General features: G+C 33.2%; 4 protein-coding genes and 1 long non-coding RNA gene across 13 annotated transcripts; 4 read left to right on the top strand and 1 right to left on the bottom strand.

Moving 5' to 3' along the window:
• Positions 1-2827: 2827 nt before the first annotated feature.
• LOC130657509 (uncharacterized) lies at positions 2828-8142 on the top strand. The gene is made up of 3 exons (XR_008985155.1): positions 2828-4384; positions 6981-7106; positions 7253-8142. It is a non-coding gene; the product is annotated as an uncharacterized LOC130657509 (long non-coding RNA).
• A 29557-nt stretch (positions 8143-37699) lies between these two features.
• On the top strand, positions 37700-47761 carry LOC130656710 (protrudin-like). Of its 2 annotated transcripts, none has more exons than XM_057459621.1 (14): positions 37700-38823; positions 39421-39488; positions 40394-40530; positions 40792-40850; positions 41274-41333; positions 41549-41584; positions 42078-42190; positions 43364-43491; positions 44430-44510; positions 44944-44983; positions 45285-45341; positions 46228-46277; positions 46564-46645; positions 47245-47761. In XM_057459621.1, the coding sequence occupies exons 1-14, from the start codon at positions 38801-38803 to the stop codon at positions 47340-47342; spliced, it is 1032 nt and encodes a 343-aa protein (XP_057315604.1). In that variant the 5' UTR covers positions 37700-38800; the 3' UTR covers positions 47343-47761. The 2 variants fall into 2 exon arrangements, with proteins under 2 accessions (XP_057315604.1, XP_057315603.1); XM_057459620.1 differs by having other exon boundaries at positions 37707-38819.
• A 976-nt stretch (positions 47762-48737) lies between these two features.
• On the top strand, positions 48738-53708 carry LOC130657322 (uncharacterized). 5 transcript variants are annotated; one of them, XR_008985113.1, is made up of 7 exons: positions 48738-48871; positions 49090-49214; positions 51052-51158; positions 51388-51678; positions 52870-52927; positions 53270-53352; positions 53593-53708. XR_008985113.1 is itself a non-coding variant. In XM_057460302.1 (5 exons), the coding sequence occupies exons 2-4, from the start codon at positions 49097-49099 to the stop codon at positions 51670-51672; spliced, it is 510 nt and encodes a 169-aa protein (XP_057316285.1). In that variant the 5' UTR covers positions 48738-48871; positions 49090-49096; the 3' UTR covers positions 51673-51678; positions 52104-52605. The 5 variants fall into 5 exon arrangements, 1 of the variants encoding a protein (XP_057316285.1); XR_008985112.1 differs by having other exon boundaries at positions 53015-53352; XR_008985111.1 differs by having other exon boundaries at positions 52870-53187.
• Positions 53709-56414: 2706 nt separating this feature from the next.
• LOC130657320 (uncharacterized) lies at positions 56415-60835 on the bottom strand. Of its 4 annotated transcripts, XR_008985108.1 has the most exons (6): positions 60697-60835; positions 60217-60338; positions 59704-59810; positions 59016-59590; positions 57297-57351; positions 56415-56818 (listed from the first exon to the last, which is right to left on the bottom strand). XR_008985108.1 is itself a non-coding variant. In XM_057460299.1 (5 exons), exons 1-4 carry the CDS (start codon positions 60774-60776, stop codon positions 59018-59020), a joined length of 882 nt encoding a protein of 293 aa, XP_057316282.1. In that variant the 5' UTR covers positions 60777-60835; the 3' UTR covers positions 56415-57351; positions 59016-59017. The 4 variants fall into 4 exon arrangements, 3 of the variants coding, with proteins under 3 accessions (XP_057316282.1, XP_057316281.1, XP_057316283.1); XM_057460299.1 differs by having other exon boundaries at positions 56415-57351; XM_057460298.1 differs by lacking the exons at positions 56415-56818; positions 57297-57351 and adding an exon at positions 58238-58463.
• A 102-nt stretch (positions 60836-60937) lies between these two features.
• LOC130657321 (protein FRG1-like) lies at positions 60938-68956 on the top strand. Its single transcript, XM_057460301.1, has 4 exons — positions 60938-62648; positions 66412-66765; positions 67721-67940; positions 68439-68956. The coding sequence occupies exons 1-4, from the start codon at positions 62630-62632 to the stop codon at positions 68650-68652; spliced, it is 807 nt and encodes a 268-aa protein (XP_057316284.1). The 5' UTR covers positions 60938-62629; the 3' UTR covers positions 68653-68956.
• Positions 68957-69287: the final 331 nt, after the last annotated feature.

Genomic DNA, 69287 nt, shown 5'->3' with positions numbered 1-69287 from the left:
AATGCACTGTAATACCTTGTAGTATTCGGTAATATACTGTAATGCCTTGTAGTATTCGGTAATACACTGTAATACTTTGTAGTATTCAGTAATACACTGTAATACCTTGTAGTATTCGGTAATACACTGTAATACTTTGTAGTATTCGGTACTACACTGTAATACCTTGTAGTATTCGGTAATATACTGTAATGCCTTGTAGTATTCGGTGATACACTGTAATACCTTGTAGTATTCAGTAATACACTGTAATACCTTGTAGTATTCAGTAATATACTGCAATGCCTTGTAGTATTCGGTAATACACTGTAATACCTTGTAGTATTCAGTAATATACTGTAATACCTTGTAGTATTCGGTAATACAATAATAGTAATACGTTGTTATGTGGATTATTAAAACTTTAAACACGGTTGCTATTGCCCGCTATGACGTAAGTTGTAACCAATGACATGCCGCCCTTTACCTGGGTAATAAAGCTATATATGGCACTTTTCTGTCATTTGTATTTGGATGTCCAGTGTGATATTTAAGATGATTTAAGTTTGTTGTTTTTGTCCTCAGTGATCATACATTTTCCCCCGCCATTAGCTTGACTTTCGTGTAAGTCACTAGTCGAAAACCAACAACCGTTGCAAAGAGGCTACAATAAACACTCGACGACAGCATGTTGAATAAACAGTGGTACTCTGTAGTTTGACAAATCATTAGTATTATCCCTATTGTTTTTGTTTGATTTTTTATATTTTCAAATATCTATACGCCAATAAGATGAACACTACTGCGTTACCTAAATTAGACCAAAGCTAAGTTGTTTATTTTTGAGCTTCAAAGATTATCTTTAATTTTGTAAAATTTGGGACGACAATATTTCTAATTGGGAATTTTTAACATCGATATGCGTGTGGCGTGGTGGAATGCAGAGGCAAGGGGGGATTGCGGGATTCCTACAATTTCGTATCCTGATACTATAATATGCACTAATCATTGCTCCCCATGTTAGGATATATATAACTTGCTTCAGAGGTCCTGCAGTGTTTAATACTGGCTCTAATATTCCTTGACGGTGTTCTTGTAAGTCGAAATATCGAAGTTTTTTTCGTGCATTCTTATCACCCTAATTTTTAAAAAATGTTGCAGATTAAAACAAAATAATACCAACACACCAATTCATAACAAAACAATTACATTTCCCGTTGTAAAAACCGGCGTATAAAAAAAAAATTCCGACGAAATAGAATCTCTTTAGAAAATTTTTAGGCGATGTTTTATAGAACTGGAGTGTTGCACTAACTAATCGTTCATAATCTACACTTTGTGCTAAAAATGCATGAAGTATAAACTAGTATATAAATAACTAGCTGTATTATACTTCGTTTAGAAAGCGTTATACTATTTGACAGCCTGAGCGCTAATGAGAGGGTGGAAGGGAAGCGGAAAAGAAAATGAGATAAAAGACGTGCTGAATTACCTCCTTTTTTTTACTGTGTTATATTAAAATAGCAAGTGGTAACAAACTATAAAATGTCGTGCTTCTTTGTTTTGTTTAATAACTTTTTGTGTCTAGTAGCATGATTCGGACAAATACGTTTTTAAGCGTTTTAATAAATGTAGTTTACATCTTATGTAATTTTGGAGATATCGTAGATATATATTACGTTAATTATGCTGAACCTTATTAAGTGCACAATTTGTCAAGGCTGTTATTGGTCGAAAAACAAAAAGGACATATATAAAATCACTGTTTTGTCTAGAAAGTGTTTAAAATTTAGAACGATATCTTTTTTATTTGAACCTACTTTTGTTTTGTAGTGTTGAAGTGTTTTATTTTCTTTCTATTTTGCTTATTTACATAGGTTTATTATTTTTTTTATTTTACTAAACATTTTTTACAATTACTTGGTAGAAATATTTCACAGTCCTAAAGGTTCTGGACTGATATGTAGCTCTGCCAAAATTGTTTAAAAGCACAATGTATATATGTTAGAAATCAGATTATATTTGTATCAGTTATTTTTCTGTTTATGTCTTTCTCCATGAAGTATTAACGAAAGTTCAAGAGACTCGAGAAAGTGATTTGATAAAATGAATGCTGGAGTTATCAACTGTATTGTTAACAGGCCCCAGAATAATCTGAGGCGTTTTGTACGTTAAATGACTTGGGACTGGGTCAATTTTAGCAAAAAATGGGAAAATAAAAATATCTTTTTCTCTCAGTACTTTCAGAAATGTTAACAACGTGTATGAGCTGGTCCTACCTACACCATATTTTATAACTAAAAACGTCGCCCAAGATTGTAGGTTTGGCATAGTCATGACTATTGATTGAGCGTTGTTCAAGTCAGTTCAGCCAGTTTTAATATCAATTCTCTAGTTAACTGACGTCAAAGATTAAATCTTTTTAAAACAAAATTAAACCTGCAAAGGAATAGCGGCGGAGTGGATTATTTCAACGCTAAGAAAGCAGAAAGGTTTAAAGCCAGTCAACTTTTAGGAACAAAAATTTTAAAAACAAAATAATTAGCAGATATTTAATCAAATTTCAGTATTTTTATTGCTTTTTTCCGATTTGTTTGATTTTAAGTGGAAATCCACCTTAACGGAAATGGTTTTTATATTCTTATGTGGTTAAGTTTTTCTGTGATTGGTTAATGTGCACGAAATATACTACGGAAAAACGAGTGTAAGTTGCACCTATTTTTCAATGCCATACTCCAGAAAGGCTACACTTTATAATTTGCTGAATATCGAGCAAAATGACAATTTGTAGAGAAATTCATTCCAAAATTTTTTACTCAAAACATTATTTTTATAAAACAGACAAACGTTCGCGGTAACGGGAAACAAAGGTCAAACTTTTTTTTTTATTTTCTTCACTTAAAATGAAGTATGATGTGACATGACAGACATGTTTTTATTATTTATTTTTACTCTAATGTTGACTAGAAGCAATTTAAAGTTTCAATGGTTATGATGTCATAGTTGCGTTAGGCTATACTCATAGTTAGTATGTAGGTCAGATCAAACAAAATTCAGTAAACCTAACAGATTATTGGAAACTTTGATATCTTACCCTGAGGCATATTTATACATAATAAATTGCTAACATACATGTAACAGTAGAAACCTCTGTTCTCCTATAAAGAGCCTTTGAGACTCCTATAGTGAGATTTTTTAGTTCACAAAGAAACACATTAAAAGAGACCTACGTTTATCAAGATCTATGTTTAGATTCAGGATCTTTTTCAGACCATTCGCGTTTTTCTTCTCCCTTTTTATTAACTTATTTTTAGGGGATTACCGTAACATAGCCCATCATCAACCCCGCGCACACGATCCCCGAAATGTAAAGGAATGTCAAGAACCGTAATAATTTAATATTTGGATTGAAACATTTAATAACTTATGAAATATTTATAGCCATTTTTTGCTAAGGGCTGGCTTTCTTTTAGGGCTCATTTTGAGAGCGCGCTACAATGAAATTGATTACCCTTAGTAAATAATTAACGTATAGCGTCAGAAAGATTTTACACAAACAGAAAAACCTCTTCAAAATTTGTTATTGTTAACCTGACATATCTAACTTCAAGAAATAACCAGGAAGGAGATCTGGAAATAAAAAAGAAAAGTTGTTTTTTCTAAAAATACTAAATTAGAGTTTTTAACTCTAAATTTAAGTTTTTAATTTTAATACCTTTTTTAATTGCGATAGCGCGATGTTTTGGTTTCGGCTCAGCCCTACGGCATTCAAAAGTCACATTAATAAAGTTATTTTAAGATAACAAGTGCTATCTTAAGATAACTCTATTAATGTGATTTCGGAATGCGTGTATATTCACATAAATGTCTTGATTGTAAGATAACTCGAGTTATTTTAAGATAACATAAATGTGATAATTCTATCTTTTCTAATGCGCATATGTGTAAATGAACGTTGCTTAGGGTGCGGATACGTAAAGTAGCTCACAAAACAACAGCCTACATGAATTTCCGGCCGTATTGACATTTATTTTGATACGTCATTTGTATTGTCCTTGTGGTGTCGCGTATGTGCTCTGCTGTAGAGTTCGCTCTGCGGTGGAGAACAAGATGCATTTTGTTAGTTTTGTGTTGTGATGTATTGTCCCGTGTTAATTATGTAAAGAGAATAATTGTAATTTTGGTACTATTTTTAGTTAAATTTTCTGCACATCTTGCACATCTTTTTTCTGCGCATTCAGTCTTCAACATGTAATGACAGAGTCGAACATACATTTTTGTATTAAATTTGCTGTTGAGTGAAATTTTTCTTTCATACATCACAGGAGTTGTCCTGTATCTCAGCATCTGTTTTAGTTGTTTTCTCTCACATGTAGTTGGCTTGGCTTACGCCACTATATATCTAGTAAGTGTTTATTTCTTATTATATTTTATGTCATCTTACATGTGTAATTTGTTGCTTAAATTTCGTCTTGTAATTTTGTCGTTTAGCGAGTAAAAATAGTTAACTCAGTTGAAATCGTGTAAGCACCTACACTAGTCGATAAGGCCCGCAGAAAAATCTACTTAGTGAATACACAAAAAAAAAATTTTCCCCGTGTTTCCCCGTCGCCTTTATTGAGTAGAGCTTAAAACGCTGCTGAAAATAAATGTATACAGTATTCTCTTCAATTAGCGGACACTTAATTAACGGACACTCGAGCGGACAAATTTTTTTGCACGAAATGGCAACTATAGGCTTTTTTTCTCTCCAATTAGCGTACAATCCAAAAAATTAGAGACAAGCATTTAATTTTAAAATATCTATTTTAAACACTTTAAAACTTTACAGGAAATGTCTGCTTTTACAGTCTCAATCTTCTTCGCAAACCAGTCAATCAATTTTTCTTGTCCATAAAACTTATACACAACTGGTATTTCCAGACCATATCCACCTCCACGATTAACTCTCTTTCCACAAACCTAAGCTGTAATCGAAGTGTTCGAGACTTTCAAGAACATGAAAAATATTTTTGATATGTTTTGTGGCATGTGTACAACAATGCTTTCGTTTTGTAAAGAATCAGTTCTTATTATTGCTATTGCATTTCCGTCCACTTCGTTAGATGGCTCATGCCTGAATTGTAATAGCTCCCTGTAATAGTACTCATTTCAATCCTTTTCGATGAGTATGGGTATTTTGACCTCAATATCTATGTTAAACGACAGTTTGAGCGTTAAATGCAGTTAAACCCTGCCATTCATCTAGTGATTAGTGCAGATATACGTTATACTAAAACTCTGTTGAGTTGTTATAGAAAGAAGTTTTCTGCAAGTGCGATTCAAATAAAATTGAGTTATTTATAAGACATTGAATGCCAGTTGGATCACTTAAACCGTCACACATCATGGCGGAGTGCTTTATTCAGATGTACTGTACCCCCTACCTGAACATATATTTTAAAATCTCACAAGTAGCGGTGAAAAAAGCACGAAATAACTACACCATATTAAAACCTTTTCAAGCAGGATTAGCCACCAAACATTTTCTATTTTGCAAAACGTTGTCACGATGGCTCAAGACACATAAAAACTAGTCCGTTAACTATAAACCCAACATACATTTTAAAAATCAGGGAACATTTTTTTGTTTTTTTTAAGAAAAAATACAGAATTTATGTCAATATTTCTTTGTGTATCAAAGCTACATTGGCCAAACATGCGTTTCCTACTGATCACAGTGTTTGTATTCCGTGAATTATGTTTAGCATGGGTAAAATTCATGGTATTGTTGTTTAAAAAAATTGTCAAATTAAGTCCACTTGAGATATTTGAACTAAGTCTGTCTACAAAAAACAGTTATTCACATTAATTAATCAGCTCAAAAAATATCTGCAAACTAATTACAGACGATGTGGCATCCACAAAAAAAAATAGTCCACATGGAATTTAATTCATGTGAAACATAATTTAGTGGTTCTATATTGTTATCCATTAACATCTTAGCTTTAACTGATTAACTGTACAGAGTCAAGCATGGTATTCCAATATTCCCGCATATACTTAATGAAAATCATACTATATATCACAAAACTTTGTTAAAATTTAATTGAAATGGAGTTCTCTAATAGTCCGGATGTAATACAATTTTCTCAATGAATGTGTAGTCTACGAAGTCTGTTATTTCTATTTGTCTTTTTGTGACCATGTCAACAGAATTGAAAACATTGTTTGGATTTTTATAAAGCAATAAGGAAAAAAGAATCAACAAGCATTGCAGTTAGTGAGTGACATACATCGCTACTTTTTGGCCACAATGGACCAGTGTCAGTGTTGCAAGTGTTTGATTGTGCGTCAAAACCAATACATATGTGTTCAGGCTGAAAATATAATCAACAAGTCACCAAGCCCAAAAAATACCGTCAATGAAGAAACTTTATGAAATTCCTGAAACTTGTACTTGAAAAAAGCAATTGGCTTTTAAAAATTGATTCTGGACCTATTTGTATTCATGAAAACGGCACACAGTTATAACCTATGGTATAAATCCAATAGCACTAGTGGAACAAATACTCCACATAAATGTTTTTCTTTTTGATTCAGCCTAAAAAACAGCAAAAATGCAATGTGTACCAACTAGAATTTTTCTATAAAAAAATTTTTTTTCAATTAAGAACAACGAGTTTCCATTCATTACTATCTGCATGCATGAATAGATGGGTTTTTTTATTTATATATTTCCAGCATTAAAAAATAATTATTTGAGGAAACTTCTTAAATGTTTCCATTCATTACTATTTGCATATATATAAATGTTTTTATATTTCTTATTTTTGCAACGTTAAAAATAATTATTTGAGGAAATTTCTTAAATGTTTGTTAAACTTTCACACAACTGTTTAAAAAGTTATGCAGACTTTTACTTTGGACTAAAACGTTCTTTTACTTTATATTTTTATTGTACATGAAGCAGAGACCAGTGTCCTTCTAGGGTTATTAAGAAATATTTACGTTATATTTAGGTTAAATCTTGGCATTCATTTTTTTGCTTTGCTAAATTGTATTTTTGGTAATATAGAACAGACAGCCAATTACTGATATGAAAAATCGTAAGAATAATATTAAACGAAGATCCATACAATGTAAATGTAAGTCCTTGCTTTTTTATTGCTTTAGACTCCTCAAATAGAAATATGTGAACACATCTTTTAGAGTACTATTAGACCTCTATGTATTGTCTGCAAATTCCGGAGAATTGCTTCAATATTTTATTGTTTTGTGTTTTGTTTTTTAGTGGAGAAACTGATTAGATTACAACGAACGAGTGAATGATCAGTGAAAAACAATCTAAGAAATGTACGGATGCTGAGTCGTTTACAACACATGTAAAAAAGTGCGCCAAATATAACTTTTAAAAAAATCTGCCGAATTTATGGATACTGTGTCGTTGATAGCAAGCACAAACTGTGTATTTGCTTTCCCCTCTTGAAAATTTTAGCGAATGTGTGCATGAGAGTTCTGTAACCATGGAACCAATATACGTCTTATGTGCCTTTAACAGAACACTGTGTGGTGAAAATCAATATAAGAATTGCGTCAATGCTGTGGCGGTTTCACGCGCTGTTAGTAAAAGTATGGATGCTGTTTCTAACAAAACATTATAATCAATGCAAAATGTTATTTTTACATTTGTTAATGCTCGGGAACTGCAATCTTTCTAAAAAGAGTATGAATGTCATGTCAAGCAAAAAAGGTGTACTAAGCTATGTTGTGGAAATCATTGCAGCAAATATAAGGTCGTGTTCCCATAAGTTCTTAAAAAGATGATGGATTTAGTGCAGCTCTGTCGGTAGAGCGTTTGAATCATCTCCTCTACTTGAGATTATAAGTTCAATGTCCCCCCATTGTCTAGTTAGTTTGTCATTTCATAAAGATTTTTGTAGCAATGGGAGCTAAACACTGGAAACCTGGTCCATCCTGAAATCCATTGAGCACAGACCACATTAAATATAAATCACCATCAGTGGTTTGAGGCAGAATTGTAAGAGAATTTACATACTGGATGGTTCTTTTGTTATGAAAGTTTTTTTGCAGTAACTTTAATGACTAAGGTGTCTTTTTATGCCACTACCTGTACACATGATAGAGCTTAAAAGTACTGCCAAACTCTTTTTCCATGTATTGGAATAAAATGTTAGTGTTGATCATGTTGTTGTTATTTGTTTCTTTACAATACATATTATGACTGCTAGGTGATATATTTCTCTGTTTGCTATTACTTTTCCTAAAATTCATAGTTTCCAAATTAATTGTATTCATTTCCAAAGTTTCTTCGTGTAACATTTCTGTGATCTAATAACAAGATTCTTAAAGATTAATTGTTTTTTAGTGAAGAAACTGATTATTGAAATCCACTAGCTGTTACTGTTTTGCCAATTTATATAACCAAAAATTGCAGCAAGCTCAACTGACATCCAGTTATACAATGGCAAGTGCCTTAGCACAAGCAGATCGATATTAACAAATATGTTCTTGCTTAATTAGTCTTATATATTAATTCGGTATATAACTTCACAATGAAAATAAATACGAGAAGTTTGATTGATGATGACATTTTTTATTTTATTTTAACGGATATTTCGTCTTGTTACTACAAGACAATTATCAACGTAAATTGTTACAATTATCTCAAAAGTTTTTTAAATATAATTTTCAACAACTACGCAATACACAGAGGACGTATAAAACAATACTTAACGAAACATATAACACATAACGGCATACCCAAAGGTATATAAACTATATACCGTTGGTGAGGGTAACGTCCACCGCGCGGTGCACAAATGCACTCCTCCCCTTGTTGACTATAAATAATATTTATCTTAAAACAATTTTAATGGAACAGATAATCCCTGTACATTAAGCGTGGGACTCTTATCACAAATATACATGGCCTCAGCTATTTTTTTCTTTTTAAAGTGGTGAACATTATCTATCAAAATACTGAAGTTCTTTTGTTCACCAAGTTGGTAATTCTCAATGACTGAATGTTTTAGGATGTGAGAGTTCTTATGGCGTTTTTGGTGGTCTATCTTTCATTAAGCCTCCTGGCTGTTTCACCAATGTATATAGCATCGCACTATTCCACCGGACAAGTATATTTGTACACAACACCATGTTGTGTTCATCCTTGGTTCTATTTCACAGAAAATAGCAAACATAACATTTTACATTGATCAGCAATGCGTGGCTTGACATTGGCTGATAGAAACTGTTTAAAAGTGTTAGACGCTTTACTAAGCAGTTACCATTATTTTCTAATTCGCTTTTCTTAAACGAAATTAACCTTATTTATTTTCCCGTAGCCAGACTTGACAGAATAAAAACCATGAAAGGTGTTATTGGAGATTCATTGGTGTCTTCTTCAAAAACAGTGTCGGCATTTTGAATGTTGAAATTTCGCTGTGTGTTATTAATTACATTAGATACAACTGCTTCGGGATAAGTTTTTTATAAACACATTTTTTAAGTGATTTAGTTCGTATTTCAGATCTTGTGATTAAGAGCATATATTAAACGCTCTCAACACCAACCATTTAACCGTTTCAACTTTCCATGGGCGTGATGCAGATGAATTCTAGTGCATTTATATGTCAGTGTTCGTGTCTTTTCGATAAATAGATGTGTTTTTACATCAAGAAAGGCTATGTAGTTATCGTTTTTAACTTCATATGTTCACTGGATATTCGAATGGTAACTATTAAGTGTGATCAGCACATTGTTTATCTGGTTTTCATTAACAGTGTCATCTACATATTTCTTCCAAAATTTTACTGAATTTTCTAATTTTGGGACTATTTCATTCTCCAACTCAACCACGAAGATATGCTAGGACTGGTCCTAGAGGCGAGCCCATTGCTACACCATCTACCTGAATATAAGTTGGTTGTTAAAACTGAAATGTACATGTTTTGTACATGAGATTAATAGATGTTTCATTTCCTCTCGCTTAATTTTTGTTTCTATAACTTTTTCAGCATATATCTTTTGCAATATTATGTCTATCTTTTGTTCCAACGGAACGTTGGTGAATAAACTAGTGACGTCAAAAGGTACTAGTTTGTAATTATGAGGTATCTTTTCTCCTTTCAATGATAATATAAAATCTAAAGAGTTTCAGTAGTATATGTTGACTTTGTCAGCGGTGTTAAAGATTTCTCGAGGTAGTTTGATGTGTTGTAAGTAGCAGATCCGATATTCGATATGATGGGTCGTGATGGTAAATCGTCAGCTACTGTAGAATTAGGTGGTATCTTGTGAACCTTGGCGGTACCATAAAACTGAGCAGGGCTGGAACCTTGTGGATACAACTTTTTGTATTCGTTTTCTGTGCTCTCTGAACTTGATTAATTTGTTTTCTTATTGACATTTGGTGTTATATACATAGTGGTTGTATTATAAGATGGAGCGTAAATATCTACGCAAATGTTTATCGTCGTCTTGTGTTTAATCCCCTTCTAAACTGCCTTATCCCAAAAGAGCCAAAGCTCTTTTGTTAAAATTATTCTTCTATTTGATTTTTAATATTAATTGTTAATCAACCGCATTTGATGTGGTACTTTAATATCAGATTTTTATTTCCTTAAAGGGCGGAAGAAATTTACATCTGTAAGGCTTTAACAAAAAAGTTAGGAAAGAATTGGCAAGTCAGGAGCAATCCATACACATAAAGTTGGCTAACATTTGCGAAATTGCCTTCACAAAATATTCAGGTGAGAATTCCCGATTTTAAAAGCAATCCATACATAACACATTCGGTTATGTTGGTAAATCGAGCCTCTGATAAGTAAGAGATACAGTTATTTCCGCAAATTAGACCTTTGATAATAATTCAGGAAAGAGCTCCTGTTTCTAGAAGCAATCCATACATCACAGATTCAGTTGTTTCGGTGGATTGGCCCATTGTTAAGCATTCACGAAAAAGCTTCTGTTTCTAGAAGCAATTCATACATCACAGATTCGGTTATTTCGGTAAATTGAGCCATTGGTAAACATTCAGAAAAAGGATCCTGTTTCTAAAAGGAATCCGTACATAATAGATTTGATTGTTTCGGTGAGCTAGGTCGTTGAAAAAAAATTTAGGAAAATGGTCCTGTTTCTAGAAGCAATCCATACATAGCAGGTTCCGTTGTTTTGGTGAATTGGGCCTTTCATAACACCGAAGTCGGCACTTGTCTATGGCATTATCAGTTAAGCCCTGCAGATTTCTCTCGTTTCGCTTAATTTTGGCCGGAAATGAATTGTGTCTAATGTATTATCACATATACGAACTCTACTTGTCTTGTTTCGATGAATTGAGGCCTGAATACTTTTGTATATAGCGATTATCTCTTGGTTGAACGAAACCTTTTTTTGTTTCACAACATTAAAACTTGTTAACATATACTGGAATGAACTTTAGGCAAACGTGTATCACGTCGTCTTCGTTAAGGATTAATCTGTTATGCTTTTGAATATAGAAGAATCCGTTTTTTTTGTGAAACAATTGTTAATATATATTGAACGATTGTAGTTTGTAGTTGTAGTTTCTTGATGAAATGTGTTTGTGTATTTCATAGACTGAAGTTATGAATTATACTTTCAGGTTTATTGAATGGTTTTATGATGGTTCTCATAATGTATATAAATGTACTGACAGTAACTCAATTTTTCTTTGTAGTTTCCTCAAATAATTATTTTTTTCAAAAAATATGCTCATGCACTACGAAAGTCAAAACCATTAGCATCTGCGGCATCACAGAATGTTTCACAAGAAGATTACTACTTCTTTATATATTGCTTTTTGTTAATATAGAAAGTTTTTTATGTGATTACTTCAAAAAAAATATGATCAAGCTTGTGGCCATCCTTTTTAATATATTACATAGCATGCCCGGAATGATATTTTGAAACATTCACTTTCTATTTGATAGCCCATTGTGATTGATTTCAATTTATTTCCACAAATGAATATATATAATACAGTGCCACGTATGAGGTGAGCTAGTTTTACGTATACTATACATCTTGTATTATTATAAGAAGCAAATAAGTACTTGTTAAAAAAATATATTCTACAAATAGTTGAAATAGTATACAGCTAATAGTTTTGATTGAAGTAGAATGAAATTAATGCGGGCTAAAAGACTTTGGAACAAACTCAATTTCTTTATTCCCTTTATAGTTCAGAAACATATTTTAATGACTTGACACAAGTTGATAATATAAATTGATTACAAACAATAGAACATGCTGCGTGGAGTGAGTGAGGAGGAGAAGAAGAAAACTGTTTTGAACATAAACGATGAAGATCCGTCTAGGAGATGGAGACCCGTCACGTCACATTAATTCATTTCTTTTTTGAGTATGCCGACTTCTTCTTCACATCTTTTCAACAGCTCTAACTCAATCAGAACAACTCTTTTAAATTTCATCGACAATCCTTTAAAAAATACGATGTAGTATATATTGGGAGATATTTTTGTGTAACAATATTTTCGTTGTTGCCACTATTTTTTAAGCCCTACAGTACCTCTATCCGAATGTTTTCACAATAAATGTAAAATCGTGATATACGAAGTGTCAAGAAATGTAACAACAATTCTACTTACCATCAATTCCGGTATTTTCCATCCATTGGGATGACACTTCATGAAGTCTACCCATAGTTGAGAACTGTTTTGTGATGGCGGCATTGTAGCCAATAAATCCAATGCTAATTGAATGTGTTCCTTCAAATATGAAAAAGTAGAAAATAAAGTATGATGACACAACATGTATCAACAAAAATGTATTGGAGTTTGTTTCACTATCCAAAATTCAAAACAACAGACAAAATGTTTTTGAATATCAAGCCAAAAAAATCTGTATATTTTGAGATAAAAATATAGTATGTTCCCTAATTCTAATAACCATATCCTAATACTGTATATATTTAGAAATAAAAACACATTGAGCAAAATATTTCAGCATCAAGCATTCGTTGTAAAATTTAAAAACTTTAAAAATTGTAAAATTTAAACCCTCTACTTCTATTTTATACATAAACAGTATTGGCTCTCAAGTTTTACTACCATACAATATAATTTTCAACATTTAAAATTTTTATCAGAGTCTCCACAGATTTACATACTATGTAATTCAATTCTCCTTTTATTATCTGCCTTCTTTGTTTCTTGTTTGTCCTTATATGCATTGCTTCTGCCCATGAAATAAGGTGTCGTTGTCCTTTTCGCTAGCTGTTGTTATTTTTAAATTTTTCACGGAGCAAATTTCCCATTTTGCTAGATCTTTTTCAGAGAGAAGATATATTCAGATGATAGAATATATCTTACCTACTTTAATCATAGAAACTTTGCAAGATTGAATTGAATTGAAGAAGAATTTCGAAAAGTGAAATTAAATTTCGTGAGATAAATTTTCGCCATGGCACCATTATGCGATTGTTTCATGAAAAGTACATACACATTTTCAATGTGTTTATTGAAATTTCAACACGTTCTTGTTTCAATTATTCCTTTTGAAATTCACTATATTGGTCAGGAAGGAATCATTTTTAGCTCGAAATATAATTTTTCTGCACTTCACTCACAAGCTACCTAGATATACAACCACCTTCAATCTACATTCGCTCGGCGTTCATTTTTTTAAATAATGAAACAATATTCAGCAACCTTTCCCAACAAACTATCTGATGCTGATTAATTAAGTCTCAAATGATCCTCCATTATAGAAAACTTCATAGATTGTTATTAAACAATTGATATTTTATACTCTTAGCCTTTTACTTTGTGTTTAGTACTCTACTGTGAGTTCCTGTGTTATGATAGTTATCCTTTTTAAGCAATTTAGTTTGGTGCGGTTGTCTATACCATGGCAAACAACTCTGTTTGTGAGTGACCACGGTAAAATATACAGTATGAATTAATGGCCCCTTAACTCACCGCTGGAGGCAAAAAAGAAGGTGAGATAACTCTTGTACACGCCTAACTGGCTGGCCATCTCCAAAGGCTTTCAGTCTGTCTAGCCATAAATTTGGCCAGGAGACCCAGCGTTGTCCCTTCAAACCACCCTTATAATCATTTTTTCTTTCTCTATAAAAGAAAGCTTAAATAACTAGGCCAGCCATAAATTATAATATGAAATGTTGTGGAAGGTTGAGCTGGGTATCCTGGCTACAGCCTCTGCTGTCTAGTGTAAGTGGCGGCTTCTCAAGTTTGTAGATACCGATGATGGCGTAAATAAATAAATCTTAGTGTTATATTTCCTTGTCTGAAAACAGGGTAGAGGGTGGGGAACAAGGATGCAGTAGTCCGTAAACCGCGGAGCGCCCTGCAGTGCAGCGGATAGACGCAGAAGCGATGCGCTCCGCCCTGACATGGTCACCAGGTCTCTACATTATATGGATTCTTGGATCTCCTGAAAAAATCATCATTATATCCATTTTTTATACATATGGTCAATATATCAATATTTAGAAGCCCGTTCATTCCAGTGCATATGGACATAATATCCATTCTACATTATCGATATATTGTCCGTTTTTTATAGTGAGGATGTTGTAAAAACAAAGCCCTTAGAAGTCAAAAAAGTCATAACGAGGACATTTTAAACCTTGTCAAAACCCAACCCAACAACTTTACTATTTAAATCTGACTGTTCAAATCTTCGTTGTCCAACCATTAACTTTTGATTAATCACGATAGAAAATTCGAAGAGCTTAAATTTCTGATTTGTTTCCATTTTAAAAAAGCTGCAAAAGATAAATAAGAATTTCATCCATATCGTTACTTATCGGTACTGGCATGGATAGAACTTGATGATGTGGTTACAAAAGATTGCGTAACAAAGCGTACGGCGGTTCTTATTATTAATGGCAATTAAAAATAATTAAAATACCCCGATATCGAATTGAACCTTCGATTTTTTTGTAGATTAATGGAGCTTATTCTGTTCACCGCAATTTTGCACACAAAGAGACGGAAAAAGGGTATAACTGTATGAATTTTAAATTTTGAATTGATTTGGATTATTGTTTGTTGCAGTATGAAACTAATTACTGCACACCATGTTGTTCTTCCATTTGAACTACCACCTTCAAAGATGGATTGGATTCGAACCAATAACTTTCATGGTTTTACAACAATAGACATTTGCTTGGAATTAACAAAATTCAATGTCACTTCAAATAAAAACACATCATAAAGCTTGTTGTTACAAAATTAATTGTGAGTTAAAAACCCTAGCTAAGTATTACAGGTTTATTGAAACTGTTGTCTCCTTGAATTAACAAACTTTAGACTTTGCCAAAGTTTTTATTAAAGTAAAGGGTGTAGCCAGCTATTTGAAAACTTTTGTTGCAGCCAACTGGTATTCGGCTATTTTTGCTTTTTAGGCAAATTTTTTAAAAAATTCACGTTAATTTAAATACAACCTAGACCCGGGACGACGTTGTACTTATGAAACATAATACAAGTTAACCTGGGAAGAGGTCAGGGAAGGGCAACAAAAAGTTAGTATGTATCACCATGCTCGACAGCATGACTACATGTATTAATGTAACTGTTTCTCTTTTATTACTTGCAGAGTAATGAATTACCCAATGGGTTATAGCATATGCTTGCCATTTATAAAACAACGCCTCCATCCATGATCGTACGCATTTAATATTTTGCAACGTGAAATTCATCCTTGAACAAAATTTAAAATTTTAGGCCTACTAAATATCTTGAATTAACATTTAAGGTCGATTTTGATCACATGAAACGTGTACAACTGTTCTAAATTTTAACGAGCTTGTTCGAAAACGCATGCTGTACAAAAAAGCAAGGGGAAACTTCATTCTAGTCAATACACAAGCAAGCGAACTGAATTAAGTAATAGGGGAAGATGTCCTATTAGGGTAAATATTTAGGCAAGTAGCCAGGCCCATCCATACCTACACATACAATACTAAAAACAAAATTTAGGAAACTATTCCCGCAATAAATACGATATTGAATGTATTGTGAAGCTAAACAAGGAAAAGCTTATTCTGATTAAAAAACAATTAGACAAGTAGCGAAACCTATCAATTCATCATTAAAAAAGTATTTTGGGGAATAACCTTACGCAATATAAAAAAAGAACAGAATAAAAAAACGTCAAACGATCACTTTTTTCTATTCAAAAATCGAAAGGGCGAGTAGCACACGCGTGCGTATATCATTGCATGTGCATACATCAAAGATTTTGTTAAAGCTCTCTCGCACCAAATGAAATGTTCAATGTTCTAGTAAGCAAATAAAAAAACCTTTCTTCTACTCTGTAAACAGGCAAGGGAGCAAAAGATCCTGCAATACAACCTAACAAAGAGATCTGATAAAAACGACATCGCGAAAGGTGAAGTATTAAATCTCTTGGTCGGCCAATTCGAGACTTTATTTCACTCAGAAAACAGGCACGAGAGTGCGAGACCCATCCATACATCATTTAAAATGAGAATTTTGAAGTTGCTTTTCACGCTGAATAAAAAGTTAGATATCCATCCATACACTACTAAAAAGGAGATTTAGATAATATCAGATGTCCTAACATGTGAATTCACAGGAAGACTTTATCCCACTCAGTAAGAAGCAGGAACGGGGGAGACTGATTCATACCACCATACAATATTAAAAGGATATTTTGCAAAACCTTCCTTCAGGCGGAAAAAACATACAGCATGTCGTAGCAGACCTGTGTATACAACATTAGTTCTCCTCAGTAAACAACCAAGAAAATGAGAGATCCATCCATACCTTATAAAAATAGAGATTCTATCGATATACATGCATCATTTAAAAAACGCATTTTTTTAATTTACCCTTCTCGCAAATTAAAATATTCAGCACGCCAACCTGGTAGAAAACTTTATGCTAGACACTAAACAAGGAGTGATGTTTGATGCCCATCCATACACCACTAAGAAGGAGATTTTGGAAAAAAGTCGCAAATACGCTTGTACGAAATAATAAATTAGATGTTCTAACAGCTCAATTCATGGAATACTTTATTTTTTATCTTAACACAGTAAGTTTGCTGGAATGTGGGACACCTATACATACATTTATCAAAGGAGAGATATTAAAACAAACAGTAGATTTGGATAACTATCCATACACAAATAAAAACGATATTTTAGAAAAATAATTGTGTGTCATGTTTTTTTTGCTGTTTATAGGAAGCAGTGTAATTTGATTTTGAACTTTTAATATTTTTAAAACTAAAACCTCATGACAACAATGATAAAAAAGTATATGGACTTTTTTGTTCGTAGCTGTTAGAAAAACTAATATTGCTAATATTTATAGGACACATTTTAATAGCAGACGATGTTTTATACTGTATAAATATTCATTATAAATAAATGAATGAATAAAAAATGAATAAATAAATAAATAAACTATTCGGAGGAACATAGTTATTAATATAGTGTAACTAGCTATATAAAATTGAGTTATGACTGCATCTTTCACGTTTTACCGGCAATGTTAATTGTCTACATTTATAACGACGATATGGTTGCTACGAAGTTAAGTTATATTGCGCTGTACAAGGCCTGTTCTTAAAGCTCTCTAGCCATTGAACGCTACGACTTTCTCATAACCGGTTGAAAATAGCTATTAGTTAATAATAGGGTAAATCGAATTTGATTTAGCTAATATTGCGTGTATTTCGACTCCTAAAAAGAAATAGTACTGTAGCATTTTTTTTCCAAAACAGGAAAATTTGTTGAGTTATTTCTAAAAGGTTTTTTAGTAACACTAATTGACCAAGGCAGTTCACAAGATAGCGTATAGCTCTGAATAGACCATTTCGGAGATTATGCGCCATTATGAATTTGCGGAACTCGGTGGTGCAAGTTGAACTTTGGACTTCACGTTTATTCAGTCATTTGCCTTGCAAAACTGCTGGCGGCAGGACAGTTTTGATTTTTGATATCTGTTTTTATCTTTGTGATACTAATTTTATGATATATATTTTGAAAAAAACTTTTATTAGGCACTTATTTGTACTTTTAATTTCTTTTTGTACAATAAAGGCAACTTAATATATCCTAAAAGCCTTTAAACTAGCTAGCTAGCTAGAGGTCTCACAAAAATGCTTTTAGGACACTGTACTGTAGCTAGCTATAAGGCTGTAATTAGTAATTAATGCTTGGTTAAAGGTAACTTCATTTTATATTTAGATATTTAAAATTGTGTAGCTACTTTGTGCATTATAAACATATTGGCATTGGATTTTAAACTTGGATTATACTTTACTTTAGAGAGAAATTTTTGATTTTGGAAATACCTTACTGGATTTGGACTTAAACTATGTTTTTGGATTTGTAAAGAAATGTTTAGGTTGTAATATTTGTAAAGATCTAGAGAGTTATAATCCATTGTCAAAATACTTGTCAAAACTCTATAGTGTTATTTATTCTTAAAGTGAAACTTAAGCTCGCAAAATAATCTGGCTTCTTTTCTATAACGGATGTAAAAATTTTCAATACACTGCCCATAGAGATACGGTAACAGGTTCAGTCGCAGATTTTAGGAATAGAGTCATGAGTCATTTTAATTGCAAATAATTTTTATTATTTTAATATTTTTATAATTTTGTTTCTCGGTGTATGTTTGAACCTTGATTCGTCTACTTAAACACTCCTATCTTTGAGTCTTTCAAGAGTGGTATTAGAAAGAATACCTGTCTTTCTTCTCTGCTTTCGCTATTGCCCTATAATTTTTTTGTACGCTTCTCTTATTGAAAAATATCAAAAAGGGAGAAATGAGTTTAGTTTACAGACTAAAGTGTTATTCAATTTTTTGTTTTTCTATGTTATTTGTTTCAGTCACAATGTATATTTTACATGATTTTTTGTTATATATACGTATGTCTTTGTCGGTTTCTTTATCAGAACACGCAATTATAGCAGTAACTTATTACTAAAGTGTAAATCTTTATGATAAATAAATAAATTACTCTGTGAAGCTTGTTTGAATTATTGGCATAAGTTCCATAGCAGAAAAAGCTATTAATTATTAATATGAGGGGTGGTAATAAATTGAAATGGGTCATAAAATTTTTCGAAATTTGGTGTTGCTTGTTCAATTTTTCAACACAAGTCAATAATAAAAAAAGGTAGGAAATTAGCTCACTGAAGAGAGAGGGGTATTTCAACTGGCAATATTACCTGTACATATAATGTGACCCTCCTGAAAGTCAATATACTGAATATAAATTTGACTACTTATTTGAATAATTATGGTATCAAGTTAGCAATATCTCTACACTGTCTCAACTTAACAAGGATTGTCCAGATTTCAGACATTTCTAGCCTAGTTAACTAAGTTTTCTTCGAGATATTAAAATTGAGTTTCTTATTTAATAATTTTCCAGTGCAAAACCGAATTAAAATCAACCAATAAACATAAAGTCAGCATGACCACATCTAACATTAAAGATTTCTCAATACTGATCACGTGAGCAAAAAACAATAGAATTTCTTGCCTTAAAGTATTCACAAATTTCTTTCATACAAGACAAAAAATATCTTCTGAGCAATTGTATTTCAATTGGCATAACTGGTATTTTATTTAATAAAGCATGTTAACATCAAAGATAAATGTATCATAAATGTAAAAAGTAACTTTTTAAGACAAAGCATTCTTACTACAAAGTGAGCACACAACACTATTCTTCTTGCTTTAAAAAATAAGATTAAAATAATTCGTTAACAAAATTCAATCTAGCTCAGGCTACAAAAAGTTAATTATATGCTTAACTCAGATATCTTTGAAAAGATGCCATACACTGCCTCTTTTTTCAACAATAAATGCAAATGCACTAGCTCTTTTGGAACATGTATTCAGTATGGAATTAGCTACCTTTCATGTTGATAGAAAATATATTTAAAAAAAGTATTCTGTTTATATAAAAAATCAACTCTGGCCTACTTTTCACCACATCAGATTTTAAAAACTAACGTTTTTCTCAAAAAAATATTTTAATTTTTTTATAAAATTATTATTCAACAGATAACCGAAAAAAACATATCAATTTAAACTTTTTAATAGCAAATTTCCAGAGTTAATGTATACTATTAATAGCATGGCTTTATTACGTATTATGACGTTTAACAGTTAAAAATTTATTGTTGCCAGAAATTGTATCCTGGAAGAATCAATTTTTATATGAAAATTATACCAATAATCATAATTTTCCTCAAAAAATTACTTTTTGGTCTTATAACAGCAGATCACTGAGAATTTACACAACTAAAAATCTTGTGGTAACATTTTTAAAATTAAAAATCTTGATTTTGTAAACATTATATGCACAAATTCTAAAAAATTATAAAAAAAAATTAAAAGTAATTGGAAATTTCATTTTTTTTAAAACATCTATGGACACGCTGCGTACAAAAAAAGAATTGTATGGAGCAAAAGATCGAAATGGAACTGAAGTTTAAAAAAAATGTCTTTTAGTAAAAAACACAATCGTTACGGAGAAAATATCACTTGCCGTAAAAATATAGTCTGCGGCCATGTGGAGGGGCGGATGGACATAGCAAACAAAATAGTAGATGATCACAGTGAATACAACATGGTATGACATAGCCCTCCCTTTGTCATGTATTCCTGCAGTATATATTTGCTATAGGTTACTTCTAACGACAAAGCAATGTGTTTCGTTAATATATTAACACTTTTAAACCACTCCATAAGTGAATAATAAAAAATAAAAAATTGCATGCGCAAATTAACAAATATAGGTTTATTCGTGTTGTTTTTTTCATGGAATTCCTGGTACAATGTGCATATGTTATACAGTGACAGTCTTATCTCTAGTTCTGATTCACTGGTGGGACTGTCAAGATTGAGGCCCTAGACGCCTCTTTAGTTTTGATCTTTAATAAATCCCAGTTAAATGAGATGTTCCAAGGGTACAATCTTAACGGCCCCATCACTGCTTCTCTGCTATCGTAATAACTCCAGTTTAAAATGGTGCCAGGAGTAATTCTTGTAAGTAGATGTTTTTTATCTTCTCTTTTTTTCTCATTTTCTGTGATCGCTTTTACTTTCGATTTTTTGTTGATTTATTATTTGTTACTTTTTCTGTTTAAAGTGTAAATGATACAGTTTCCCTGCAGTGTGTGTGGAAAACCAGTTAAAAACAACAGACATGCAATTTTAAGCAATTATTGTGATAAGTGGTCCCACTGTAATTGCAATGAAATCTATACTTTTGAATACCTATTTCATTAAACAAGGTCCAATGATCCTTGGCTATGCCTAAGTTATGTAAATCATGCCATGCCCTTTTTTTATTCCTCAGATACAAATGTTGTAAAAATATGGACAATGCTCCCACTTCCGTAATAACTAAAACAGGTAACGACTAGTCTCCGCAGAACCACCACAGAACAAGCAGCGAACCACCAGTCTCCGTAGAACAACCAGAGAACCAGGAGCGAACCGGCAGTACTATGACAGAACGAGTAGTCTTGGTTGAGAACCACCAGATAATGTTGATGAGAAAAAACAATAGTTGTCGGAATCATCAGAATAGCGATCGCTGTAAATGCTCCATGCCTTATAAAAAAAAAAAAAAAAAAAAAAACTGCAAAATTTCGGTAGAATTTACTATCCCGCCCCTTATTTCCGGGAATATTGAGAATAAATTAGTAGTATATGTCATTATGTTCATTATATCTTTTAGGTTTATATGTACGGCTTTATGCCATAATTAAGAATAAAGATCTATTCACATTCTGGTAGCAGAGGCTAGTTAAGAAGATGGCAACTGGAACAATCATGATGGCACAAAAGTATGGATTGCCCCAATTTTCTGAAGATGGGATTTTATGGGAAGTAGTTACAGAACTTCCAAAGAAGAAACAAGGACCAGTTGTTTATTTGAGTTTAAATTCAGAAGTACGTCAGCCTTAACGAAAGAAGAATTGAATGAAGAAGATGGTTTAAATAAACTTGTTAATAAAATAAAAGAACTATATTGCATTACTGAAGATCAAGCAATGTTCAATGCTTACGAAAAATTTGAGACCTTTCACCGTTCCAAGACAATGTCGATTGGTGATTATGTAAATGAATTTGAACAGTTGAATCAAAAACTTAAGAGTTTTAAAATTGAGTTACCAACTGCAGTTCTTGCATATCAACTACTAAAAAATGCACATGTACCGAAAGCTACACGTGAACTAACACGTGCTACGGTTCCTTCCCTCACATACGACTCTATGAAAAAACAGATAAAAGCCATTTATGATCAATGTGCTCAAAGTGAAAGTAGTAGAGACAGTAATGATATTGGTGTTGAGCAAGAAGTATTGTATGGTCAAAAGTTTGACAGACGACGTTTTACCAATTGGAACACTCGTGGACGTGGCAGAGGTGGTAAATATTTCAGTGCTAAAAGAAGCCAGTACAACCCTAATGGTCCTGATGGACATCCATTGCAATGTCACCATTGCAAAGCTATAATGCATTTCATGAATGACTGTCCTGATAAGAATAAAGGAAGCAAAGGGCAGGATAAAGTACATGTGCAGTTTTTCGCAAAGGGTGTGGAACAATGCTTTATGGAGCAAGTTGTGTCTGAGTCTTTGAATTGTGCTTTACTAAACTCAGGATGTTCATCGACAGTTTGTGGTAAAAATTGGCTTGACTGTTACATAGACACTATGCCAGAAGGGACAGCTTTAGCTGAAAGTAAGAGTAACAAGTCCTTTAAATTTGGGCCAGGTGGAAGCTTCCCCTCAGTTAAAAAAGTTAACATCCCTGTTAATATGGCTGGAATGCAAGCCCATATTCTTACTGATGTTGTCGATTGTGAATTACCATTATTGTTATCAAAAAAGAGTCTGAAAGCAGCTAATAGCCAACTTGATTTTGTTAATGATAAAGTCACTATGTTTGGAAGAGACATTCCTTTACAACACACGTCAAATGGCCATTACTGTATATTTCTTACACCTAAGCAAGTTGCTGTTAACAAAACATCTCCGGGTGTAAATGCCACCAGAGTTATATTCACAGTCAACGATCTCACTGTAAAATCACCTGAAGAAAAATGCAAAATAGCTACAAAGCTTCACAAACAGTTTGGTCATCCCATAGACAGCAGCAAACTGAAAACTCTTCTCCAAGATGAAAATGTTGAAGATAAAGAGTTATTTCAGCAAATTGACAATGTTACAAACTCTTGTGACACATGCAGTAGATATATATGAAGGCTCGATCAAGGGCCAATTGTCTCACTACCAATGGCCTCAGATGTCAATGAATGCCTTGCCATGGACCTAAAATTCCTGACAGTTAATCATAAAAAGTTAACCATACTTCATATGATTGATGTGTTCTGTAGATACAGTGCATCAACAATTATCAAATCCAAGAATAAGGAAATTATCGTAGACACAATTCTCAAGCACTGGGTTGCTATTTTTGGCACACCAAACTCGATTTTTTCAGACAACGGAGGGGAGTTCAACAATGAGCTCTTAAAGGGGCACTCCAGTGAAAAAAAATATTTGAAAAAAATGTTATTTTATGAAGACAATACATAAATATGTCAGAATAAACCTTTTACAATCGTTAAAAATCTTTATTTATACCTTAATGGGGTCTGTAAACATCTTCAATTTTAAATAAATTTGCAAGGTTGCGTAAAGTTGAGAGGACTAGGTCCGAATAAATAGGCATACGTCACATCGTGCAGACAGTCCGTGAGCTCAGCAGCACACCTTCTAAAAGTTTGTTTACTTAGTGTTTACATTGTTCGTTGATAAAACGTCTTGTAGTAATGACGAAGATTTTAACTTAGAAAACATAGAATAGGATAATTAGGATAAACATAGAATAGGATAATCTCTTCATGAAAAAGACTTTACAAAGCTACAGCCACACAACTTCGAACCTCTTGTGTCTCACAAGGGAGAAATTAATAATGATGCAAAGTGACGAGGTGTCTTCTACTAACTCAAAACATTCGTATAGCATCTACGAATTTTTTAATACGAATTGCTACGAATTTTGTAGATGATCCCTTAAAGAAATAGAAAATATATTTAATTGGCTTTTTTTTAACATTCTTTTCATCACAAAAACTTTATAATTTGTTTCAGTAAAAAAACTTTCTTACTTTACAAGCCAATTTATTTTTATTTCACAATTCAGCAATATTTTTCATCCGCACGTGCTTTTTTGCACACAAATGCAAACAAATTTTATGTAACGTTGAAATTTTCACCATGATGGAGGACCATTCAAATGCGTGATCGAAAGATCGAATAATGCTCGGGTCGTGATAAGTTGGTAAAACATGAGTATTAATATTGTACAAATAAAAATCATTCTTATGATTATGGTAGGTCATAAATGCGTTGCAGAAGCTACTGACTTATAAGTAGTTGTTTTGACAAAGCTGTTTTAGAAACTGCATTATCAGCATCACATGCAGCCTTAAACATTACAAAGATTGAAGAAAATGAGTACATTTACCCCCTGAAAATATTCGGCATGTCCTTCCATAAAAAAAGCTTCTTTTTTGAAAAACAAAGAATAGAAACTTGATCGCTACGAAAGATGTGTAACTACTTTCTGAGTACGTATATAGCAAAAAAGAAAAAAGTATTTTTACTGGAGTTCCCCTTTAAGAGATGTAGCAGAACTGTTAAACACAAGAGTGTATACAACAGCAGCAGAAGCTCCATGGTCAAATGGTGTATGTGAGCATCATAATTTCATCCTGGAAAATATGATTATGAAAATTGTTGACAACACTAGTTGTTCTGTTGAAAATGCACTTACATGGGCCAATTGTGCCAAGAATGCGTTGCATAATAACCGTGGATTCAGTCTCAATCAGCTTGTATTTGGACGCAATCCAAATCTGCCATCTGTGCTTACAGCCAAGCCTCCTGTTCTTCGAACAGTTACACCCAGTCAATTAATTGCGAATCATCTGAATGCCCTGCATGTTGCTCTCAAAGCATTCATTGAAAGTGAATCTTAAAACAGCACTCAGTCATCAAACACGGACATCTACCAGCAAGGATTTTTATAATGGTGAATTGGTATACTATAAGCGACGTGGAGAGAAAGAGTGGAGAGGACCTGGTGTAGTCCTTGGCATTGATGGAAAACAGGTCCTTGTTAAACATGGAGGAACTTACGTTCGAGTGTCACTTGCAATCAGTGAAGGGACACCGTAGTTGTCAGGAAAGCACAAGTGGAAACCCTCAAGTGAAGAAAACTACAACCAAAGAAGAAGATTGCTTTGATGAGATTTCAAACAGCGTAGCGAATGGGTTGCTTGAAAGCGTAAACGATTTTGATATCAACACATCGTCAGAAGTTGTACTTGATGACATTCCTAGTGATCATGCCGTAAATACAAATGAGATCCCTGCTATTTCCCATGCTCAGGTTGAAACAACACATCAATCAAGCATTGAGCAAGAAGTTTCTAACACACCTCGCAATGAACAGTCATTGACAGTGACTCTTCCAAAAGTCAGGGAGAGGGTTAGGTTTTTATTGATCCTGATACTAATAAACTTGCTGAATTTATGGTTGTTAGTCGTGCTGGTAAAGTAGGAAAATCTGGAGTTGGAGCATATAAGAATTGGTTGAATGTCAAAGATGTTAAAACCAAAGCCATGAAATCAATTGACTTTGAAAACATTTTGGATTGGGAAAAGGTAAACACAGAGTCAGTATATAATGTAGAAACGTCATGTGATGTTAGTGAAGCTCAACATAAAGAATTAACTAAATGGCGTGATTACAATGTTTATGATGAAGTTGAAGACAAAGGGCAAGACATAACCACAACCCACTGGGCGATATCTGAGAAAAGTCATGATGGTAAAACAGAAATTAAAGCACGATTAGTGGCACAAGGTTTTGAGGAGGACACTATTGGTATACGAACAGACTCGCCAACTGTAAACAAGGAGAACTTTTGTCTTGTGTGTAATATTGGTGCAACCCATGGATGGAAAATTTTACAGTCTTGATATTAAAGCTGGGTTTCTTCAAGGTGCCAAGATTGATAGAGTCATACATTTTCTTCCACCACCAGAAGCTAACACAGACAAGTTGTGGAAACTAAAAACACCTGTTTATGGCTTGTGCGACGCTTCACGCGCTTGGTATGAGACATTATCTAACGAATGTGATAAAGTTGGAGCTACAAGAAGCATTTATGACAATGCATTATTTTTCTGGAGAAAAGAAACTCTCAAAGGTGTAATTTGCTGTCATGATGACGATTGCTTCTTCGTTGGAAGTGATTTGTTTCATGACACTATCATTGCACATTTACGTAAGACATTCTCACTTAGTAAAGAGAATTCAAAGTCGTTTAACTTTTTGGGATTAGAAATTGAACAAGAGTGTGGTGCAGTAATTATTCATCAGCATAATTACATTAGTAACATTTCACCAATTAATTTGACCAATAGCACGTCTACAATTCCACTTACAAAATATGAAGCACGTCAAATTCAATGGGCAGCAAAACAAACTAGACCTGATGCTGCTTACGTTGCCTGTGATTTAAGCACTCGCATAAGACATGGAACAGTTGCTGATGCTCGTAGAGCTAACAAGCAGCTGAAACATCTGCAGCAAACTGAAGTAAAGATTGTTATTTCAAACACTGGAGATGTTAAAGCATCATCGCTCATACTTTTCAGTGATGCATCACATGGAAATTTAATTAATGGCGGCTCACAAGGTGGATTTGTTCTGCTACTGCATGGTGAAAGCAAAATTCCGCCAATTATTTGGAGATCTCACAAGTTAAAATGGGCTGTTAACCCTATTCGGCGGATTCCGCCCCCCCCTGACGGTTTTTTTTTAATAACTCCTGATTGCTTTGTTATATGGCTATGATACTTACTGAGTTTCAACATTTATCTATTAGACACCTGCATGCTAATTTTTTAGGTCCCATACCTTTCAGAAGCTTTGATATTGGCCATTACTCGAAACTACCCCTAAAAATCTCTATGAAATCCTTATAATGGGGAAAATATAATAACTCCTGTTAGGATTATCCTTAGAACTTGAAACTTGCAATACAACTTTGTTTCATCAAGAAGGATCATTTTGAATAATTTGAACACGTGACTAATCCGATTTCCCGATTTTGTCGGATTTTACCCGAAAATCGGAAAAAAAAACGGATTTTCGGGCAATTTTTGGCAATTTTTCATCCGATCCATGTAAAAACCGGAAGATATGTTAAATAACTTTTATTTAGCTTTCAGAAACTTCAAACAGAATGTAAAAATTCGCTCTAGAACAAAAGTAATTATATTTTAAGCAGATAGTGGCATTTTTAACAATTTTCAAGCTTTTGATGACGTCACAGAAAATATGCTGACGCAAGCAAATTTTTTTTGGCGTCATTTTGTTCCTTTTAAGACGAACTTTAAGTGTGCCAAGTTTGATTCAATTTGAACAACCTTATGAAAAGTTATTGAGGGGGGGGGGGGGGGGGGGCGGAATCCGCCCCCCCCGTCATAGTATGTTCAAAAAACCCCGGACCGAATAGGGTTAAAAGCGCCATGGGTGCGGAAACCATGGCTCTCTTAGAAGGTGCGGAACATGCTATGTTGATCAGATCCCTAATTAAAGAGATTTTTTCAGTTGATATACCAATTATCTGTATATCAGAAAATAAATCACTTGCGGAAGCAGTCAAAAATACCAACGTCATAGAAGATAAACGATTGTATATTGATATTTGTGCACTTCATGAGATGGTCGAAAAAGGAGAAATGGGGGAACTCATTCTTACGAAATCAAGTGATCAGATTGCTGACTGTCTTACGAAAGGCACTGCTTCAGCTGAAAACCTGCTACGTATACTATCCGGTAGAGAACAGTTGAAATACCGTTAAGTTTTGGTTAATTAAAACAAATATAACAGTATGCCAAATGACACTTTAAAAGCATTCTTACATTGTGTTCCTGCGTCTTGCAGTTTCTTTTCTTGAACATACTTTATGATTTTGTTTTATTGAGAGAGAATGTAGTGGCAAGATTGTCATTATGTTCATTATATCTTTTAGGTTTAGATGTATGGCTTTATGCCATAATAAAGAATACAGATCTATTCACAGTATACACTATATTAGTGAAATATTATCCAAATTATACCGTTCTGGGATTAAAAAATCAAGACTCATTCTGTTTTCTTGCAATTTACTCTTCAACGCAATAAATAACAAACCAACATTTCAATCTTTTTCAGTAATTTCAATCAGGAATGCTAATGATTACCATGATAACAACAATAGCTAGAACATAGAACTCGGTAATACGACGACCATCTTTTTTTAACGAGCGTCTAAAATACATATGTTATCTCCAGCAAAACAACACTTTTCTTGCTGATTCAATTCGTGAATTTTTATGAAATGAATAACAAAAGATCGACTTTTTGTATTGTGATTATTTTTTTTACGTAGAATGAAGTTTATAACACTTTGAGAGTCATTTTTAAAATTCACCTGCACAAGGACCGTTAGTTTGTGTACGAGGGACATGAAATAGCCAGTGGAAAGTAGGGTCTTCAACTGTTATGTTTTTAATTAGCTTCGTTGCGCTCACTTTGGCGTGGAAGTTTAATATTGGAACTATTTATTCATTGGTGGTTCTGTGATGATACTGCTGGTTCGCTGTTGGTTTTCTGGTCGTTCTACAGGGACTGCTGGTTCTGTGGAGACTGGTAGTTACCTGTTTTAGTTATTACATCCCATTTCAACTAATTTACAAACCTTTGTTCAACCGATTTGGAGAGGTGAACGCAAAATGCCCTTTCTCGAAACGAAAAAAAACAGGTCATGGTCCTGGACGCGAGATGAAGAGGGATTGTGAGGATGATGTTGAAGGAAGCAATGAGGCACTATGCATGTACTGTAAAAGGTCATCTATGCATTAACCAACGTGCTGGATCACTAGCCATGTGCAAGCAATGGAGTTGGTCAAATGCGTAGGCAGCAAAAAAACTTATATTGATTGGCAAACTAAGTTACAAAGTGTTGTATGTAATCATTTCCTTGCAAAGATGCAGAAAAAAGACAACACACCAGGACTTAACCCTTATGTGTGACTTATTTGTGGTCATTCTTATAAGGGAGACATTGTGACCACTGCCATTGTTTTTACATTCAGGTCATACTCACCTATATCATCCATCGAAATACGCAAGGCTAAAAGAGCATTAAGCATAGGAGAAGAAGCAGGTCAAAGTTAACATACTAGCACTTCTTAATTATTTCCACGTCCCTTTTGGGCACAGGATGGGTAGGCGGAATAAAGGGAAAAAAGTGCGCAAAGCATCAACATTGCCATTACAGCAAAACCGAAAGGAGAATGGCAGCTGAAGTTGTGTCAGTAACAGTTGAGGGCAATATTTGTGTTCTTGTGGCCGAAATACAATCAGAGTTTCCTAATTGAGCCCTAAGGGGCCTTCAAAAATTTTTTGGGGCCCTGTTAGCGGGATATTGGCGCTAAGGGAGGGAGGGGGGTTTAAGTTTGAAAAAAGAATCCGTGAACGATTGACAAATTTCAAAAATTTGTTTGTGGCCTGAAAATTCTTCGTTCGCGAGCATAATGTCTCATGTCATCAATTCCGATAACTTTTATCTACAAAACACGCCCCTGAGCCTTCTAAGAATTATCCAAATGTATGTATTTCACGGACAGAAATCTGCTAAAAGAGGGGGGAGGGGGTCCAAATCTTAGCGGCGATATCCCGCTAACGGGGACCAAAAAATTTTTTGAAGGCCCCTAATTTTGTCTCTAGGGAATTGCACTGGATTGCTTTTAAATCCAACTTTATCAAAATTTAAGGTTACAGACTTAGCTTTACTCTTTCTCGCAGCCAAAGTTTTGTTTTAAAGGAACATTTTTTAAGCTTTTTTGTTGTAGTTGTCAGAGGGATTTTCTCCTCCTGGAGGTCAAAGTTATTGCACATGCTCCAAGGTCTGACAAATGGCTTTGTATTTTACAGGGCAGGATCAAAACCAGTCAGTAGCCATTTTATTACCTGGATTCTATTCTCGTCTTAAAGCAATAATCAAATTTTGCACATGATAGAATACCAATGACAAATTTCCCTCCACAACTACTTAAATTAGAATATACAGTTCGAATTTCGAAGGAAAAAAAAACATTCGAAATTACATAAGAAACGAACCAACCAAATAAGGGTATTTGTTTCATTTATTTTAAACCGACTTACCCTTTCAAACATTCCAAGTCAGCGCATCGTCTGATTCAAATGTCTTTTCGCATGTTACGCAGAAGCAAATTGTATATTCAGCAGTGGCTTTTACTTTTACTTTTTGCTCATGAGCAATCAGAGCTCTTGCAGTATTGAAGTTTGTACAAATTTTTTTGCATAGGGTCCTACTCGCATCTTTTAACTGGCCTTCGGGCTGTTTTGAGAGGTCCCCTGCTGGTTGTGATAGTTTGTTAATACTTCCTTGTATTTATTCAGTTCAATTTTTGTAAACTTTCATTCCCAGAAAAGATTATCTGTATCTATATCTGTATCTGCAGCCAACGTTCCATGTGATATGTGAACCAGCCCACGCTGGGAAGAAAAAATACCCAGAATGCTTTGCGCAACCGTCAAAGATCTATTACATGTATTACAGTATATTACTAAGTATTACAGTGTATTACCAAATACTACAAAATATTACAGTTAGATGTTACAAGTACTACAGTGTATTACCGAATACTACAAGGTATTACAGTGTATTACTGAATACTACAAAATATTACAGTATATTACTAAGTACTACAGTGTATTACTGAATACTACAAAGTATTACAGTGTATTACCGAATACTACAAGGTATTACAGTATATTACTAAGTATTAAAGTGTATTACTAAATACTACAAAATATTACAGTATATTACTAAGTACTACAGTGTATTACTGAATACTACAAAGTATTACAGTGTATTACTGAATACTACAAGGTATTACAGTGTATTACTGAATACTACAAGGTATTACAGTGTATTACTGAATACTACAAAGTATTACAGTGTATTACTGAATACTACAAAGTATTACAGTGTATTACTGAATACTACAAGGTATTACAGTGTATTACTAAATACTACAAGGTATTACAGTATACTACCGAATATTACAAGGTATTACAGTGTACTACAAGGTATTACAGTGTATTACCGAATACTACAAGGTATTACAGTGTAACACTGAATACTACAAAGTATTACAGTGTATTACTGAATACTACAAAGTATTACAGTGTATTACCGAACACTACAAGGTATTACAGTGTATTACTAAATACTACAAGGTATTACAGTATACTACCGAATATTACAAGGTATTACAGTGTACTACAAGGTATTACAGTGTATTACCGAATACTACAAGGTATTACAGTGTATTACTGAATACTACAAGGTATTACAGTGTATTACTGAATACTACAAAGTATTACAGTATACTACCGAATATTACAAGGTATTACAGTGTACTACAAGGTATTACAGTGTATTACCGAATACTACAAGGTATTACAGTGTATTACTGAATACTACAAGGTATTACAGTGTATTACCGAATACTACAAGGTATTACAGTATATTACCGAATACTACAAAGTATTACAGTGTATTACTAAATACTACAAGGTATTACAGTGTATTACTGTATACTACACAATATTACAGTATATTACTAAATACTACAGTGTATTACTGAATACTACAAGGTATTACAGTGTATTACCGAATACTACAAGGCATTACAGTATATTACCGAATACTACAAGGTATTACAGTGTATTACTGAATACTACAAGGTATTACAGTGTATTACTGAATACTACAAGGTACTACAGTGTATTACTGAATACTACAAAGTATTACAGTATACTACCGAATATTACAAGGTATTACAGTGTACTACAAGGTATTACAGTGTATTACCGAATACTACAAGGTATTACAGTGTATTACTGAATACTACAAGGTATTACAGTGTATTACCGAATACTACAAGGTATTACAGTATATTACCGAATACTACAAAGTATTACAGTGTATTACTAAATACTACAAGGTATTACAGTGTATTACTGTATACTACACAATATTACAGTATATTACTAAGTACTACAGTGTATTACTGAATACTACAAGGTATTACAGTGTATTACCGAATACTACAAGGCATTACAGTATATTACCGAATACTACAAGGTATTACAGTGTATTACTGAATACTACAAGGTATTACAGTGTATTACTGAATACTACAAGGTACTACAGTGTATTACTGAATACTACAAAGTATTACAGTATACTACCGAATATTACAAGGTATTACAGTGTACTACAAGGTATTACAGTGTATTACCGAATACTACAAGGTATTACAGTGTATTACTGAATACTACAAGGTATTACAGTGTATTACCGAATACTACAAGGTATTACAGTATATTACCGAATACTACAAAGTATTACAGTGTATTACTAAATACTACAAGGTATTACAGTGTATTACTGTATACTACACAATATTACAGTATATTACTAAGTACTACAGTGTATTACTGAATACTACAAGGTATTACAGTGTATTACCGAATACTACAAGGCATTACAGTATATTACCGAATACTACAAGGTATTACAGTGTATTACTGAATACTACAAGGTATTAGAGTGTATTACTGAATACTACAAGGTATTACAGTGTATTACCGAATACTACAAGGCATTACAGTATATTACCGAATACTACAAGGTATTACAGTGTATTACTGAATACTACAAGGTATTACAGTGTATTACTGAATACTACAAGGTATTACAGTGTATTACCGAATACTACAAGGCATTACAGTATATTACCGAATACTACAAGGTATTACAGTGTATTACTGAATACTACAAGGTATTACAGTGTATTACTGAATACTACAAGGTATTACAGTGTATTACCGAATACTACAAGGTATTACAGTGTATTACCGAATACTACAAGGTATTACAGTGTATTACTGAATACTACAAGGCATTACAGTATATTAACGAATACTGCAAGGTATTACAGTATATTAGAGTATATTACTAAATACTACAGTGTATTACTGAATACTACAAGGTATTACAGTGTATTACTGAATACTACAAGGTATTACAGTATATTACCGAATACTACAAGGTATTACAGTGTATTACTGAATACTACAAGGTATTACAGTGTATTACTGAATACTACAAGGTATTACAGTGTATTACTAAGTACTACAGTGTATTACTGAATACTACAAAGTATTACAGTGTATTTCTGAATATACTACAAAGTAATACAGTGTAAAATACGGGATATTACTATGTACTACACTGTATTACTGTATATTACAAAGATATTATGCTAGGCACTAGTATGTATACTAGGCAGTATTATGTGTTAACAACATTACGACGTTGATAAATTGCTTAACGTCGTGTGTCGGATGTCGTTGGAAGAATACGACAATGTCGGATACGACATATTCACAGACTAAATGGATCCTTCCATGAAGTGCTTCCCTCGCGTGTAGCAAACGTGCTCCACAATTTCGCTTCGCTCGCTTCGCTCGCAAAGCTCAATTGCTTCGCAATAATTCTTTATTATGCAGCTTTATTTTCAATTTTTCGACAAAACAAGAGAATCAGGTGATGTATATGATGTATTCTTCTGACACATGTAAGAGTCTCTTTTACAATAACGTTTTCATGATTTTTTGATTTTTTTGTGAACACCTCAACAAATTTTTTTCTAGCAGTTGCTTTGATGTCAATAATGTATTGTTGTGCTTCCAGTTGTATTTGTAGAATATTGCATGATTGTTTCTGTAAATTTTTTTTAGAAATTTCACGAAGTGGTGAAGCAAATCTTGTTCCTTTTCATGAGGATTCAAATCTCCTAATCTTACTGTAATTTATTCCCTCTGGCTGTTGTGCATAAACAAACACTGATGGTATATAATGAGGATGATCAGGGTTTGTATATAAGACCTTTTAGAATGCTCACCACAAAGATAAACATTTTTTCCTTGGGGGTTCCACATGCTACCACACCATCCTTATTAACTCTTTTGCGAGCGATAACCCATCTTATACGGTGGTCAGAATTATTATTAGGAAAACGAAAAAAACCAGGTTTGTTTTCCTTTATGATTGGAACAACCATATAACTTTTTGAACTAATTTTTCTGCAGTCTTAAGTATGTGCAATGAGTTTATTTTCAACAATGAAGAATCCAATTTGCTGCACGGAACAGAGAATATGCTCTTTTAGAGACATGATGTGTGATTCTACCTGCTCTGTGAATTTGCGATGCTGTTGACACAGTAGGCATTTTGTATTCAAAATACAGCTTTCTGCACTCTGATTTAATTTCTTCAGGATTATTAAACTGATTTTATGTTAAAAACACTTTCGATTTACCTGTTCTTTTCTAATTTTTTTTTCTTTGTGCATGCAACTTTACTCATGAGAAGTTAATAATATTAATTGAACTATTTGCCGATACTGAAACTGAAAACTATAAAATAGACATTCTGATTTTATAATTTTGTCTAAATAACGGCCTTATGATATAAATTAACATGTAAATATTTTATGCAATCATTTATAGTGAGTTACGCGTGATAAATAAGGTTTTAATAACAATTTCTTATAATAAAAACGGCTTTTCGGAAGCAAATGTTACGAAACTTGCTCACATATTTTCTGTCAAAACTTCATTAAATATGTACAAGTGAAATACGCTAATGGAAAGGGTTGTTATTTCTTTTTCTGGCATAAAATAATCAAGCAAAACATGAGAATTAAATGGAAACACAACAAACAAACTAAAAAAGAACGATTAATTTTTAATATCACAGGCTATCAAAAGACAACGAAATGATACAAAAATATTCGATTCAAAATTTTATCATTTTCTTACAGTACAGTCTGAATGTAATCTACTGCGGATGCAAAACTCGCATGAATAGTTACACATAACAATAACATTGCGATAGCTTTTGTTTTTTTAAGAAAATAATTGCCTCGCTGATAAACAATGACCCCACGGATCGATTGTTTAATCACAATAGGTTGCAAGATCAATTTTACCAATCTATTTTGCGCGAACTCTTGAAATTTTTAATTGCAGTAATTAAATATGAAAGTTTAGTTGTTTGCGTTCCATTACAAAATTAGTCATCAGAGTTGAATTAGAGATAGTATTTTAATATAAAATTATTTCGATAAACTTTTTTCGAAAAGCAGCGATATAGAAATGTTTTTTTAGATCACATTTTAAAAGTTTAAAAACGAAAAGCGGCGATAGAAATGTTTTTTAAGATCATATTTTAAAAGTTTATAAACGAAAAGCGGCAATAAAAAAGTATGCAAGTATTTCAGAATATACACCATTTGTTTTACAAAAATAAACCGTAGTTGTATTCTTTTAATAAAAAAAACGCGCGAGTCATTTAATAGTTGTGAACAATGCTTCTCATATGTTTCTTAAATTAAACAGGCTGGAATCTTTTTAAGTAATAAAATCAACATTACATTCTCGCGCCATGTATTATAAAACTTCGCAAAAGATTTTTATTATTTAATTATTTCATGCTAATACTTCAGGGAATAGCTTATCAATACATTTACACAATGCATCTCACTATTACAAGAAATATAATTGCTCCGATATTTCTTCGCAAGCACATGGTATTTAAACATGCAAATATAAACTCGCAAAACCCCTAAGGGATTTAATTATAACAAAAGACAAACGACTGCTGTCCTCCACGCAAAGGTGTGATATTAGCGTTTACGTGGTAGATTACATTCAGACTGTACTGTAGCAAAGTGATTCGCAAAAATGGCATTTTGATTCGCGAATTGCGAACTGCTTGTACCAGGCTTCTTATTTGAGGTACGCGATCGCGTTCCTACACCCTATCCCGTACCTGAATTATGTGAGGTAGGGGAAGAACCGTGTACCTCCGTTGACAGGTTACTTTTATTGATTGAATAATCCTTGTCCTTTTAATCCATGAGCAAGCCTATTCATAGCCAACTTGACCATCCTAGCTAATTCACCAACTCCTGACTTAGTTGAAAGAACTACCTAGACAAAATCTCTTTTGCCTGGCCCCTTCGTCGTTGGTAACCAGGTCTTACACAAGAAATCCAGCCATGCGGTTCTTAACTAATGCGGAGGTGAACGCCAACTGCACTTACAGGCGGAACAGACAATTTATCATGGATTTAATTGTAGATAAATTCTTCATTTGACACAACAACTGGAAACCATTTATTAAAATGACAGTTTAGTCATGCATACTATTTTGGACATGTAGAAAAGGAAGTTAATATTGAGAGGGTCGCTATACCAGTAGACGCTCAATCATCATCATTCAAAACGTCCCCCACTTCTCTACCGCAAAATTAATGTGCAACAAAGATTAACCTTGGAGCCCGTATCGCACGCGTAAAATCCTTTGCAAGTGCGTTGTTAAACAAATAAATAGCCATTTTAAAAATTGCATACCCGTAGCAAATTAGGTACGCAATCACAATCGCATATCGCAACTGGCGTCGCGATTGATCACATAAGCACATATTTACAAAATAAGAAGTCTGTTGTACATGCAATTTTATTTATTCCTAATAATGCGCCACCCAGCCACCCTTCTTATGTAATGCAACCCATACTTCATATAGTTTTTGTTTTTGGCCTTGTCTTTTACTTGGTAAAACTTAATAAAAAGTAGAGCATGTTAAGGGGAGCAGTCATAAAAAATAAAAAGCTAACAAATATAGCAAAGGCAAACAATCCTCTGCTTTAATTTAACAAATTTGCTTTTTGCATCAATGGTATGATAATAGACGTCTTGTACATGACCACATAAAAAGAGTTGTATGAATCCAATGATTTAAAAGCCTTTATGTAATTGAAAAACCAAAACAATAGAATAGTAGCACCTTTAATAGTAGCTCCTTTTATTAACTAGCTATACCGTATTTTCGGGTATATAGCCCGCACATCGTATAACCCGCAGCTCAGCTTTTTAGGGAGTTATGAACTAGATGCATCAGATAGTCCGCGCCTTCATATAACCCGCATAAATTTTAATCGATGTGTTTTACTTACCCGCACCTTTGCATAACACGCGTCATGTTAAGAAAAAAATTCAACGTATTACATGTACATGTGCGTGTGCTCTGTTTTTTTCATGATGGAGACAAGGGGGGACGTTTAAACTTGTGAACCCCAAACACGAGAACCAAGTGTCTGAACTAGCAACTCTCTCAGTCTTAACTTCCTTGTCTCCGATTGCCGAAATAATAATAAATTAAAATTAATTTGACAATGCTGTTTTCCTTTTATTTGTAAACATTAGTTTCAGCCAATAATATCTCTTGCTTCCTGCTATTAAACAAACAAACAAATAAAAAAAACCATGCTATCAGGTAATAAATCTAAAGTAAAATCTCTGTTTTTTATGTATATTTAAGTTTTTTTGGCATAAAAATAAACAACATAATAATTATCACTGATTGTCTGTAACATCTATGTTCGAAACGTTCTTTTCTAATGTTTATAGAATTTTGTTATCTATTTATATCTCAGCAATCACAGTGTGCATGATAAAATGAATGGCAGCAATGAGGAGGAGAAAGTTGCATGTGTCTTATCAATTGTATTTTATATTTATTTTTTATATTTTCAGTGGCCACCTGTTGCTCGAAGGTAGCGAAGATTAAAAAAGAAAATTATTATCTATACTTTAATTTTATTTTTCAATATTTTTAACAGGAATTAATAATTAAGTCCTGGGCACTAGGTTGTGAAATATGTGTCAATTAAACCTAAAAATGATACCTGCTAATTGCTTTATTAACGGAAGCAAATCATTTCAATGTGCTTAATGTGATTGCAAAGATATAAATAGATTAGAATTACATTCAATACAAAAGAAAATTGATCTCCAGAATTGTGTTTCAGAGAGAGAGCTCGTATTAAATCACGTAGTTGAAGTAAAATTACGTAGATATAGGATCGCGCATGCAGTTATATTATTGTACCATTTTATCCCGTTGGTACTATTTTCTTCATTGATTGTATAAACTTTAAATTTCACAATAAATGACAGAAAATATAAAACTTATCACATAACCCGCATCACATTAAAATCGGCACAAACAGTGGAAGTCGTAAAAATCAACTTTTAACCCGCGGGTTATATACTGGAAAATACGGTAGCAAATTGTATCAAATTCAGCCTTTTGAAGAATTCTATGCAAACAAACTATTAACAAAGTTTCTTTGTGGTATTGTTCGCAGTATGCCTGCCATTATGGTTTTTGTGAAACTCATGTGTGCAGGACTTTTGTGGGATACAAAGTTGGATGTTGTACTGTTCATGTTGATAGATAAAATAATGTTGTCATGAATTCTCTGTTTCTCTAATCTGATTATGTGCATAAACTATAATCATCTATAAAAAAGGATGATCTGTTGGCAATTTTTGTTATTTTACATTTAGCCATAGCACTGTCTATTTCAGGCAAAATTTATACTAAAATGTCGATTTTAATCAATGATGGAAATATAGAGGAAGATAATTTAGTGAAATGTGATATTGGTGAGTTTGTGATTTCCGTGAAAAAGTTGAAGAAATTTTGTGAGCCAATATTGAAAGTATCTCAGTATGGAAAAACAGTATTACAGTAAGTATATACCCCCTTTTATTATTCATGCTTTTCTTTGTAAGCCAAATTAATTATACATACACACAACAAATATGTTATCATAGAAGTATTTGATAAGGACACTGTTTAGAATCTAAGGTTATTAGGAAGAAGTTTATATAGCACAAACAATCATCATTATCATTCTCGGCTTAACAGCCGTTTTCCATGCTAGCATGGGTTGGGCGGGATGTATTAATGACCCTCTTCCAGTCTGATCTAGACTGTGTTAGATCTAAACTCAACCTCCTCTGCATCAAGTCTGTCCTTGTTATTTAAAATTTTTTTAGCAGTGAAATTATCATTGTGAAATAATAGAAATTGTTAATTTAAAATACAATTTTAAAAATTGTGAATAGCATTGGAAGTAGTTGTCTAAAAAAAATGTATTTTGTACCCTTAAAAGGTTTTTTCATACTGTTTAATAGACATTCTAAAATGCTTTTTGGTGATGAAAAAAATTAAAGAACATCAACCCTTAAACCTCATCATATTTAAATGATCCCTCCATGCTATGTGCCACAAAGCCTTTAATCAACCTGGCTATTTATGTTAAGCATGTCATTGCATTATTTCTTAGATGGGAAAGACCATTGCATTCTATTTTTTGGATGTCTTTATCCTGCTCTATTGTTTGGATAAACCCAGGTATAAGTTATTTTAGTTAGCCTACCTTCCTGGTGTAACAGGTAAAAGAGTCCTTTTTTTTTCTCTTTATACAGAAAATATAAAAAACATTTAAAATTTAAGTAAACAATCAAGTTAATTTCTGAAGGTGGTAATCCTGTGAGAGATCTGATGAAAAATCTTTTTTGCATCTCCATGTTTTTGTTTTGCAGAAATTTATTTCCTAACAAAATAAACAAAAAAGTGCAGTACTTTAAAGGAGAACGCTCTGTGAAAAGAAACTTTTGCGTTAAAGAACTCGACATTCTTTATTACTTAAAAGTTGCTTTTACAAAACATGCGAAAACTGAACAACCTTTTGATCTCCAACTTTTTCAAAAAATACAAAAGCTTATTCCTGCAAAAAAACATCACTATATGTAATATTGTCCAAACTATATAATGATTTTTTTTTTCTTATTTTTTTTTCTGCTTAAAACAGGACCTTTCCTTGCTATAAGTGATCTTCTTAAGGCAATTGATTAATATTTCAAACTGCATGAAATACATAATTATTTCATTTTTCAATATCCCTTTCCTATATCAAAGTGTTCATAGAGCAAAACAATGGCCTGGGCAAGGCATGAATTGTATCAAAATATTTTCTAATAATCCTGCATCAAACTTTGTTTTTCTTGTTAAATCCACAAACTGTTAGTTGTTTTTTTTGTTTTTTTTTTTATAAAGATCATGATGAAATACTTAAATATGCAGAAATTTATTCCTGCTAAAATCTCTTATCAAGTGAAAGTTAGTGTTGGAGTAATTTTGGTACTGCAAAATTTTCTTCTTGTGAAATTTCTACTCTTAAAGTATTGCGTGGAAACATTGTTGAATCTAAATGACTTAGGAATAAAAGATTATCAACTATTAATTATTTTCTTTAGTTTATCTGCTTATTAGTTGTCTTCTTCCAGTTCCACCAATTATGGTTATCGAGTTTGTCCGCACTTGTGGTAAAAGAAAAGTTTTGAATAAAAAATATGTTGATTACTTCATAAGAAAAGACGAATCCTACCAACAGGTAATGGGTAAAGGGAAAATTGATGAAACTCTTTTGTTTAAACATGTTAGGTTGTGTTAAGCCATAATATATCTATCTGCACTCATGTATTGAAAACAAAATATTTTTGAAAACAGTCTCAATAAATGATGGATAATTCTTCAGGTAGTAAAAACTGATGTAAACAAATATACATTGCCTAAAATATTTTTTTGTACCAGAGTTCGGATTCTCTTATAGTTGTTGCAATTGTGAATTTAACCTACTTTTTATTTTATTTAGTTACTCAAGAAAGCATCACAAGAGAAATGGAGGGAGCATTTAAATACTTATTTAGATATGTAAGTGTTTGCTATTGTAAGACGTTGCATTTATTTATCTACAAGGTGGTTTACTTTTTTCTTCAACGCCTCATTATCTCACATTCTTAAGATGAGAGGATGGATTAATAAACGTTTGCTTTCTTTAACTCTTTAAAGACCATGTTGGTTAATATGTAAAATAAAATTACGGTGGTATTATTGATGATTCTCTTCAACATTTTCTTTTGGTTATTTCTTTTGGTTTGTTATTGAAAAAAATTATTTGATCTTTTATGACACTATAAAAATCTTCTAACAATAACGTTAGTACATTATATCCCCAAATAGTACACCCTTCATTTCAATTTTATGTGTTAAATTTTCCTCATGAATGATTTCTAACGACAGATAGAAGCTAATGATCGAAAGAAATATCATTTTGCAGGTTTTTTATTTGTTTAGATTAATTGCATTGCAAAGAATGTTTTCTGATATGATAGATTATTTTGAGTATATTCATAGGTATGTATATTTTGTTTTACTTTTTGTGAAATTTTTAAAGTTTAAGCTTTTGCTGAAAGTAGTTTGTTTGACAGGTTAAATTGACTCAAGCTTTTTTCTTACAACAACGCAAGTAGCACAAATTTAAATGCTTCTTCGTGTTTTTCTCTTTTACCTTAGTCAACCGCGTTCACACATGCTGTTTTATATATATATATTTTTTGCTTTTTGTTTAGTGTCGTTACTTGGAAGAGACCCAAAACATCCTTACTGTGAGTGATGCATTGATTTTAATATATTATTTTCATTAAACAGCATGGCTACAACTTAAATGTCATAAGCATTTTGTAGTTAGTCATTTTATCTATAAAATTTAATAGATTGTTCAAATAGTGGAATAATTAGCAAATCCAAGATTTCAAAATTCTAGGAAGGTTACTTGAACGATCTCAAATTAGGGACTGCTCACGATATTCAAACAAAAGATTTTGCTGACATATTCTTAAGCAACTCAGCCCACACCCAATAACTTCAAGTTATAGTTCGATATATACCTTTAAATTTAGCACTCATTTTTGCAACAAAGTTGCGCTCCACAGACTGTTGCTGGTATATCTGATATATTGTGCATTGTGCGCTTGTGCGTATATATTACGCACAAGCGTATCATCTTGACAATCATAGTGATCCCAATGTGTCAACCACAAATTGATTTTATGCTATTTTGATATTTTAAGACAAATTTTAAATTCTATTTGTTTTTAGATTTCTCCTTTCATCCCTAGCATTGGAATTTTCATTATATATATTTGAGATGGGAACTGTTTTATTTGCTATTATTCTATGCTGTTTTATTGTCAACAAATATTTATACTATGGTAAGATATCTTTTAGCCAATTTTATGTTTAATTGCATTCCTCCTGCTTGTAAAAACACTGTTATCTGTAAAAAGACTTCTGTTTATCTGTTCAATTTCATTAAAGTAAAACCCAGGGTAATAATACACATATAACCATGAGTTAAGGGGAAAAATCGAATTGCCTGTAATTTAAATTTTGTGCACTAAGTTTTTGCTGATTTAGCTTACCCTGTGCACATGTCTCCTGTGGATACGTAAAACTCCTGGTTATTATGTACTAAGAAATTGGCATAACCTTTTTATCTATATTTTCTTTGAGGATTTTTGTTATATATGACTGTTTGATTAAAAGATAATTTCCCGTAAGTACAAAAACAGGTAAGCACCATTCTCACGGAACGACCAGGGAACCAGGAGTTAACGAACAGAACAACTATAGAACCAGCAGCAAATGGCTTGCAGGGGGGTGCAAACACTAGCCTTTTAATATTCCCAAAGCTAAATCTTTTTTTTTTTATTTTTTTTTATTTTAAACATTTCGAATGCAATGAGACGGAAAGAAAGCCACTTCCTTGATAAAGTACATCATAATATTGATTAATTTTCAAAGACAATGTACTTTTCATAAGAAACATATTTTTTGATTTTAGCCGGGATGTTTCGTAACTTTTAAGTGATCGGTCTTATTTTGTCATTGAACTTGTCTTGTATGGCCTCAATCGCAGCAAATGTTCTTCGATTGCTGATCTCTGACTCATTCTCTGAATCAGTATTACCATAACCCTTAAAGTCAAACTTTTGTCCCCCCCCCCAAAAAAAAAACACAAATAATTCGCAGAAATTAGATTTCACAGAATGAATTTTTGCTTTTTGAGATTAAATTCAACTCTGTCACTTAGCTCAATAGCTGCTCTTGAGCACAAAATATCTCCCAATCAATGGTAACTTTTGTTGAATAGTGCCCCATGCACTATTCAACAAAAATTAACTAAAAGCTCTGGAGCTTTTTGCGCTACAGCAGAAAATGCACCCAAATAAAAATGAGTTTTTATATTGTTCTGTGAAGTTGATTTATTTTAATATTTAAAAAAATACATATAATATATAAGAATATAAGAAAACTTGTTGAACTCTTTCAAGGGGAAGATCCGCTTTAACAAATATAATTTAGGCTTTTTGTTTTTATTGTAGCTATAATTGGAATGGTCTTAAGAATAAGACATCAGCTGGTTGCTTTGACATTCAAACCTGTCCCTAAATCACCAAGAGTTGAACTGGATGCTGCTGAAAATAATAAAGAATACACACAGAGGAAAGAGGTAACATTTATTTGCAGTATGTAATACTTCTTTGTATTTTTTTATGTGTAGCATTGCTGAAGCATGTCGTTTATCAGTGAGTGATGTGTAAAATGAGAAAAACTGTGTGTGTACTTAAATTTTCACAAGTGAACATATATATTGAAATCATAACTGAGGTTTGAACTGCACATTGACTAATCGGAATGTGAACTGTACATTGACTAATCAGAATGTGAACTGTACATTGACTAATCAGAATGTGAACTGTACATTGACCAATCGGAATGTGAACTGTACATTGACTAATCGGAATGTGAACTGTACATTGACTAATCGGAATGTGAACTGTGATGTGAACCATTGATTCATACGAATTGAAAAATTTCGTGTTAAAAAACAACAATTACTTTAGGGATCACGTGGTGATTAATTTCGGTACTGAACAAGTCATTTTAAATTAAACAGATTTACCCTTTCCAATCATGTCAATAAGATGTGACCTTTCTGTAAAAAAGTCTTTTCTATACCAACTTTCCTGCAAAACTTCATTATGAAATAAGTTTTAGAAAGTACAAGTTCAATCCAAATATAATATTGGTGATAGTTTTTTCTGTGTCAAATTAAAAATCTTCTCAAATTGCATTACTAGTGCAATTGAAGTAGGTAAATTTTGTTTTCAAGATTTGGCTAATTTTTAACAATGACATATTGCCTACCCAAAGTTCATGTAATAAGTGCAACTAGCCGTTGGCCTGTGGAAAATTACATATGTGCATATTGTCCTCACATTATAGCCTGTGTGATACGTATCGTTTTTCGTGATGTAAATTTAAGCAGATGTGAAAATTGCTTTGCACAGTTAACTTTTTTCAATTGACTGATTTAAATTATTCCTGTTTTTAGTCATCTTCTTGCAGGCTCTAATATTAATTGAAATTCTTGCAATCTTGTTTTAGAATGTGGCTTCAATCGGTGGTGATGAACTTGACTACAGTAGCAGTTCAGAATCTGATGAAGGCGATTTAAGTGATAATAAGGTGCATTTTTTAAGAAATAGTTGGACCATCAGTCAAAAGGAAGGTTAAGAAAACTACTCGTTTTATTCCGATTTTTCAAACTGAACTTTTCTGCCCCAGTCTTATCTGTTTTTCACTATAAGGGATCCGATATCCGGCTACTTCCACGTATAATGTTGTGTTTAGAATGGTTTAAATATTTGATTTATAAATCTTTTATGGTGCTTTTTCATCTGGATAAACTAGTGAAGAAAAAGGTCTATCATTACTAGTTACAGTGCCTATCTTTCAAACCCAACCTTCCCATGTTTTTTTTTAAACAAAAAAATTTGTGAATACGCTTTCACATTTTGTACACACATGCACTAAAACCTTTGCTATTTTGTAAACGTTTTTGTGTCTAAATTTTCCAAAAATTCCAGCGTTTTGTATGCGTGATGTTTCCTTTCTTTAGAGAGCCTCTTCAATAAGACCGACTGGCAATCAACCATCAGGTAGATGTCGTTTATTTTTAAGGACATACCTCCACTTCAACACGAAACGGATAGAACAAATAATAATAATAATAACAATAACAATAATACCCTGATTTGATTCTTTACTCAGCTAATTATTCTTTTTGTTGTGCTAAAGATTTTTCGTTGCGACAGAGGACGAATAACTGAAAATCTGCTTTAAGATCTGATCTTCACATTTCTACTTCTTTTTCCTTTTTTTAGTTGTTTATTTGTTTGTTTGTTTGTTTATTTTTCTTTTTATTTTTTCACCCTTATATGCTTTTTAATTTTCATATAGCTTCCATGATGTCAAAGTTTATACCAAGATCAATTCGAAGGAGGTACATGAGCGCTGGTAGGTGAACTGGCTCGTCTTTGTTTACCTAATCGGCTAACACAATGCCCACCTACATTTTTTGTGCATCCCAGCTTTTCGCTATGTTCGTCATCATTTAAAAGAGCCCGATTTTAGTGTCACTCGAAGAAAGTCGTATCTGTAATGTAAAGATGTGTGCGGATTATTCCAGTCACGTTCCTACATTCAGGCGTAGAATACATCAGTTGAATGATAATATAGACCTAATAAAGACCTCTTTCCATATTTAGAATTTTTTCTGGCTACAACGCCTGTATTTTAACGCCTTTGAAAATTAAGACGAGTCTACCTTCAAGCTTTTGCAGACAAACATTTGTGAGAAAACGTGCGACTTCTTTTAAAGTATATTTTCTAACTGTGAGCCCATACTCAAAAATATACACGCCTAAAGTCTAAAACAAAAGAAATTGGCTGACCATTCGAATTGCCGTAAATAACAATAAGAACAAATAACATATTGTTTTACAATGTTCTCCTCAACATTGCTTTTCAAAACTAAAGAAAATTTCGATAACTAGTCGTCTAGCCCGTTGAAAAATCCACGGGTTTGCCCGTCCTTTTTATACCGCATTGCGTGCGTCTCGCTACTTGCGCAGCTAAGCTACAATTTTGCGTGACAGACAGACGGACAGCCGTATACGGGTATTATAATATAGATGCAACCATCTTTTAATGTATTGGATTAGCATAAGGAAGGGCGACTTCCAAACGTTAGAAGCTGCGTCCAAGAGTCTCCAGTGGATAATTAGCCTTTAGTTACTGTCTCAGAGATTAAAGGACCAACCAATAGGCTGCTAAGTATCAAACTGTCGTTACATTGCTTTAAATTTGTTTGTATAAAGCATAAATGTTCTCTTTCTTATAGGAGTGTGTTCAAATTGTGACCAACCCGCCTCCACTATCTTGAAACGAAGGGTAAGATATTTTTTCTTTTTTGGATGTAATAATCGTAGCCAATGTAAAAGCCTTTTTGCTTTCTAGTGCAATGCACGAATCAACGCTTTTTATTCGACATACAGATCTAAAATAAGAGATTCTCTCATGATATGCAAGCATAACTAACTACAAAATGTTCATATGAGCATTTCAGTAACGTTGAGATTTTTATACAAGATTTTACAGATACAGTATTTTGATTTTGTACTATATATGTTTTTGTACTCCAATGATGAAAGAAAAAGTGCAATTTTCATTTTTTCAGCGATATTGTCGACATTGTGGTAACAGTTTTTGTGCGAAATGTTGCAACACACGAGTGGCCAGAGCGTTACTTGGTGCTACAGGTAACCAATTGTTTTATGCTACAACTTGTGTACTATTTCCCTTTTCTTTATTAACATAACCCGTTTTTTTTAAGTTTTAATATAAATTACCTTCTTAATATAAATCCTAGTTTGCCACGCCCTCAATATTATTTCTAGCTTGCCGCCCTATTAATATAAATCCTAGTTTGCCACCCTCTCAATGTTAATCCAAGCCTGCCACCCTCTTAATGTAAATCTTAGCTTGCCACTCTCCTAATATAAATTCTAGCATGCCACCCTATTAATATAAATCCTAGCTTGCCACCCTATTAATATAAATCTTAGCTTGCCACCCTTCTAATATAAATCTTAGCTTGCGACCCTATTAATAGAAATCCTTTCTTGCCACCCTCCTAATATAATTCTTAGCTTGCCACCCTCTCAATGTTAATCCAAGCCTGCCACCCTCTTAATGTAAATCTTAGCTTGCCACCCTCCTAATATAAATTCTACCATGCCACCCTTTTAATATAAATTCTAGCATACCACCCTCCTAATATAAATTCTATCATGCCACCCTTTTAACATAAAGAGAAGAAAAGTCTTTGTTTCATCACTTCTGTATTTTTGTTTTTTAGCTCCGGCAGCGTATCAAGAAAAGGTTTTGGTTTGTGAACCATGTCGCGTGTTTCTCATGAACCGCTTAAAAACAACGCCAACAGAGTTACTTGATTAATAGACAACTTTATTGAGATCTACCATGCAAGTGAGTTGGGGTGTCAAGGTAAAGAACTCTAAAACCCGCGATGAAAAAGCGATGCTTCCTATTCGTTTACACGGAATTAATCTGGAAAATCACACTACATCCATACTTCAAATTAAGAATAACGAGTTAGACCTAAAATGAAGCGTTCGAGTGATGCTAAACTGGTACAAGGCAGTTATAATAGATTTCTGTGTTGTAGAGAAAAGATTAAAAAGCCAACAGCTCATGCAATGACACAACTTGCACTGTGGAAAATTTCTGAAACATTGTATTGCCAGAAGATAAGGGGGGATTTTTTTTATTTTTTTTATTTACTTAAGATCATATTTTTAAATTTCAATTATATGTATTCATGATATTTTTACTGTAAATAAAAATTCATTTTTTAAGTATCTTACTTTGTTCAAATCCTTTGTCAGCTGATCTGAACATTTTTGCCGCTTCCCTAGCCGTATTCACAGTATCATTCTGATAAAAAGAGAAAAACTAAAAAGTAGGAAGTACCATAATCTTTGTAAATAAACGCTGAGAGATAACGCAGATTTTGAAAGTGGTTTCCACACGTAATTCTGTGAGATATTTTATCTTAGATTCGCACATTTTAAACTTTCAAGTCCTCATATCTTCCTTGACGTGGATTATTCCATGTTAGAGAGTTTGACTAGCTGGTTTCAAACGCCATGTACTAGATCCCCAAAGTAGTCTTTTTTGCAAGCCGGAGTTTAACTCCTTGTCTCTTTCGGCATACTTGAAAAATGGCAAAAAGCTGCCGTTCCCTCACAAAATAAGATAAGTTGTGCAGCGTTCATTGAATTACAGTGGACTCTATAACTCAAATAGCCACGGGGAATCAAAACCTGTTCGAGTTAAGGGGAGTGCGAGTAACAAAGAGTTGGGAAATTTAGCATGGTAACAAAATCTTTATCAGTTCAGGATAAAATGGCTATTCTGCTAATTATAACTTTATTTGTTTTAATATAAATTTTCCGTGATAATCAGATTTCAACGTCGTTCCCAGGCCGATTTTTCGCTTTATGACATCCTAGACGACGCCTTCTTGGATATCAAAAAAGCGGAAAATTGCCCTAGGATCGAGGTTGATCAGATTCCAGAATTTACAAATTTCCGATCCTATCTGTTCCATCGAAGTCTTTTTTAGAAAAATAATTTCTATTGACTATGCAATATTTTAATACTTGAGAAATCCAGCTAAGAAAATACAACGCGACTATATTTACACTTCATGAGTACCAATCTTTTTTGTTAGGCAGTCAAGCGGAGGTAGACGAAATTTTCATATCATTGCGGGTGTGCGTTTATTGTTTCAAATGAAAATCTGCGCTCTGGAAAACGAAGGGAGTGTTGGTCCAGAGAATATTAACCATTGTTTTAAACCAATGCATTGTGGGAAGCTCATTCCTTTTCTTCTGTCTTGGCGCTTCTCGCACATTTCTTTCTTTTTTGAAGTTCGTACCGTGTTGACTGTTTGCATATAAAACGTAAGTTTTTGTCAATTTTTTTTCTTGAATTAACTTACCTAAGCTCGTTTTTCTTGCTATTCCGTGCTTCCTCGTAATATGTCTTCATAAAAACTTAGACAATGTCTGTTATGAGCTGACTGCAAGAAAGTAACTCACTGTTTGTGTTATTTCCAAATTTCCCTCAAAAGTGCATGCGCCAAAGCTAGCTTGTAAGCCACACACAACGTTCTTTTTAGTAAAAAGATGGGTGACAGGTTTGATAATAATGATTTGCGGACTGTATTTGTTGGAAAGCTTGACTATGGGGCTGAGGAAGATGACCTTTCTCAAGTATTTGAAAGATATGGTGTTATTGAAAAGAGTAAGTTAAAGTTTTTTTTTTTTTGAATGGGAGAAGGTTATGTCTACTAGCTTTTGCTCTAAATTTTGCAAGTGTTTGTAAGAGGGTGCCAACTCGCTGAAAGCGCTGTATATATGAGGTTTTCGTCTGTAACCGCCTGAAGAAACCTGGGCCCGTTCAAGATGCAACGTGGGTGAGCTCATTGTTCTCATTTAAATTTTGTCGAGAAGAAGGAAGGTGTTATTTTGTTGTTGTAATCTCAGTTTATTATTTCTGGGTTTTTATTACAACTATTTATGGCATAAGCGATATAAAATTTAAGAACTCTGCCACACCACACTCGACATTAAAAGAATAAATTCTACACAGTAATAAATTTGAATGTTTATTTCGGGTTTCTTTCTTTTTTAAAGCTGAAAGTCGTCCGACAGACCTGTGGTTATTATTATTATTAAAAAATATTTACACAGCATAGACATTTCAGTAAAAATATCAACTACTGCTATTAACATGTGTCCTGTTACATAAATACAATTAAAGTAAGTCTAAAAAATACTTATTAAATTATACATATTAAAAACGTAAAAAATTTTTAAAAAGGCACTAGAAAAACTCTGCTCATGAGATAAATGACAAAATGTAAATTGTTAAAAATATTTTCCTAAGGATGACTTCAGTAATTTGCAGCGCTCTTCTCTGGATCGATTTTGTTTCGTCATTTTTACGATTATGAATGAGCTGTACAATATAATAAAAACAATCACCATTTCGTATATTTTGGATGCAGCAGAGTTAAGATATGGTCGCCTTTTGATAGTAATTTTAATCTCCCACTTGCCTATTTATGATTTATCGAAGTTGTTGCTTAGCATTAATATGTATAACGTGTTCCTGAATAGACAGTTGAATGAAACCACTAGTAGTAGAGAAACGTTTGGGTGTACCAGAAGTTTTCCTTTTTTTAGGGTTGAGCACTAGTTCATTCTCGTAGAAATATCAATCTAGCTTTTCAATTTCTTCTCATAACATTTTTTTGATTATTTTTGGGTCAGTTCAACTAAAAGTCATTATTAATTCGAACTTTAACACAAAACCACCTCAATATCATCTGGACTGTGATAACCTTTAGCATAAACAACAGCGTCATCAGCAAATTGAATACATTTCGATTTAGAAGCTGTTCTGGGAAACCGATAAAAATATAAATAAGGCTCCTAAAATGGATCTTTGAGAAACTCTGCTCATAATATTATAGTGAGAAGATAACTGATTACCAGTATGAATGAGTTGACTTCCTTTTAAGAGGTAGTCAGTTAACCAATCCAGTTTTTGCGGCGTTTCCGGCAAGTTAGGATATTCGTGTTTGTGCAGGGCTTCCACTGAGTCAGGTCAAGTCAGAATTTTATCTGGTCAGGAAAAGTCAGGAAGAAAGACACCTTTTGGTGGGAAAGTCAGGGAATATTTTGTTTAAAGTTGACTCAGACTATTAGAACTTTATTTCTATAAATTCAAAAATTGCATGTCTTATTGATGTTATGCCGTGTTTCTGATCTGTAAAAAGCAAACCAAACTTTGGTTTGCCCGACAAATACAGTTTAAACAGTTTTAGTAAATTTGTTTTTCTGTTTGGCTGTAGAATTTTCTGAAAAATCATGGAATTTGATCTCAAAAAGTCAGGAAATTTGATACCACATTTTAGGTGGAAACCCTGTTGTAGCTAACTATTTTTTTCTTTCTGTTGTTATCGCCTATAATACAGCGTGTCAGTCTTTTTTAATCGCATGGGTAACTAGGGACCACCTGGGACTAATTTAGGTAAGTTTCCCAAACCTGAATTTCAATAAACGTGATCTTTTAGTTTCGATTCCTACTGACCGTGAAACTGGAAGAAAACGTGGATTTGCTTTTGTAACCTATCAAAATTCCAATGATGCTCAAGATGCTGTAGATGGCGTTCAAAATGAAGTAAGTATGCCTTTTGAAAATAAAATTAAGAATGATTAGACTTAAAATACATATACATCAAATTCTTTAGTTTTCAGCAACTTGGGGGAAACTGATTGAAAATAGTGACAATCTTGTTATCACTTGTCTTTTTTATTTTTTTTTCAATACCCTTTTAAATGCCCTTTTATATTCACAAAAAAACTCTGAAAATTTACTTACAATGATTTCATTTTTCTATTAATTTTAGCAAATTAACGGACGTGAAATAACAGTGCAAATATCGAAACCAAGACAGGGAGGTGGTGGCAGACCTCGAGGAGGTGGTGGTTACGGAGGGGGCGGTTATGGTGGTGGCCGAGGACGTGGTGGTGGTTATGGTGACCGACGTGGTGGTGGTGGTGGATATGGCGGTGGCCGTTCATATGGAGGAGGTGGTGACAGCTATGGAAGCCGTTCATATGGTAGTGGTGGTGGTAGTGGCGGAGGAAGGTCATATGGTGGTGGCAGCAGCTACAACAACAGTGGTTATTAAAATCAAGTGAGTAAACTGTTTCTAGTTCAGTGCAATCTAATTTGTTACCACAATAATTTGCAATAGTGAGTACATGTTATTATAATCATGGTGTCCTAATTTATCTTGTCCAGTGGAACATTACTCTAAAAACAAAGGAGTATATCGTTAATTATATTATCACTATCTGTCATAAATTTTGAATAGAAGGAAAGTTATGTTGCACTGTTATAAGTGAAAAGCAGGAACTTGTCCAATAGAAAATAGAAGCATGAATTTACTAAGAAATTTTAGTGAAACCTGAGAATTACGGTAAGGCATGTACGGAGCAGGACACCATGTGATAACCAGAACTGCTGTATGCATTTTATTTAATATTGAAAGAATATGCCTAATGACAATTTAATTCAAATGCAAAAAAATTCAATTGTGATAATGCTTTTCTTTGTCAGAATCCTCATCAAACTTATCAATAACACGAAAACAATGCACATATTCTTCGATCAGCAAAGTACAACATAAAACCGTTATGTCCGAACAGTACTCTTGAAATGATGCATTAACCTGGCTATGAATGGATTCAAGACATTTTAACTATTTTTTATGTTAATAATGACACCTCTTTTGCAGATAAAAAGTTTTTCAAATTTTTTTCTTTGAATTATTGATTTTGGGGTTATGGCAGTTAAATAACAGCAAATATTATTGTCTTTTTACTAATAATTAGACTTTTCCTGCAATGTGAAGTTTTTTAAACTCTGTTAATAATTACTGAAATCCACTTCAATGTCCAGAGTAATTGAGTATTGTACATAATTTATAACATCTTCCAAATTTCCGCATCTTTGTTCCATCAGGGGACTGTTTAATATTTGGCAGTAATATTGAGGGAAGAGCTTTACGAACCTGTCGAATATGATTTTGTATTTTATTTTAAAAAAGATTGTTACCAAATGTGATATTTTTTTTCTGCGGCAAAATGCGTAGCAGGTAAAAGTATTTAGAAATCTACAAAAGAAAATAATGAAATATGACGTGAGGAGAAAGTTGTTGCAATGTTTTACAAGACCACATCAAGTAATGTAATAATTTTGTGATATTGTGTACACTACCAGAAATGATCAAAAATGTTTTACAGCTTAATCATCGTAGGAAAGTTACTGCCTCTTATAGATTTTTTTTTTAAGTAAATACCTCTTACACTCTGTTTTTATTTAGTTTACAGACCAACTCAAGTTTAAAAGAAGATTGGTTTTCAAATAAAAGCACTATTCAGGTAAGCTTGTTCAGCGTAGTTTTTTTGGCCTACCACCTGTAAATTTACTTAGCAGTCCTTTCGTCAATGCATCATGCTTAAATCTAGAGTCCGGTCATGCTTCATGTTGAGTTAACTCATCATTTGCATGGCTGTGATGTAGTAATGAAAGTATTGATAGACAGAAAGGAATAATAACATTGCAATAAATGCCAGCTGTTTGACAACCTCTTTTTAATGTTGCATGACGACCAGTTGTTCATGGCTTTAGCAACACTTATGTAAGTTACTGTAAAATTTTTAGTCTACACTTCTGTTTCTCATTTTGCAATACATGTATTTTTAATGGCTTGGTTTTTCTAGGTCAGCCGATCCAGAGGTATTTCAATCTAGAGGTGACGACCTGTGTGTGTTAAATAGGCTTTCTTCTTGCAGACACTCTCCATGTGAGTTGAGTGCACTTTTTCTATATAAAATTTATTAAGCCGTAGTCCAGAAATATACTGTTTTTGTAAAAAGAAACCCTGCTAAAACCGAAAATCTTTTTTCCAAGAGAAATTTAATGGCAAAGTGAAATCAGTAAACGATTTTGTTTTGGTTTTACCCTGGGTGTTTCAGATTCATTAAATCTTTATATTTTGCGAGTTATCAATTCGTATAGTATAGGTTTTTCATTAATATTTTAGAATTGTTGCTGAAGCTGCGACGAAAAAAATCAGTGGCGAAGTTTTTCCCTATGACTCTCAGTCGTGAATGGACGTGTACGCTGTACTATTATATTCAAAATACATAACACGTTATATTTGTGTCGTTGCTCAATATAACTGAAATACAACGTGAATATAGACTCAAATGGGTCGAATAACAAATCAGGATTATTACGTTCGCGTAATTAAAAACGGTATACTCACTAAAGCTTGTTTTCCAATAGCCTAATGCAACTTCAAATCTTTTTTGTCCATTTGACAGCGTTTTCAGCAAAGGTCTTAAAGAATTACAATTTTGGATAACTATTTAATAATAGTTAAAATAGCAAATCCAACTAAGCCTTTAGCGTTTTAAGCCTTGGTGGTACACAGGTTTTTTTAAGAAACTTTAGCTAAAGTACAGTATATGATTAGTTATCAAAGTACAACACAGCTTTCCGATTCTTGTCGGATATAAACAAAAATTCTTAAAATATGTCGGTAAATTTTCGCTGAAGCTGTATATAAACCAAACGTTTTCCATCATTTCTTGTGTGTTGATTAGTTTTCAAAATCTCTTATTTTATCTCAACAAATAATTATTTTTTGGAATTAAACCTTACCGTCGCAAAACAAATATGAATTGACAACATAAAAAACACGAGTTCACCCTAAAAGCAACTGGCATTTTCATTGACAACATAATATATTGATGAAAAGATCTTATGTATGTTCTTTGCGTGCAAGGTTTTTAGCCATATTTTTTACAAGCGACGAAACACACGAACGAAAAAACATCCAATCTAGTTGAACAACGTTAAAAAACAAGATTAAAAAGTTCATTCTGTGTAATTGTTTACTTAACAAATGATTTATTTTGTGTCGAATCGTTTGTTGTATTATGACAAGTCAAAAAAAGTTATTTTACATGACTTTTGCAAATGATAACAATAATCCACGAAATAAGTAAATGGTGTATATAATGTATATTACAGACAACTTCCTAAAGGCCGTTTCACTTTGCAGCAAAATTATGATGAAATAATATGACGCAACATTTTTAAATCAAACCGTGTTTAAATTAAATGAAAAGCCGATTCCGGCTAACTTGTTCTCTGTAATTTTACCATTCGAGTTAGTCAGTAGCTTGTTTTGTACAGAACTACAATATTGTTCCGTCATTGTAAACAAATAGGCATTACCTTGCAACTTGCAAAATGGTTCATGTAGCGCGTGAGATGCAGGCTTAAACAAACCAACTTACTGTGATAGCGGGCGAGGCGTGGGTCATAAGTTTAAATAGCCCTAAGCAGTAAAAAAACGCAGGCGATCAGACTTTAAAATTAGATGTTTGTGGAAACAATTCGTCTAGTGGAATATCGACTTTAAAGATAAGGGGCGTAATCGTGAAATACGGTGACTGAAAAAAAACCCAAATCAAGCGCCCAGACATAAGAGAAAGACCAAATCCTATTCGCATGTCGTTCGCCAGGCGTTAACCAAACAAATTGCTAAACTTTTTTAAAGGTTTTAACTATTGCTTTAAATGTTTTTATACCTGCGACATTGGGTCAGGATTTATACATACTAAAAACGTTATAAGACTTATGCTGACGAAACTTGCTGAAATAACTATTGTAAACAATGTAAACTAGTTATAGCTAGCTGGCTAAATAGCTTTTCAAAAAATCTTTCCTTATCAAGTTTGTCAGTTGTTGGGGGAAAACTGACAGGAAGGAAAAGACCTTGTGCCCCACCTTAGACACGACGAACTTCAGAAGACGATTATAATAAGAAGGGGTTATAATAAGAAAGCCGATAAGTAAAACTAGGCATAACGAAAAGAGTATCTTGAACGTTGATAGAACGGAAATTTAAGCATTAAGTAATTATACTAACCCAACCAAATATATTTTATCGCTTTAAAAAATTCGTAGTGTATATTCGTACGCACTTTTGCGCATGTATATGTTCATCCGCTATTCGTACGTAGTGCTTTAGGGTTAGGATTCTTTTTTCCCGCGTAAATGTCATATATTACGTATGAATAGCGCTACGCACTATTAATACGCACTTACGTACGAATAGCGGTTGAACATATACGTACGCACCATATCAAAGTCCGTACGAACATACAGTTCCTAAAAAATTAGAGTGTAATCAATATAGCGCGCTTAAACTGTCTTTCGAAAGTAATAAATAATTAAAAAAAGTTATAACATTGTGATCAAATTCGTAACGTAATTTGCTTCACTCTTTCCAAATTTTAAGAATACTAAGAAGCCGGCGTAGGGCTAGGTCGGACTAAAAGTCTTGACGTTACGTTATCACTTCAAATTTCGGTGAAAGAGGAAGACTGTTAAAACAAAATCCCGAATGTAATGCAGAAAAACTTCACCCTTCAAATCACATTTTTAACAATAAATTGCTGTAAAGTGAAACAGCTATAACTGCACAGCTTTTAAACAAACATCGCAAAAAAGTTAAAAGCGTTAACTTCTTGTGACTTTTAAGCACGTTCTTAAATACCAAACGTGTTTAAACTTTCTATCGTTTGTATTTTGACTTGTACTTTTACCCCACGCACAAGAAGAACTCGAAATTCCCGCGGGGATTTTTTATACGATTGTATTTTTAATATATGTTAAAGATTTTGCCTTGGTTGGCGGTATCTTATTTGCTGCAAGAACAGGTTTAGAGAAGAAAACCATCAATGTACACTGTTTCTTATACAGAATATCAAATTCAAAACTTTAAACTTCTCGGGGTTTTCTTTTTTCTCGTACATAAACAATGTTTGGTGCGAAATCAAAAAAGACGCATTATTTCCATTAATGTTGTTTTCTCATTAACACATCGATCAGTATAAGTACATCTCAACTCACACGGATATCGACCCCGGAATTGAGCTCCAGCTTTGTCCTCACGTGAACGTGCAGATTCTATCGCATCTAACAATGCCAAGCCTTACTTTATATATGGCCACCCTTTAAATTTTACATTTCCTCATGATGGTGCCACAATCAATATCACAAGCAGCCTAGACCCGGTCTTCTATTTACTGCTTTTCAACAAACCACCAAATGTTCTAAAAATAAAGCAAAAACAACACAAAACGCAGATTTTGCCTAATTTGAGTTGCCAAGAATAAAAAATATACTACTTTTTTGCTGGGTGTGGTAAACCTGACCATAATTCGTGTTGTTGAGAAATACTCTTTGTATAACTAAATCGAAAATTGAAATAGAATTCAACACTCAACACGTATTTAAAAAGATTAAACAGCACTAAGGACAGCTGGGAGCTATTACATCGAGAAAATTCAGTCTGCCTTGCTAGGATCTTGGTGGAAAAAAGCAAGATACTAGTTAACGGGTTGACTTTCCATATTACAGGTTGTTGATTTTTATAAGCATTAGTGAGGAAACCGAGATTACCAGATGGCTGATTTTAGCTTGGAAAACAGAACCAGCCCCCATACTGTATCCATACAAGCATGTGGAAATTTTTTTTGCAGTTTCTAAAATTAAATTCACGCAAAACGCAACAAGCCATAAAACCATCCAGTCATAAATTAACAGGGCAAGAGTGAAATAGCAATGCCACCAAAAAAATTATAAGGCAAGCTCTCAACGTAACAAAAATTGGGTGTTTGCTCCCATCACCGAGCCAACACAGGATATAATGTAAGTTATAATTCATACCATCCTTATTTTAAATGATGCAGAGCATTGTCTTCGTTAACACTTGCAGTTTTCCCTAAAAAAAAAGAAGTAGAAAGTAGAATCAAAGTAACCGTTGAAAAATCTAAAGAATTGTTACACCAACTGATACAGATCTCATGAACAATTCTCTGTTTCAAACAAAATACATATTACTCATTTTGGGCCGTTGAAATGCAGAATTGATAATTTGGAAAACATTGTTGACATAGTAAAGATTGATGACTAACTTGAAATATATATATTAATTTGTGTGTTGATAATATACTGAATAGTGTATTTTTGCAAAAATCAATAATAGAATGAACACAAAAAAGTTGGTGTAAGTTGACATTTGTTTTGTGGTTAAATCCAATTTTTTGTTGGTTGTTTTTTAACTTGTTACATCATTGATACATCAGAGCAGTTCAATTTATAATGAACTGGATGCACAAAAAGGTAAAAATTTGAAAAATAACACCACTTTTAGTTTTTCAAATCATGTTGACTTTCTACAAATGCATGCAATCTGTGTCAATATAAATGAGGACTGTGTAAAAAGGAACAATACCGTGTGATGTGCGTTTGCTACATAACCTTGAACTTTTGAAATTGATCCTAATGCTGATTTGCGTCAATGTGAGATTGCTTCGGTGTGTCAATATAGTTAGTTTTCTTGGCGTACATCCACTTTGATTGACAACTGGTGTTATTATTGTAGTAAAGTGAAAGAGATTGGCATGTATGTAACTGATTTAATTATTAGCTCAATAAAAACATGCAACACACTATCAAACTTACATGATTGTAATATACTTTGCGATTGCAATATATAGCACTCTGACATTGGTAACATTACGTCTGGGTTTGCAAGTTGTATTAAATCATTCATCACAGAATTTTCAGTAAATTGCAGTGCAATGGAATGGTAGGATAACAATAACTTTTAAGAATATTTACATGTATTATATAAAACTGACTTGAGCCCACTCATACAATTTAATCAAGAGCATAACATGATAAAAGAGAGTCCGTATTGTTTATTCCGTTTTCCATTAACTGATTGACATGTCATCTGCATTTTGCGTGATACGTTTTGATCTGTTGTATTGCTGAATGCATATTATTTACACAATCTTTTATCACTGGCAGCTGTTAACAGGTTGTATCCTTCGATAATAAAGAAAGTTAGGTTACTGCATATTGTTGTTAGTGCATTTCCATTGTATATACTGAGGATTGTAAATATGGCATTTACACGATGTTGAGACATAACATTGATTATTGAAGCTAGTTAACTAAAAATTAACCCTTTCATTACTGAGCCTTTGACACTAATTTACTAAATTTTTTTTACTGTTTCCCCAGAAAAAGCTACAAAAGTGTATGTTGGTTTCAATCTCTAGATCCGTTTTTCGTTTCTTGAAAGGTTAAGTGACATTCGAGGGTGTTCATAATTGTAACAAGTCAGTTTCCAGCCAATTTTACCGTGTCAATATCATTGCTGTTTTTAAGGAGTCAATAACAAAAACTTGTCTATGTTTACTTAAATTTTGTTAAACCTGAATGCCATTTTCAACCAGACTAATTTTGTGTAGATATTACCATTTTCCTTTGAAACAGAAAAAGAAACATTAAAAAATTGGTAATTCCCATAACCTGCTGTGTGTGAAACACGTAATGAAAGGGTTAAATGTTAAAAAATAAAAACAAATGAAGTACCTTTAATATCTGCTTCCAAAGTTTCCACGTCCACCTCGTGAACCTCCTCTGCCACCATAACCTCTACCTCTTCCACCTCCAAAACGATCACTGCCTCCACCATACCGATCACCTCCCCCGCCACTATACCGTTCACCTTCACCACCATATCTGTCCCCACCACCATATCTGTCACTGCCTTCATTGTATCTATCCCTACCACCACCACCACCATGCCTGTCACTACTACTACCATAACGATCACCTCTGCTGCTATACCTATCACCACCACCACCATAACGATCACCACCACTATAGCGATCACTTCCACCACCATAACGATCTCCTCCTCCACCATAACGATCTCCCCCTCCACCATAACGATCGCCTCTGCCACCACCACCATAACGATCACCACCATCATTATTATACCTTTCTCTACCACCACCATATCTGTCACCACCACCACCATAACGATCTCCACCACCACCTCGATAGCCACGACTTCCTCTAAATCCACGGTCACCACCACCTCCTCTGGAGCTAAATCGTTTTGGTTTAGAAATCTCCACAGTTATTTGATTTCCTCTGATTTCCTAAATACAAAGTATCTAATATTGCATATTGTTGTTTGCTTTGATACTGGGACAAATACAAGAAATAACGTTTCAGGCATATTTATGTAAATAATAATTTTGCCACAACTTACCTCACCATTGGCACCAGCCACAGCATCTTGTGCATCTTGTTCATTTTCAAAGTTTACAAAAGCAAATCCTTTAGGTTCACCAGTTTCCCTGTCAGTTATAACAGCAACTACAAAAAACCATATATTGTAATAAAATACCAGTAATCTAAAACACAAAATGCATGATATGTTCTTGTTAATAGTTTGTTTTTCCTTTGATGACTTGTACATCAATTAGAAAATTTAACAGATTGCATAGTTAGAAAAATAGGACAGGGTTTCCAGTAAAAAAGGACGGTTAAAAACTAGCGGGTTGGTAGGGTTGCTCTATATTTAAGAGTAAATTATTAGTTCTAAAATCCCCTACTTCAATGAATACAGATCATTTAATTTAGCCTTCTAACTTCTCATTTTTTGTATTCTTTTAGTTTGCAGCCAGTATTTATTTCTTTTTTAAAAAAGCAACTAAGTTTAAATAGGGTTAACCAACTACATTCTCAGATAAAACAGTAGGTTGGCTACATTGGTACTTACCGTTACTAATGTTGCCAAATGGTTTAAACAAATTGTATAAGTCATCTTCATTTGTATAAGGACTTAATGCTCCAACATACACACTGGTTCCTGTGTATCTGTCACCCATTTTAATGACTGTCCTTAAAGCACAATAAGACAATAAAGATAAAGGTAAGTTAAAATATGACGTGAAACAGAAGTAAAATTTGACAATTATTATAGAGATATGCACTATCAGAGCCAAAAAAAAAAGGTTTTAGAGAAGGGTAAAGATTTTGAATCCACAAAAATCTACTTCTACCAAGACTGGTTTACTTTTACAAAACCCTAGAAAACGGGCAATATATACTAAATAACAACAGAGCCTGTACCTGTATCTATAGCTGGCTACATATATCGTTTTTTAACTTTTTGGATGTTAAAAATAGTTAAAAAATTAAAATTAGGATTATAAACTTTATTCTTGTTCTAGTTCGCAACAACATCAGCAGTACCTACCTCGCTAGACTTGAACTTTTGTATTCAAAAAGAAAGACAACGGCACGGGACGACTGAGAGAACAGAAGACACAAGACCATGTGAGCGCCCGCATACACCACCCATAATGCTCTCTATATCTCTCCATCATTGTGCTTCAGCTTATAAGCATAATGGCGCCTGAGATGTGATGAGAGTTTTTTTTGCCAATTTTGAAATATGCCAAACCTATTTTACTGTAACTAGCTTTCTTAGCAATTTGCTGATAATATCTATAAAATAGTGTTTCATTGAAGTGAAACTATGAGTTGCACTGAATTTTATAGTATATACGTTATTAATGATAATTTACCAAATGTTTAAAGTTAGCTACTAGCTAAACAGTTTGCAGTTTTGCAAGCATTTCTGTAGGTAGAAGATATAAACAATAGACAGCAGTATTCCAAGAAAGAAAATATTTGCTTGAAATTAGTAATTTTTTAAAGAAGAATTAGAAAAGAATATAGTTAGTTAAAATTTAATTCCAGTTCCTCTTATATCTTACACACGTTACACCCAAAATCTCTTTAATTTTTATTAACAGCCATTTTACCCGTTGTTAGTCCTGCTTTTTTTACTTTCACAAAAGTGTACACATACTCATTGTTCTCAACATGAAATCGAACCAACTACCTCATACACAAAAAATGGTCTATATTTAGAATTCGGCGATTCAGCTTTGTTGCCGTAGTGATGATTGACATTTGGCTTAATTGACGAGTCGCATTTGTGCTACATCCACTATTTTTAAATTTTCGCTGGGTGAAAACAAACCTAGTTCGTAGGGAGAAGAATGGTAAAAAATGTGAAAGTGGAAGAATAATTAGCTAACGAAAGATAATCACAATAAAAATCTGTCTGGAAATGATACTTAGCTATCTGGATTTTGCTCCAAAAAATTATCTTAGCTCAAACTTTCTAACATTGTTCTTAAAACTCCAAAATCTGCCTAGCTCTGCACTCTCTTTACCTAAAATACGGAAACTTTTTACCTCCAAAGAAATTGTTATGACGTAAAACCGAATCACCGAATAGGACTGCTAAGTATTTTTAGCTAATAGCAAAAAATCGAAAAAAAATGTTTATTACACTATCTTGAAAAGGAAAGCTATTGAAAGAGTGCTCAATACGAAAACTGTAAAGCTAATAATCATTCTTTTATTTATAAAATAAAACTTAAAATATGTACATAAGTCTCATGAGTACATGAGTTTCACGCTAAGCGATCATCATCATATCACATTACTAAAGAACATCCTGAGCTTTCTAATGATATAAAATCTGTAAAATTCTTACCCCAATTAGGAAAAATATTTTCTCCCAACAAACTCACTAACTAGCTTTTATGTGAGCGACTGTGAAATCAGCATAAAATTTTTTTGGAAAAAAAAATTGAAGTAGTTTTAAGCATCTCCAATCAGGCAACAGCTAGCTTAGCTTATCAATAGTCAACCTAAATTAGTGTGCTAAGAAAATTTGACAATAAACCCCACCCATTCGTAATATTGAATTGCAAAATATGCGTTTTGTGGTGAGTGACTTTTGGGGTATCAATTAAATAAATCTAGAATTGATTTATACTTAAAGGGAACCCAAGTTTGATGTTATACTATTATAGAGATTAAAAAGTTGGTTAACCAGTCTTTTTTATTTTTTAAAAAGCTCTTTTCCTTCCCAAGATTTCACATTAAAAGAATTTCTTATATAGAATCTGTTATAAAAGCCATACTCTAAGACATAGTATCCTTAATAAGTACTAGAAAGCTAGTAATCATAAATATATAAATCAATGGCCTGACTATTTATTTATGATTAGGTTTCTGATAAATTTCCTTGATATATATTATTTATAGTGGCTACTCAGCACCTTAATTGCTATGGTTCTGAAGCAACAACACAGAAGCAAACAACAACAATGACAGATATTATTAAAAGTATATTTCTCTTGTTTCGTGTTATAACTACACTTGAGTTTGGGGAAAGGGGGAAGGGTGGCCACTACTCCTGGAAACTCCTGGAATTAAATTTACTCCTGGAAGATGACTTCTGGAGAACAGGAAAATAGAAAATCTCCTGGAACACTACTGAAATTTATTTCATCATTTTTTACTACTACTTTCCTTCATGCAGATTTAATTACTCAAATGATATAGCCAGTTATATAAACTGCACATAATTCATGTGTCAATTCATTTTTATAATTTCCTTTTTCATAAATTTGGTTATTTAAGTATGTGTTGATATCATAGATATTTTTTAGTATGATAACAAGTTTATATTATTTATTATATAATAGTAAAAATTATGTCTAAAAAGAAAGATAAGTGTGTAATTAACAAAAGTTGGCTTGCAGATGAGAGGTTTTCAGGATGGTTAAAGAAGGCTAACAGATGGAGAGCATATTGCAGTTACTGTTCGAAAGATTTTGATATTTCAAATATGGGAGTTTTGGCATTAGTCAGTCATGCAGGAGGTAAAAAGCACTTCCAACAGCCACAAAATCTTTGCTGAAAACAAAAACCATCTCAATCGACAAAAACAGATCCTTTATGAAAGACTTTGTTGAAAAAGTTGCAGGAAAGATGCACGCTCAACTATTTAATTTGTCGTAAGGCTTCATCCATTGTACCCTACCACATGGTTACCAACAAAAAGAGATGCATTACTTTGTTTGGACACCTAGCTGACAATTTGAAAGTAAGTGGCTGTCATCCGAAAAGTCCGAATTGACAAAAAAGGAGTATGATACTTTAATTCAGTCAGCAAACCAGGAGTAAAAGGATAAGTTCTTAGCATTTAAATCAGAAAGAAAGATCGACAGCTTTTTTGGAGAATTGATGCATGGAGTTCCAACAAAGTTTTCAAGCTTATCTTTGTTTTGTCCCATGGACAAGCATCTTTTGAGCAAGGTTTTTCTTTAAACAACGAGCTGCTGACAGAAATCCTTGAAGAAGTCCCTCTCATTTCTCAAAGAGTTGTATATGATCATATCAACAACAGTGGAATACCAATCACAAAAATGCCATTACCAAACAAGTTGTTGAAAAGCTACAAGCTCGCCCATAGTAGATATACTTCTGCTTTAGAGATCCAGACGAAGAAAGTAAATAACGATGAAAAGGAAAGAAAGAGGAAGTTGAAAATGGAGGAGATTGCAGATGTGAAGGAAAATAAGCAGGCTGTGGAGTCTTGCATCAAAAGTCTAGAAACAGACATTGAAACATACAGCTTAGCTGCTGAGAAAGATAATGACATGACTAAAAGATAATAAGACTCCCCTAGCAAAGGCTGAATCGTTCCAGGTATCAGTTCGGACAAAAAAAGAAACACTATCTCCATTATAAAACGGGTTATGAAATCTTGAAAAGGAATTATAAAGAACTATGATTATCTTGTTGTTTGGATTGTTTTTAAATCCCCCCCCCTCAGGGGGTGTCAGGTTTGGTATCAGGGGGGCCCAAACCAGATGCATGTGTTTCCATCCTTACCCTTAGTAAGTCGAATCTCGTGGAAACGTCTGCGTATCTAGTGGAAACACTAACTCACCTGGGGTGTATCTCGTGGAAACACCTGCGTATCTCATGGAAATGCCTACATCTCAGTAAATCTTGTGGAAATTGCCTCAGCGAATCTCGTGGAAATTGCCTACATCTCTGCAAATCTCGTGGAAATACCTACTACCTGCTATGGCATATCTCGTGGAAACGCAACTCATTTGTTAAGGAAACAAATGATCTTCATCCTATTTGGATGACGAGGGAAGCCCGACATCCCCAATTTACCCCAAACTTGATTTTTGAAAGGAGACAATTTTCATAGCTATTAACCCACATATTGTGATAATGCACAACAACAAATAGTAACTATTCAGCCAACTTATAAAACATCAATAAAATGGATTCACTATTTAGAACTAATAAGCACTTATTGAATGTTTCTTGCAGGCATCGGTAAAACAAGGCCTTGCGTTTTTGAGATTTGTTTTGTTGATATGTACAAAACAATGTGCTGGGATGGGAGGATCATGTCATTACATGTTATAACACCACTGTGTTAGCAGTCTATCTGAAACAATATTTCTCCAGTACAATTGCTAGTCCTCTTTACTTATTGTTAATAATGGTGAAATCTAAAATTCCTCAAAACACTGAGAGTGATGTGTATTAATTTCGAGACCACTTTTGATCCTTATTTTGCAAATTTCTAGAATAATTTTTCTAATTACCTTTGTAGAGAACAAAGAAAGGGCTAAAGTAACTGTCTCAGTATGCAAGGTGTTGTGAGAATGCATTAATAGCTTTGAGATGCTACTGAAATTCTTATTTGTTTCTCCAATAACCTATCCAAGCCTGATTTCTAATTTCACTTTCTTATAACTATGTGACTGGACACTGTGAATGTGTAAATTATCAATGCTCATTCACCCAACTAACAGTTGATCTTCACAGTGTGACATCTGTGCACAAAAAGTTCAATAATTTTCTCATTAACCTGATTGAAGACAAAATATATAGCCATTTAAAAAAGTAAGTTCGAAAGAGAACTTAAAACTAGCCTTATTTTTCTAATTACCTTTGTAGAGAACAAAAAAAGGGCTAAAGTAACTGTCTCAGTATACAAGGTGTTGTGAGAATGCATTAATAGTTTAGCCTTATTCTTTGGGTTGTTGATAACTGAAAGAAGAGTAAACCACACGGCTAATCCTACCAAATACAGAGACGGATTGCAAAATCTATTGTTTTGTAATTTTTTATTTCATAAGAAACCTGGCAGTTCTAAAAGTTTCTTATTTGTAGGCTGAATTCCATGTTTTTAGTTCCAAACGTTTCTTATTTAATTTCCTAATTTCAATTTTTTTGTGATAGAATGTGCGCTCTTTTAAAGTTAACTTATCTGCAGTAAAAATGCAATGACCTTGTAAATTGAGCACTTGTTTTATTGATGGTTGGATGGTGTGTATTATTCCCATTGGAAACTTAGGTACAGTAACCTGATAAAACTACTTACTCCCTAGTGATGATTGTAACATCTTCAATTGATTGTAAGAATTAATTAGAAACAGCTTCTTATTTTAGAAATAGACATATAGAATGTATAGTAATAAAAGTTTCCTGATTTTTGGTTTCTACATGTAGGTTTCTTATAAACGTGTTTCTTGTAAATAAAACAATGTGTATAGGGATTCAAATTTTGTGCAATTAAACGATATCAAATAATTATAAACATGAGTTTGGCATTTGCCAAAAATATCATTTCATCTGTTGTCACATGACTAATTATCAGTCCTTACATAAAATTGTTTATAAATTTGACTTCTGTCTATGTATTCCTTGTACTTATAAATACTACAAGCTTTATGTAAAATATTTAGGCTGAAGATGACAGAGTATAGGTGTATAAAATTTGAGATTTTATTAAATTTGTAGTTATTATTCTTATAATGCAATTAACGTTATAAGCCTAGCACAAGAATGACAGAGCAATGTAAACAAAACTACATATTGAAGTGCAATTTTTTGTACGCACAGCATATTGCCTGCTCTGTCAGATGTCTTCACACGTCTTTCTTATTTCTTATTATGAATAAAATGAGAATGTTGATAAACCTAAATTTCTTTATTGATATTTTCGTGTTCATTTAATGCAGAAAGTGTTTTTTTTAAAAGTGTTATTATTTTTATCTGTGTTCTGTATTAGCCATGTCAGAATACAAGCAAGTCAAAATTGGTAAGTTGAAGTTAAAAGGAAGCACTGTGTCAAAACCGAAAAAAAATAAAAAGAAGCGAAAAAATGAAGAACCTGTGTCAGACATCCCTGCTGATGACGATGCTAAAGATCATGGTGGATGGTGGTCAATCCAAACATTTGAACATATAACAGGCTGCACCGTGGCTTTACAAATGTACAATAGTGCGTATATATTTGCAGTTGATAATGGTACGTTGCAACTCGGTGTAAAACATGGTGATACTGATAACGGGCCGGAGCAAGAAGAAATGTTTTCCATGATACGCATAACTGATAATAAAATAGCATTGAAATCAGGCTATGGTATGATGTTTATTTGTCTTCGGTTTGACCGCTATTATTGTTATTGTGTTATTGTATGACCCCTAATTCACTATTAATTGCTAGTTGTTTAAAACTGGAAAAGAATCCACTTTAAAAAAACATTTGTGCTTCTTTTTAAAAAACGGTTTGCTCATAAGTTCATTAAAAAGCCTGCAAACAAAATGTTTTAAACAAAGTGGACAATAACCAATTGCCATAACACAAGTTTATAACATAGGCAATTACATTTCCTGTGGTTCTAAAATCCATCACAATAAATTTAAATTGACATACAATAAAATTCCCAGTGAATCAAGTTTCCTTATCCAATGGTTTGCTCTAGCCAATTGAAAGTGTAAACAAAAAATTTGTAAAATATACAGAGTATAGTAGATGTTTTATACTGTAGCACATAATTTGGATTTTTTTGATTTTTACAAAAATATTCACCCCAAAATTTTTAAGAAGTTATTGTGAAATAACATTTATGAAATAAGTTGAAGCAAAATATTTCCGATTTGTTTACATCCTACCCTGATGGCAAGAAGAAAAAACTGTCAAAGAGATTCCCAAAACCTCAAGTATCCGTGAAAATTAGAAAAAATTTTATCCGAAAAATTATATTCTTTCAAAAATTAATAATGAATTCTATTTTCACAAACGTTCCTAGCAAAGCAAATTCTTACCTTTTATTTTGTCTTTTTCAGTAGTTTTTCTGCATCCATGTCGGATTCATATGCAGTATTAAGCACAAGGTAAAGTGAATATTAAGGACGGTGCACATAATGTAGTCTATAACAGAGTGGAAACCCTGATTATGCAGAGGTATATGGCTATGCATACAAGGTCTTTAAGCTGTTCGTTTGCCCCAACCCTGAGTGGCCAATTGGCAAATAAGATTGCTACTTTTATCATGCTAATATTTGTAAGAATTTTAAAGTGCTTTGTTCCTTAGGTAAATACGTATCAGTGAATGCACGTGGGGAGATACTGGCACGTTCTGAAGCTGTTGGTCCGCAAGAACAGTTGGAAGTGGTGATCCAAGACAAGAAAGTAGCTCTGCAAGGACACAATGGATATTTTGTCACAGTTACTGATGATAACGAATTGAAATCGATCTGTCGGACAGCAAAAGAACGCGAAATCATATGTTTGCGAACTAATATGTCCAGAAGGTGAGGAATAGAAATTTGCTTAGATAAAGATGGTTATATGACATTTATTTTTCGAATTCTGATATTTTTGCTGGTTTTTTTCCCAGCTGTTAGGCGAAAGAAGTAAAAACAAATACATCATAACGAGAGAAATACGTGTATTGCACGAGACTTCAGTGCGATAACTTTTTTCATCATTAATGTGAAAAATCTCTAAAACATGATTTTAAAAAGAAACGAAATAAGAAATAAATTGTAAAATTCAAGTTTTCTCAAAAAGTTTGTTGTAAACTTCAATCAAAAGCGGGAATAATTTGCAAAGAATAAAATTTGATTTACCGCGACTGTTACACTATAAATTTAGTTCGTGTGTTAATTTCGGAATTAAGATTTATAAAATTCAGAATATTTTCACACAGAACCGTAGCAAATTGTTGACAATAAAAACCGCTAAAAATAATCTTGTTCGTATACTTGGACTTGATATAATTTATGAAAAAATAATCATTTTCTATCTAGTAAAAAGAAGAAGGCAAGCGATGAAGAAGAAGTCGGAGATGTGAGGCAGTTTGAAATCAATTATGTCAAGCAATTTCAAAGCTTTGGTGACCATAGATTGAAGCTGCATGACGGCCCAACTTCAAATTTAGAGAAAGCAAAAAGCGCGGGTAAATTACATGAAGCCATGCTGGATAGACGAGAAAAAATGAAAGCAGATAGATACTGTAAATAGCGCTTGGTGATGTTTCACAAGAAATTATCAAATTCAGCATGGAATCCCTTTTATTGGAATCAGCTTCGCCGAGAAGTGATTTCATGTGGTGGCGTTGAGAAAAATTACCGTCGTCATATTAGGGCTTTTTTTGAGCAGGAAAAGGAAATCATTCCCGAGGGTTCAGCTCAACAGAGCGACCCTTTATACGAAGAGTCTGTACAGCCGTCGTAGAGACAATTATTTCTTTTATACAGTGTGAAACGTAAAATTATGTTCAACTGAAAAATCATTAAATTTTGGAAAAATTATCACTTTCCTGCAAGTCTTTTATATTTTATGATCCTAAAAAAATATTTCGCTTAATTTAAGGATCTAGAATCTTTGGCGAAAAGGTTGATCGCAGCATAAATGCAGAGGACTAAAAAAATATTAAAAAGTTTAGGCGGTGCCCATGGTTAGCCTTAACAGTGGAAGCTCAAAACGAAAATTGTTTCCACAAACTCATTAATGGCGGCTTTAGCACAAATAGCGCGGAAAACCTTAAAATGGCAAATTCGGCAATGTTTAAGAAAGCGCAAACATGTTTTTGCACTTCTCTTTTTTACTGTCTAAGGTTGCATTTTGTGTAAATGAAACAAGCACGATCATATTTT

The sequence above is a fragment of the Hydractinia symbiolongicarpus genome, chromosome 9, assembly GCF_029227915.1.
Source record: "Hydractinia symbiolongicarpus strain clone_291-10 chromosome 9, HSymV2.1, whole genome shotgun sequence".
NCBI classification, from domain to species: Eukaryota; Metazoa; Cnidaria; class Hydrozoa; order Anthoathecata; family Hydractiniidae; genus Hydractinia; species Hydractinia symbiolongicarpus.
Note: the sequence above shows the minus strand (reverse complement) of the source record. Positions and strands in the feature narration are given on the sequence as shown.

Coding starts and splice junctions, on each gene's coding strand:
- LOC130656710 (XM_057459620.1), top strand. CDS start 38,674: ATGTCGATTTTAATCAATGATGGAAATATAGAGGAAGATAATTTAGTG. Junction 38,820..39,420: donor TATGGAAAAACAGTATTACA/GTAAGTATATAC, acceptor ATTATTTCTTAG/ATGGGAAAGACCATTGCATT. Junction 46,278..46,563: donor CCACTATCTTGAAACGAAGG/GTAAGATATTTT, acceptor TCATTTTTTCAG/CGATATTGTCGACATTGTGG.
- LOC130657322 (XM_057460302.1), top strand. CDS start 49,097: ATGGGTGACAGGTTTGATAATAATGATTTGCGGACTGTATTTGTTGGA. Junction 49,215..51,051: donor ATATGGTGTTATTGAAAAGA/GTAAGTTAAAGT, acceptor GTGATCTTTTAG/TTTCGATTCCTACTGACCGT. Junction 51,159..51,387: donor TAGATGGCGTTCAAAATGAA/GTAAGTATGCCT, acceptor TATTAATTTTAG/CAAATTAACGGACGTGAAAT.
- LOC130657320 (XM_057460299.1), bottom strand. CDS start 60,776: ATGGTCTTGTGTCTTCTGTTCTCTCAGTCGTCCCGTGCCGTTGTCTTT. Junction 60,339..60,696: donor AAAAGTTCAAGTCTAGCGAG/GTAGGTACTGCT, acceptor TTGTGCTTTAAG/GACAGTCATTAAAATGGGTG. Junction 59,591..59,703: donor TGGCTGGTGCCAATGGTGAG/GTAAGTTGTGGC, acceptor CTTTGTATTTAG/GAAATCAGAGGAAATCAAAT.
- LOC130657321 (XM_057460301.1), top strand. Junction 66,766..67,720: donor AGCATTGAAATCAGGCTATG/GTATGATGTTTA, acceptor TTTGTTCCTTAG/GTAAATACGTATCAGTGAAT. Junction 67,941..68,438: donor CGAACTAATATGTCCAGAAG/GTGAGGAATAGA, acceptor TTTTCTATCTAG/TAAAAAGAAGAAGGCAAGCG.